The sequence below is a fragment of the Tauraco erythrolophus genome, chromosome 4 (genome assembly GCF_009769465.1).
Source record: "Tauraco erythrolophus isolate bTauEry1 chromosome 4, bTauEry1.pri, whole genome shotgun sequence".
Lineage (NCBI taxonomy): Eukaryota > Metazoa > Chordata > Aves > Musophagiformes > Musophagidae > Tauraco > Tauraco erythrolophus.
The window spans coordinates 36854280-36926368 of NC_141468.1; the positions used below are offsets into that span (position 1 = coordinate 36854280).

The 72089-nt window shown below is 40.3% G+C and overlaps 2 protein-coding genes across 2 annotated transcripts; one reads left to right on the plus strand and one right to left on the minus strand.

The window, feature by feature from the left end:
* Positions 1 to 17589: 17589 nt before the first annotated feature.
* On the minus strand, positions 17590 to 38520 carry RPAP3 (RNA polymerase II associated protein 3). Its single transcript, XM_086609929.1, is given in 27 exon segments — positions 17590 to 18092; positions 19232 to 19282; positions 19285 to 19331; positions 20698 to 20761; positions 20764 to 20794; positions 21441 to 21484; positions 21487 to 21635; positions 22808 to 22934; positions 22937 to 23018; positions 25031 to 25147; positions 25293 to 25333; positions 25336 to 25362; positions 25786 to 25907; positions 27746 to 27779; positions 27782 to 27875; positions 29951 to 30087; positions 31085 to 31135; positions 31138 to 31146; positions 31525 to 31648; positions 32240 to 32345; positions 32347 to 32363; positions 33519 to 33633; positions 34132 to 34180; positions 34183 to 34237; positions 34239 to 34271; positions 36059 to 36217; positions 38467 to 38520. Coding segments are annotated over 26 exon segments (1971 nt in total). The 5' UTR covers positions 36212 to 36217; positions 38467 to 38520; the 3' UTR covers positions 17590 to 18000.
* Positions 38521 to 38815: 295 nt separating this feature from the next.
* Positions 38816 to 46637, plus strand: ATP23 (ATP23 metallopeptidase and ATP synthase assembly factor homolog). Its single transcript, XM_086610488.1, is given in 8 exon segments — positions 38816 to 38969; positions 39643 to 39702; positions 39811 to 39892; positions 40189 to 40230; positions 40232 to 40262; positions 40265 to 40326; positions 45137 to 45220; positions 46199 to 46637. Coding segments are annotated over 8 exon segments (591 nt in total). The 5' UTR covers positions 38816 to 38943; the 3' UTR covers positions 46403 to 46637.
* The last annotated feature ends 25452 nt before the right edge of the window (positions 46638 to 72089 follow it).

The following is a 72089-nucleotide window of genomic DNA, read 5'->3' on the forward strand; positions in this document are numbered from 1 at the left end:
TCGCCCAAAGTCCAGCTTGGCCGTTTTAGTGTTCCCTCTCCTAACTTCCCCTAGAATTGAGAATTCTATTATCTCGTGGTCACTAAGCCCCAGGCGTCCTCCAACCTTCACATCTCCCACAAGACCTTCTCTGTTCACAAACAGCAGGTCTAGGGGAGCTCCTTCTCTAGTCGGTTCACTAACCAGTTGTGAGAGGAAGTTGTCCTCCACACTCTGCAGGAACCGCCTAGACTGTTTCCTGACTGCCATGTTATACTTCCAACAGACATCAGGCAGGTTAAAGTCACCCATAAGGACAAGGGCTAGTGAGCGCGAGACTTCCCCCAGTGTTTAAAGAATAGCTCATCAGTCTCACTGTCCTGATAGGGTGGCCTATAGCAGATACCCACTACAATATCCGCCTTCATAGGCCCCTCTTTGATTTTCACCCACAGACATGTGTTCTTCCACATCTTTTTGAAACAGACGATGATCCATGCCGTACAAGTGTTTGAAGTGACCGGTAGTCCCATCTTCTTGTAAATCTTAATTGTAATGCACAATTTCCCCATGCAAATAGTATTTTCTGTGTTCTCTAGTAGATGAGTCTATATCAGTCTGTGTCCCGTCTGGGCAGCAAGAGAAAAGAAAATTCTCAAAAAATTATTAAAAGTGTAGAAAGAGGTACATACTAAGCTCCACTTCCTTGCAGATAGCACCACCTAACCCTCCACTTGGTTGTGATTCCTGTCTCTGCCTGGGATTTGCAACCATTATTTTCCTGCTAACTCTCAATGCCTTTAAAACCCTTTGTAGAGGTTCTTTCTTTTTCTAAAACGATGTCAGGTTAGGACATCTCCTGTTTTGACATGGTAAATAAGCCAATAGTCAGGGCAAACACACCTGGGATAGTATAAAGCTGAATTTCAGGTTTTCCATCTGCCCAAGTTTATACTTTCTGCTGTACCCCACCAGACTGTATAGTAACCCTCAGTCTGGCAAGAAGGAGAAAGGTGGCCCCAACAGTATTGCCTTTTGAATCATAGAATCATAGAATCATAGAATGGTTCGGGTTGGAAGGGACCTCAAAGATCATCTAGTTCCAAACCCCCCTGCCATGGGCTGCCCTTTGCAGGCAAACGTGAGTAAGAGGAATTCCTTTTACCAAATGGTAAAGAGGCGATTCGAGGACATTCCAATTCTATTTTAATATAAACCAGGAATTTTATTGTAAAACAGGATCTCTAATTAGGTGATTGCAAAGTGGAATTTTCACTGTGTCATGGTTTGATGTGGCGGGGGAGGTTCTGGTGGCAGGAAGCTGGCCACCAGATCAGACTCCCATCCCCCTCGGGGCTTGAGCCAATCGGCGCCTCTGCGAATTGCCCTATTTACGTTGGGATGAAGGAACTGGAAAGAGGTTCCTTTGCCCAGAAGCGAGAAGAGGGGAGGGGGAGTGCTGCCCCCGCTTCCTGGCACCTGGCCGTTGGGGAAGGATTGCATCCTGCGGGTAGGACTCACGCTGCGGAAGTTTGGGATTTTCCTCGTGAGTAGGGGATCCACTGGAGCACGGGAACATGATGTAAGGGCTCCTTCTCCTTTAAGAAAGGAGTGGCAGTAACAACATGGGATGAACTGATCTGCACTCCCCCATTCCCTCTCCCCTGCGCACTGGGGGGAGGAGGTAGAGCCGGGAAGAAAAGGAAAGGGGGGTGGAGAGGGTTCGTTTTTAAGATCTGGCCTTGTTGTCTTTTTATCTTTTTAAGTAACTGGTTTTGCTTGTCTTTAAGTAACTGTTAATAAATTGTTTTGCTTTTGGAAATCCGAGTCTGTTTTGCCCGGGACCATGGTTGTGGGTGCTCCCTCTGTTCTTGTCTCGACCCTCAGTCCTTTTATTATATTTTTCTCCACTTTACTGGAGTGAGAGAGTGGCTGTGTGGAGTTTAATTGCCGGATCGGCCTAAAACCACAACACACAGGATTTAGGATCTACTGTCCCAGGATGTTCTAGGGCACTAGCTTGTGCTATAAAGATGGAGGAAGGAATTTAACCCAGGATTTCCCACTTCAATGCTCATAAATTGTGATCTTAGGGAGTGCATAGGGGCATCAAGTTTTCCCTTGAGGTCTGGTTAAACTAAAGGATCAGGCCCTATTGGTAGGGGAGATAAAGAATATCCCAAACTGGTTTCAGCATCAGGTTAAGTGCTGTGCAACTCGATCCTGCCCAGGTTTTGGTGGTCTGCATGTACAAGAAGATCTGATACAGTCACTTGGGCAGAAATCCTCTTTGCATTGTTAGACTTCCAAAAAACCTCTCTCTCCATCATTATTTTATATGAGGAGCCAACACGACTGATGACTGTTTATGTTTCCTCTATCACTGGGAATACACATATATCACACCCTTCAAATCACCAATGTGCTGCTCCACTTACTGAATGTAGATTGCAATAATTTCAATAATTAAACCACAGAATTATTAAATGACTGAAGAGACTCTAGTGTAGGAATATTGGAATTTTTAATGCCTTAGAAAAAAAGCCCTCTTAAATAAGGGTGTAATATAGCAATAGTTGTGCTCACAAGTGCAAGTTGTACAAGTTAAGAAGGCTGAGCATAGAACAGTTTGAAAAGAAAAAAGCCAGACTTTGTTTTATACTAATTTGCTTTCAAAGCCTTGGCTTTTGGGCACACTGCACTGTGCTCAGCTTGATTTACTTTTATTATTTTGTTGCTGTTTTCGTTATGTCAGTTTTTCTGTGGGTGTTTTTCCTTTTTTTTAATTTTTTTTTAATAATACATTTTGTATATTTCTTGTTCTTAAAGATGATTTAGAAAAAAATCACAGGCTACAAATGTAATTACGAGGCTGGCAGTCAGGTTATTCTGACTAGATATTCTTCCCTATGTGTTTCTTTTCTAAATCAGGTTTAATTCTGGCTTTTGCAGCACAGCCTACCAATCAAACAGAAAGTCACAGAGTACTTTTTGGTGTGACCACATGCTCTGAACCTTATCTTTGGTATTTTTTTTTTCTTTTTTTTTGGCATAAAGACCCCTCTGGTGGAAGCTATTCTGTGAAGCTATTATTGCTTTGCTTTTCTTCCATTTATGTTCACAGATAAAAGACCGTTAGGAGGAAAAATCAGTGCTGCTCTAACCTTGTTTGGCTTTGTGTTGTCAACAAGGCTGTAGTGTAAGGTCCAAAGAAGCACCAACCAATCATGAAAGATACATATTTGTTGTGTTTTCACAAGGTGGATTTAACTGAGAAAAAGCAATTTTGAAACCACAGAAGGGAAAATACGTGCATTGCATGTGCTATTGGATACTCTCAGCTGGTCAGGTCATTTATTCTCTATGTTTAGCAAACTTGCCTTTCCACAGGAAGAATCACTGTGATTTCAACAAGTGCAGGGGTACAAAAAGTCAGACACTGGTCTGACAGCCAAAGAGGGGATCCTGGTGTTCTTTAGACCCCATCAGCTCTCCCCCTCCCTCCTTGCTGTTGCTTGGCACAGCTGCTGCTCTCCATACAGAAGAGTGAGCTCAGCCTAAGAGATGCTGTTTCTGGGTTTCTTCCAGGCCCTGTTCTGTGGCAGAGTGGAAGAAAACGAGAAATTTAGGAAGGCATTTTCAGCCCCATGCAGCTTCATTCTTGCAGCTTACCCTCAACCTATGCCTATTTTACATAACATTCATTCTTGCTGCATGTCTGATTTTAGCCTCTGGGCTAAATGCCGTGCATAATAGTTCAAACCAGTTGAAGATTGTTCCTTTGTGCAATAAAACTGCATTTGCTTCATTTGCCATGAATGATAAGCAGAAACTTCTGCATATCAAACATCCTTTCTTTTTCTCTCTGTTACACAACAGTTCATAACAACAATTTAATTTGGTATTATATTAAAAGATTTCCGTTTCTCCAAAGGAAGTCCATTTCTATTCTCTCTTTCCATTACTCACATTTATGGTAACTCTGTAAAGACAGTTCAACAAGAGGCCTTTCATCAGAAATGCATAAAAAATAAGGAAACAGTATGAATTAGATTATTTCTTCCCAGTGCCATTTTTTTGGCTATTATGTTGCAGAATATAAAAGCTCCAAAGAGCTGTTTTGGTTTTGACTCTGACGGATGGTAATACAGACTCATCTCATATGCTGTTACAGTGGAGGCAGCAAATCAACCCATTTCTCCCATCTTGCCTTTTCCCAGAAAGGACTAATCCTTCCTCTCCATTTAAAGTCTCCTTCATTTGAAGGCACTTCCATGCACCTCTAATTACACTAACTCCACATCTTCCTGCTGAGCCAGCTCTTCCCTCCAACATTTTCCTTTCACTCTGTCCTCAGACCTTTTCCTTTTTCCCTTGAAAGGAGTGTATTTTCAGGCAAGGTCAGAAGACGATGTAATGAGTCGGAGACGGCACAGCTCCAGCAGGCTCCTGGGAAGCGTCTCTCCTCCTGGCACACTCGCTGCATAGCTTGCAGCAAGGCACTCACTCCCTCACTGCTGCCACGGCCAAGCTGCGATGCTCTTGCTGCTTCCAGGCTTTCTTTTAATTGCATAGCATCGGCAGCTCTCCCAAAGGCTGTTCCACGGAGCCGTTCTCTCCCCATCCGGCTGACACGAGGGGATGTGCCGGGTTCGCCTCAGCTGGAAGCGGTTCTTTCCATGTCTTATGAGGTACTTTCACAAAACCCATGGCTTGTTCATTAGGAAAGTGTTACGGCTCGTGGGCACCGTTGATTAGCACTTATGAATAAAAGAAAAGCGGGAAGGAAAATTAGAGGAGTAAGAACAACAAAAATGAACTGGAAGAAAAAGTCTATCAGAGCAAAGCATTCAAAAAAATAATTAAAAATATATTGATGCTGTAGGTTTTCCAGTGATTTTCCATTCTCAGTCTGTCCAACATAAAGCAAATACTAGGTGGCGTGAAGTCCAGCTGAACCAGCACACACACAGGTACGTCTGTCTGTCATACAGGTGCCTCTCAGATGTCAAACAGCCAGGAAACAGAAGAGTGCTTCAACAGGGAGAACCACAGTAACTGTGTGTGTGGGTGTCATCAATGCTATCATGAAATTTTTAACAACCACCTGAACAAGAGCCACTAGTCTCACTTTACTTTCTTCCCTGTGGCTGCAGCTCATTGTTAGATTTTTTTTTTGCACAACTGTATTATGAAAAGCTTAAAAGCATGAACTGTGCTGCAGAAGCGACAGGTTACCCTCTCAACAGCTAAACACTGGCACCAGAAACTTCCTGGAAAAAAGCCTTAGTCTTTCAAAAAATCCACTGACTGCAGGTGTATAGCTACATTTCAAGCCATGCTGCTAGAAGGTAAGAAATTGGTGTAGCATATCATTAAAGATGACTTCGGGCATAACCGACATTTTGAGCCTTTTTAAGCGCTTGACTTAGCAACTCTACTCATACTCTGCTAAGAAAGAGCATTGTTTCCACCACTGTATACAAGGACGATCCAGTAGTCTCAGTACAGCCAATGCGTCCTATTTATCCATTAATCAATACACACACTTTACATTTTCTAAGAGAATGAATCAGTGACCAGAGAAATCTCTGCCTCAGTTATTCTGTCATCTCAGTGATTCTGGGAATAAATCAGGGCACAAACAGCAAGGAGTTGTGGCACACTTTGTTCTTCCTGTCGGAGCAGGAGGCTATGGCTGTCTTCTAAGTTTTTTATTTGCTTTGACTCTGAATAGTGCCAGTGAATCATTTCAGGGAAGTAAAGCTGCCCATGAGCCAAGAGTTGGCCATGGCTGTCTCTTTCTATCTATCTGTTTATGCTGGGAGTTCACACGCTCCCTGCATGCCTAATGGTCTTGTGCTACTCTTTAATAGCAACAGCAATGTCCTAAGACACGTTAGCCTGGAAGACCTATTTCCAGTTTGTGCCCTAGCTGTCAAGGGTGATCATTGTCCTCCAATATTGGTGAATATTGTCCTCCAATTCTGTGCAGTTCCAAAATTTCCTGTCAAAACATGCCTTGCCAGTAGGCTCTCGGGTAAGGAGGGGGATGGAGATTCTCATTTTTAGCATTAGGTTGAAGAGGAAAAGCAACCATGATCCTGTATGACAAGTCAGATGATCCAGGACTGGGTGACAGGAAACAAACATCAGGCTAGGACTGAAATAATTGAAGAGCCAAAGGTTTTCTTTGCTAGCAGAAATAATTCAGTGAAGATAAAGGCCTTGTGCTCTCTTTCCCTGCCAGCATTTCTTTGCCCTCAAGGTGGGGCAGACTCAAGCTTGTCAAATAAATTAAACAAATCAGATACAGCTCATAGCTTTCCCTTCACAAAATTCACTTCATAAATAGTCTGTGGGTATTCTTGAATCATTATGCCAGCTCTATAATTAGGAAAGGAAAAGGATAGTTCATGCAAATTTTGTCAAATACGATCTTCAATGAGCAGCACTCTCAGCTACTACATGAGCCCAGAAGTTGCTCTGAGGTTTTCCCCTCCAAATTTTGTTTTCATCTGGCTCCTATGAGAATATCCTGCCCCACCGAGAGGTTCAGTGCAGCTCCCTCTGCCCCAACTCTCCCGCAGACCTAGAGCTGCCTTCCTCATCAGGAGAAAAATTTTTACCTTCTCCTGCCAACGAAGAGAATCTCATCTTTACACTCAGGCAACAGTTTTCCTAATTATCTCCGAAACAGACTCAGATGCTCCACCTCCTGTGTACAACAGAGACTCCAGCTCACCATTGCATTGCAATTTCACACACTGGTGGTTTGTTTCTTAGACAGCAGTGACAGCAGACAAGTGGGGGGTACAGGTACGAGGACATCCTGCATGGATGAACAAGGAGCTCCTGGACCAACTTGGGCACAAAAGAAGGCCTATATAGGGTGGAAGCAAGGACAGGTAGCCTGGGAAGAAATACAGAGCAATTGTCCAAGCAACCAGAGATCAGGTTAGGAAAGCTAAAGCCCTGATAGAGTTCAATCTGCCCAGGGACATCAAGGGCAACAAGAAAAACTTCTATAGATATGTCAGTGATAAAAAGAGATCTAGGGAAAATGTAGGCCCTCTCCGGAAGGAAACCGGGGATCTGGCTACCCAGGATATGGAGAAGGCTGAGGTTCTCAATGACTTCTTTGCCTCAGTCTTCACTGGCAAGAGCTCCAGCTGCACAGCCCAAGTCAGAGAAGGCAAAGGCAGGGACTGGGAGAATGAAGAACCACCACTGTAGGAGAAGATCAGGTTCGAGACCATCTAAAGAACCTGAAGGTGGACAAGTCCATGGGACCTGATGAGGTGCATCCGTGGGTCCTGAGGGAGCTGGCAGATGAAGTTGCTAAGCTGCTACCCATCATATTTCAGAAGTCGTGGCAGTCTGGTGAAGTTCCCACTGATTAGAAAAGGGGAAACACAGCCCCCATCTTAAAAAGGGAAAAAAAAAGAAGACCCAGGGAACTACAGGCCAGTCAGTCTCACCTCTGTGCCTGGCAAGATCATGGAGCAGATCCTCCTGGCGGACTATGCTAAGGCACATAGAAAATAAGGAGGTGCTTGGTGACAGCCAACGTGGCTTCACTAAGGGCAAATCCTGCCTGACTAATTTGGTGGCCTTCTATGACGAGGTTACAGCATTGATGGAGGCCACAAAGATGATCCGAGGGCTGGAGCACCTCTGGTATGAAGACAGGCTGAGACAGTTGGGGCTGTTCAGCCTGGAGAAGAGAAGGCTTCGGGGTGATCTTATTGCAGCCTTCCAGTACTTAAAGGGGGCCTAAGGAAAGCTGGAGAGGGACTTTTTTACAAGAGCATGTAGTGATAGGACAAGGGGCAATGGCTTTAAACTGAAAGAGGGCAGATTTAGATTAGATATAAGGAAGAAATTTTTCACTCAGAGGGTGGTGAGATACTGGAACAGGTTGCCCAGAGAAGTTGTAGATGACCCATCCCTGGAAGTGTTCAAGGCCAGGCTGGATGAGGCTTTGGGCAACCTGGTGTAGTGGAGGGTTTCTCTGCCCACGGCAGGGGGGTTGGAACCAGATGATCTTTGAGGTCACTCCAACCCAAACCATTCTATAAACGGTTCAGGCCTCTGTATCATGGACCCTTGTTCTTTAAGACACTTTCACCTTCTTTCATCTGCTGGAAGGGCAACACAGCAGGACACAAGCAGTCAAGAAGATTTCTGGGGGTGTCAGGGAGGACTTCTTGGTACAGGTACCAAGTGGGCCAAGAAGGGCAATGCTTCCCAGCATCTGCTCTTCACTAACAAGGAAGAGCTGGCTGGGGATGTGATAGTGGCAGCCATGGCTGTAGTGACCACTCAATTGTGGGGTCCAAGATCCTGCAGCGCGTGAGAAAGGAGCATGGCACAGCACAGATCCTGGAATCCAGGCAAGCAGGCTGCTGCTTGTCAGGGAATTGGTAGGTGGGATCCCATGGGGTAGCTCTGAAAGGATTTCAAGAGAGCTAGCAAGTTTTTAAGGACAGCATCCTCCAAGCACAGGTGGTGCCCACCTCAATACTCTGGAAGACAGGTGGGTGTAACAGGAGATGGCTTGGCTAAGCAGGAGAGTCATGGCAGAGCTCCAGTGCAGAAAGGCAGCACACAGGAGGTGGAAACAGGGACAGATTAAAAAAGAGAGCAAATATGGGAAGAGAGTATTTACTGGAAACAGGGAAGAGAGTATTTATAAGAACCTAGAAAGAAACACAAAGTCAACACATAACAGTCTATCTTCAGCAGAATTATCTCAGAAAAAATTCCTGAGGGAATCAAGTTCTCTCTAAATGTCTCAAGTCACAGATGACATATGGAAGCTCCTCTAATAATTTTGGCCTGAGACACTGGAGTAGCAAACCCAAAATGCTTTCAATAAAAAAAAAACCACAACAAACCAAAAACAAACAAACCATCAACACTTGCAAATTAGCTCTTTGAGAAAGGTTTTATAGTTAGCAGGGTGACACAGCCAATTTCGTTGAAAGAGGGACCTTCCTGTAATGAAGTCTTTTCAATTTTCCACATGACTTTCAAACTAATCAAACCTTCATTGCTCCTTCATGAACCTAATAGAGGAGCAAAAGCCTAAGCAGAAAGATAAAACAGCAGAAGATAAAAGTCATGTCTTACCAATAAGTTGAAAACAACAACAAAAAATTCCAAATCTTGAACTTGCGGGCCAACAACTAGTTACTAGGAAGGAACTTGCCTGAGACATGGGCTATGCACAGAAGTGGGGCAATTCTCAGCACAGGGCAATTAATTATAACCATGGAAGATACTGATGGAGGGGCTTGGTGTTGTTACTGACTTCATCACCTGGTTCCCTTCTTTTCCTGAGCACTGATTAGTCCAAGTGTCCCTGTGGTCTGTAATAAAGCTGGATCTAGCACTGCTGTATAATGCAGCTGTTTTTTTCCCGAGATTCAGAGGCATATGGCATTTACTTGCCACTGTACCTTGGCAACCTCCCAACAGATGCTCACCAATTGGAAGTATGCCATCTTGTTAAGTTTTGAAATTGTCAGTGTACAGTACTGTACCTGGGGGAACCCTGTACACAAGAAGGTCAAATACACTGAGGCACTGGAAAATGCTGCTTTTGTCTATTGTTCTGATTTAATCTGACCCATTCAAAATGTCCCTCTTGCTCTGACAAACGCATGGGCTACATTCAGCCAGGAACCGTAAATGATAGAGAGCATCGGCAGGCTGAAGGATGGCAAGTTATCAGCCTAGAGGGAACCAGCAGGGGAAGAAGGGAATGAAGATTAGAACAAGCTCTGTGTTATGCATTAGGCAACTGTGAACAATAAACAGACTTCCTTCATCAAGCTCTAAGGTTTGAGAGTCTTAGGATGAAGAGCCCTATATTGTTACCCCAGGTAGCTGAACAGAAACAAACAAGACCCCTAGACAGCCTCTGAACACAGCAGCTGATCCCCATAATGTTATCTTGGATGGGCATTACTGTAGTTGCAGAAAGCAGCTTTATGGAATAACTTGAGACTGGAGCTCAGGCGGTGTGCTGCAGCTGCTTCCCGTTTCTATCAGCACAACCAGGCAGGAATGTAGCCCAAGACTCTGGGTGTTTTATATACAGCACATGGGTATCTTAATCAAGCCAAATTTCTTCTTTGCTTCTGAACCAGCAGAGCTGTTCTAACAAAATCTGATAATGGGAACCCTGACCGCAGGAATCTGTCCTTAGCACAGCTGGCTTCACACAAACCCGGCATGAGACAGGCAAAAGCATGAAAGGACAAAGACAAGGACAAAATGTAATTCTGAGAGAGGAAAGCTAGCTGAAATTACTAGAACAGACCCAGGGCTCAAACAGGCTAGTGGGGTTTGTTCAGTTCCTAGCTTCTCCAAATCTCACATTAAAAATACTCATTAATGTTTAGATTACTGAAGTAGAGAGGAATCTTGAAAACACTGAATGTTGAAACAGATTGAAATATATTTTCAAAATATTGAAATCTAAAAAAAATGTGCTGATTTTGAGTCCTGTGAAACAGTAATTCATGTCTCCTGTTCTTCACACCCCAGTCACCAAGTTCCTACATTACACTGGGAAGGAGCTGGCACTCATGCTAGTTGAAACACATCCTCTTCTGCAGCTGTACTCAGCACTGGTGAGGCTGCACCTCGAATAACTGTGCTCAGTTTTGGGCCCCTCACTACAAGAAAGACACAGAGGTGCTGGAGTGTGTCCAGAGAAGGGGAACAAAGCTGGTGAAGGTCTAGAGCACAAGTCTTTTGAGGAGCCATTGATGAACTGGGGCTGTTCAGCCTGCAGAAAGAAGAGGCTGAGGGGAGACCTTATCACTCTCTACAATTACCTGAAAGGAAGTGTAGCAAGGTGGGTTTTGGTATCTTCTCCCAAGTAACAAGTGATAGGACAAGAGCAAAATGGCCTCGAGTTGTGCCAGGGGAGGTTTAAATTGGGTGTTAGGAAAAATTTCTTCACAGAAAGAGTTGTCAAGCATTGGAACAGGCTGCCCAGGAAAATGGCTGAGTCACCATCCCTGGAGGAATTTAAAGGACATGTAGATGTGCTTAGGGACATGGCTTAGCAGTAGACTTGGCAGCTATAGGTTAACAGTTGGACTTGATGATCTTAAAGGTCTTTTCCAACCTGAACCTAAACAAAAGAAATGAACTTATCCCAGACGACATCAGTTGATGGTCCTGCCTCCATCACAGCTCGAATTGATGTACAGTCTCTTGTCCCTCTCAGCTGGGCAGCTGAGTACTCCACACTCCACTACAGGGAAAAATCATTGAGTTAGTTTCCGACCACCCACAGAAAGGGTTTTATTGCAAAAAGGGAAGTCTCTCCTCAGTCCTTCCAGTCTCACATCTTTAACAGTGGGGACACTATGCTACATCTTGGCTATTTAGATTGCGGACCCCTGGAGGAGGAACTTCCTCTGTGCCACCATAACCCAGCGACCACAGGCTGCTGTTATGAGTCCCTGTACAAAGCCCACAGGGGTGTCTGCCTCACCTGGGGCTCTGTGAAATCCAGGAAAACAGAAAGCCGAGGCCCAGGGAATCCAAGGGCTCTGTATTTCAAAGTGCGCAACCCAGTTGCCATTTCAACATATCAGGCAAACAGTTCATCAAGCTGCAAAGCACTTGTTTTGTTCAGGTATCATCTTTGAAATTTAAGATAGAAATGAAAATAGAGGTTGTTCCTCAGCTCTTGAAAAAGGCTTCAGCCACTCAAGACCCCACGAGCTGTGGTCTGTACCCATTTTCAGGCAGCATTGAGTCACTCGCAGCAGTTATTTCCAGTCAACCGGGAGTGGGATGTAGGACAAGGTCTCTCTCAAGGTCAGAAGATCAAGCCAAAGCTTCACAGTTGCAAACCAATGGAAGGAGTGAATCTACTTCTCTCTCTTGCTTTACTTTAAAGTTTTATCATCTCTAGGCTTTAAAACAAAGATATGTTCTCCTTAAGCTCAATTACTGCTTGCAGATTTTTAGGTGAGAGATGTCAGCTTTAGTGATCAGACACACTTGTCCACAGAAGAATGAAACACGAAGCAGAAGAAAATCTCAGCGACCTGGCAAATTCTTCAGTATTTATTTCATGTCCTTTCTTTGTTACAGATTGTATGGAAAATATTCCCTAAAATGTTCTTACCCATCTGTTGAAAACGCACACACATTTTCACTTCAATACCGCATTTAGTAAGATGTAACCCTGTAACATCCTTGCTAATTTTCACAACCACCAGAATTCAATCAGAAAACACAAAGAAATCTTAACATCAAGGACAGAATTGGAGACCTTGAGGTTCATGTGCTACATGGTGTAACACATAGGCTTCAGCATACAGCAGTAGCTCGTTACTTCTTATTTCAACAATCTGAACTTCACTACCCAATGAAGACTCTGGAGTACACTTTTCTGAAGTTGGCAAAGTGTTCCTGATTTTTCCAAAAGTGATAGCAATTCATTATAAATCAAGTTCAAGCACCACTTGTCAAACTGAGTACTCAGCCTGGTGTAGCCCAGAAAGACACCAGATTTTCGACTTAAGGAGTAAGATACTATTCTCCCATCACAATCACCCAGGCAAATCAAACATTTAATCCTTCTCTGCTTTTGGTGATATTCACACAAACTGCTGATCTTTTAGGAAGGAAGCTGCCTCTGAGCACATGCCCTTGCAACCTGAAGTAGAGGCAGTCATTTCTGTAATACATATAAACAACGCAAAAATTCTGAGGGTTGGTTGCTTTTTGTTTTGTTTTGGTTTTTTTTTTCAGCTTTCCTCACTTAAGACTCTGATCTGCTGCTCAGCTCACTGTGGCAGAACTGTCCAAGTACACAGCCACAAAACAGGACTTTACAAATAGTTTATACAGAACATTAATCTGTCCTACTACATCAGGACAAGGAAGACTTTCATATACTCAGTTGTGGGTTAACGTGATCAGTATTTGTGCCTAATGGTACATTCCTTGCTTTAAAACCCAGGTAGACTTATTTGGTATGAAGGAACAAGGAATCAAATTTCTCTTTTGCCCTGTCTTGCCTTGCCTTGAACTTTATTAACGGATCAACAGCTGGAAGAGACTGCAAGGTATGAAGTTGAGAAGTCTGGAAAGTAATGCTATTTTCTGCGACTATTAAGAAAGCAAAAAGATGTATTCAACACAAGTGAACTCAGCAACAACTTGAATAGGAAGCAGGGAGAAAAAGAGTGGGAATGGCGAAGGAATTCCCTTGGTTCCTATGCTGTACTTGCTTCAGTTTCTAAAGCCAGACATTTGAGTGGAATATTCCTACAAATGGAGCTTGAAGAAGCAGAGCTGCTGGAAGGAGATTTGAGAAACAAAGAGCTTTGAGCAGAAATTTTTAGAAAACTAAAAGGAGCCTTCAAATCACACTTTTAGAGGCTGAGCTGCTTCCGGCTAATGGCAGGAGAAGGAACGCAGTGGAGAATACAATGCTTTGAAACTGATGGAAAAGAGGAAAGGGCATAGTGAACAAGAAGAGTGAAATTCAGAGCGAGGGAATCAGCACACGGTGACATGTAATAAGAAGCATCTGATACAAACAGTTCATGTGAAATAGTACAAAGAAAAAGGAACAGATAGATGCATAAAACACACAACTTCACTGCTACAATCAGGCTGAACTGCACTGCCAAGAGACATGACAACAGTGAAAAATACTATAATGTCATATTTTACTCCAAAAGTTGTATTTTCCCTAAGTCTAACCAGCAAAGCTGATAAGGTCAGAGCAATTAATAATGCAATTCCAGGTCATGTGGCAGACTTGCACCTGCCATATCAAATAAAGATTGGATTCAAACTTAGGATGTGCTCCTGAGAGGTCAGCCTAGTTTTCTGGTCTCTCAAGGATAATCAACAACAAAGGATTTCGCAGGGTAATTTTGTCCTCTGAATAATACAACCGTTAGAGACACACCTTAAGGAAGTTACTAAAGCATCACGCAAAGGCAGCAGTGATACCATGCAGTTCAGAACACACTATTGGCTCTCTAAGATCCAAGAAAGAAAAATATAGTGTATTTATCTGCTGCAAAAAAAAAGCTACAGGATGAATCTTACCCAGGGAGACGCGAGAGTCAACAAACACGCAGCGTTACGCTTTATTAAGGCCCTTCTTGCTACAGCTAGTAAAGCACTGATTTACTGAAGAAAAAAAAAACACTAGTGGCAGAAGACTGGCATAGCCTCCTTGGTCTACAGTTACCATCAGATGGGACACAAGTGAGAGGAGGAAAAGAGGATATATGTCAATGCCCCAAATTCTTAGTTTCTAACACTGACGGTAGAGCAATGTCAAGCTGCCTAGATGTCGTAGCACCTAAACACAACTTCGAAAGCTTCATGCACTTACATCTTCTACTTCCTCTGTTCTAACACTGCTCAGTAAGGTTTCATGGGAGGAAAATCTAAGGCAGAAAAGGGTACAGAAGACCTGGCAATTTCAAAAAAAATAATATCAAGATTACAAATTATGTCAATGGAAAGAAAGTATAACAAGTGTAAAACAGGACCAACAAGAAAACAAAATAAGTAGCATGTTGACAAGAATAAGGAGAGATTGCTCTGTAAGTGCACCTGCCATAGAAGAAGAGAAAACAAACAAACAAGGGAAGCGTTAGTTATGCAAGACAGAAGAAAAAACAACTGACAGCTGATGACATAGAAATGAACTGCTTGATGGTCATTTTCACCTCAGTATTCCTTAGTGATGACAACTACAAGCAAACTGTATTCACATCACTGACAAAGAAAGATCTCTGCCTAGGAAAACAAAAGATGGATTAGACGTAAGTTTCCTGAAGTTTGATGTTCACAGGTACTTCTCCATAAGATGCGTTAATCTTATATTAATACGACATGTTAAAAAAGTAGCCTCAAAACCAGTAGCAGTAGTAGTCATATTTGAGAACTGGCAAGCTGAAATGCCTATTTTAAAACACAAAGACAGGGAAGAAGAGAAGCAGTAACAACTTCTTGACCAGAGTCAATACCTGTAATTCTAAAAAATATTTTGGAACAAATACTGAAACTATACTTATTTATGCCTTCCACAGTAAATGACACAAGTCAGCCAAGAACAAGTTAAGTTAAAATCCTTCCTTCCACAGTAGTGTAATGAAAAGCAGTAGATGAAGTATCTTTATCTTGACATCTGACTGTCACAGCACATTCTTACAAGCAAGACAAACACAGCTCAGATGAAGCTATCAGTATACAAATGCAGAGCGAGCTAGAGGTTACCAGAAAGGAAAAAAATAAATTCAGAGTCTACTGTCAAAACAGAATGCTATAAGGATGTTCTGCAGAAGCATGTCCTAGGATCAGTTCCATTGATATTGTACCAACCTAGATGAAGAAATCAATAGACAATATGGAATCTGAGTGTCTCCCAGATCTACTGAAGGACAATATTTAAATTAAAATTTATCTCAACAAGTTCAAAAGTTGTCTAGAAACACACAACATTTAATACTGACAAGTAAAGGAATCATTCAAAACTGAAGTCTGAATCAGTCACTGCAGCAAACATGACCTCAGATTTTTGGCATTCTGATTGCCATAACACAGCAAAGAGCTATAAAGTATTCCACAGTTTAATTGCCTCACGTTATTTACCTTAGACTTTCTTCCCCAGATGCAATAGGGATATCACCATTGAGAGGATGTTGGATTTTTTAAAAAAAAAATCCCTTTCTCTCTCCAAAGAGAATTCTTGATTTAATTGAGATCTATGAATCTTTTTCCATGTTTCATTAAACTCTTCAATTGAGAGATTTGGCAATCTTTAAGAATTTAGAAGGGAAAAACACTGCCATCTCCTGGAGCAAGTGAAGCTGGCAGCTCTCTAACACCTGTGTTCTGCTCTCCATCTTGCATTGTTTCTATGCACTGAGAAGTAACCTCAGGGACTCTGCAAGTCACCATCAGATGTTGCATTTAGAAATACAAGCAAAAGGCCACAGTATATTGCAAGATACATTTTGGTGGCCTGTGTTCAGTAGCAACATGAATCACATCTACCCATCCACTCCACCAAATTCTACATGCTGGAACAGGTCTCCTTTCAATCAGTCCTTACCACATACAAATCCTGAACAGAAATGCTGGTTTAAGCAGGAGTGGGACCAGGAAAAAAAAAAAACAATAGTAGCTTATTTCATTACAAGCATTCATAGCAGACTGGATGAAGTGGAGTTGTAGGTGACGCCTGGAATACAATTTTCAAATCCTTCTGCAATTATCTTGGATCGATATTACAATCACCAGTTTTCATACAACAGCTTTCAAGAAGCAGCTTCTGAGAATGTACCAAATGCCCTATTAATATAACCCAGTCAGGCATAACACGTCTGCTCTATGCTGAACAGCTCGTAACAGTCCATAAGGAAGTATGCTGTATCTACAAAGGTGTATGAAATTACTGCAGTAACTAACTACTCCACCCCCCATTCGCTTCTGTTAGTTACAGCAGTATCACTGATATGCTTTCAGAAGTGCTTTACAACAAGAAATAGCCAGTTATCAAGTAACATGGACACACTAGTAGTAACAGTTCATATCGTAGGTAAGCCTCTTCCATTTTGCCAGTAACACCGTCTATTCTCCTAGCACTCAGTTCCAGGGCTAGTTGGAAGCTACCTTAGGGATCTCGTGCTGCATTCACATCAGTTGCTACCCAGTCCAAGGAAGCACCTCAGCTACCTTTTTTCCTTTTTTTTTTAAACAGATTATATCTGAACTAGGACATTACACAGCTGCAAATGTTTTAAAATTAGTTTTCTAATACCGTCTACATAGAAGATGACATTCATACCTTTTCCTATCAATCTGTCTTGGAAGTTGGAAGTCTTTTTGAATGCTATAGCTGTTTAACCATTCCTCTGAAAAGAGCACAACTACCAAAACAAAAGCATTAATGTCAGAAGGCTTCCACAGTCAGAGAAGCATCAGTAAAGCACAAGGGCTGAATCAGGATGAAAGCAAACTGACAGAATACTAGTATCAGCAGGATGAAAGAGATAGCGGTTAAGCCTGGAAATACAGGTAAATTTTTAGACCCACTACTTGGATAGTACAGTTAAATTTTAGTATACTGACAAGTGCTGTTACTTCCTTTTTTTGGCCATGTGAACAGTATGAATAGTTTATTATGCCTAACGCTCTTTCTCATGTCATCTAAGAATTTCAGGTGATTTCATGCCTTTGTTTTCTTCATACTGGAAAGGTATTCTGCTCACCTTCCTGAGGCTTCTTAAGCGCTTTACCTGGTTAGGAACAACTGACCTAAAAAATAAGTTTCATCAGATTATTTTAAGAGCACTCTCTACCTATACTTTTAGTTTAATTCTGCAGTATTTGGCTTCCTTCTATTCGGCAATTACAGTTGAGGTTCACAGGAATATCTCAGCTGTCAATGCTAAAACTCAGCTTTTTGGGTAAACTCAGGTAAAAGAACTTTGCAAATTTTTGGCCATCATATCTCATGTTGGCTTTGCATATTACATGTTCTGATGTGGTGTATCCTTAGAGATGAATGATTTAGGTATCTTAAAAAAAATCCCTTAAAAATTTAGTATCTTCAATTCAACATTCAGTTTATTTTCTAAATAAAAAACATGCACATTTGTAATATACACCATTTGATTCTTACCAAAGACATGTTTATAAATATTTTTTTTTCCTTTTAATAAAGATCCTCTATCTACAGTCCAAATCCTGAATGCCAATCTGCCCAATTAGCTTTTAGACAAACAGATTCCACTGAAGACAATGTAGATCTGTATTGTTTCAGGTGCTGGAAAGAAAATGTACCTGCAGAACTACATAATTATCTCTTCAGGCACTTGCCATTTGGCTAAAGCAAGTGTAAGCTTTTCATTACTTATACAAAAGCAACAAAATTCCAGTCTTTATAGGCTTTTTCAGATGATTTCCACATGAAAGAAGTGCAGAAACAGAAATTTACACATCATCTCACTAAGAGAAAATGCCATATCTCTTCTCCAGTTCTTCAACAGAAGTATCTTTCAATCCCATGTGCTTCACGTGACTGAACAACATCTGTGTAACTGTAAAAGAAAATCCCAACATAAACTGTTATTTTTGTGATTCACACTCAAGGTAAATTAGTCCAATTCTTTCCTCAGTGAGAGTAAGGGTTGGATTATATACTTGAAATACGAGCAAATTTTAGAACTACTAAGAGGATGAAAGAAGTAGCAAAGGGAAGCTCTCACTTTGTTTTAATGCCCAGGAGCTGCCTAAAAACACTTCCTTAAATAGGTATATAATGCTCACAACAAACAGACAGCTTTTATTTTTGTTTACTATCTTGGCACTATGTCATTAATAAAAGTTAATGCCAGATGGCAGATAAAGCTTACATCAGGTTAAAGGCATGAATGCAATTCCTAAGAGGAATTTACTTGCATTTCAGTAAGTCAACAAGTCATTTTATTTTAAGGGGACTGACATATCAAAATTTGGAAAGTATAATGGTTATTAGTCAAACTCAGCTGTAGATAGCAATTTTGACATTATTTGGCCCCACAAAAAATGTTTTGCTTGTAAGTGTCTCACTGTTACATAGTCTGTCTGGTGTGCTAAATAAAGAAAATGTTTGAGACAAACCTTACTTTATAAACCATGAACTCAAGCCAATGTCAACCTGGATTGCAAACTAATTGAAGTGATGCCTCAAGAACAGGAACAGATGACCAGGCTGAGTGGTTAGAGACATTTGCATTCTTTTTGCCAACAGTAAAGTCAGGATTGCCAAGAAATGGTCGTAAATTGTGGGAACAGTGTAATTTGGGATATCTTGCGTTTCAGATGTAAGATTTGGATACCTTGCATTTCAGATACAAGATTTCATACAAATTCATAAATTTGTAACATTACCAGCTACAGACTGAAATACTAGTGAAGCTTACTTTATCAGACTAAATGCAGTGGTATTATGGATAAAAACAAGAGGATTTGGCTGTAGTGTTTCAAGTCTTAACAATTAATAAAGGATCAAAAGATTAAGAAAAATTACATGACATTCACATTAACTTCTAAAACAATCAAAAAGCTAGACAACTAACTAATCTTAACAATTATTACATGGAACAAACAACAAGAATAGCACTAGATTTTACATATTTCTTGCTAGATTCTGCACTATCACAAATGAAGTCTAAAAAGACACTACCGGATTACTTACCTTTTTTCTCTGAGCCCGACATAAACATTACTGCCATATCAAATCTTTTAATTCAGATAGCCTCTGGAGGATTTCAAGGATGAGCGACGGCTCCTCTTTCCTGAGGAAGATTATTAGAAATATAAAAATAACTACTGTTTATTAGAAAGTAGCTGCAAGCAATATTAAAGACTTCAGGAACAAGAAATTAAAGGACCAATGGAATTCTTTTCTGTCTCTTTCATATTCCCTGCCTGTCTCATCTTTCCTGTTCATTCTTCCATGCATGAAGCAAAAAGTCAACATCCAGAAATCTTTATGCAAGTATCATTCTGATACAGAGCAATAGTGAAGAAGTATAAAACCCTACACTGATGCAAACTGACTGCTGCACATGTACAGAATAGCTATTATATGATTTAATGCTTACAACTTGCCATAATGGTACCATTTTTATCCATATGGGGGTGTGTGAGGGAGAGTAGCATCTGTGGTCAAAGACAGCTCAAAAAGCACCCACATTACAGTTGCCACCATTTTTAATCCATACAGAAAATTCGTACATGGCATTTTATTTTACATTCTTCTGGTCAACAGTAAACAGGCACTGTCTGTCACAAATACTAACAACAAATACTACTTTTCTTTCATAACTTGTCCTGTCCCCCTCCAGAAGAAACGTTCTTTTACTTTACTGCAAACAATGTCAACTTCCTCGCCTTTCTATGTCATACCACCAAATGTAGGACCGTATCTCGCAAGATGTCATGTTTCACCCACATGATGGAAATTTACTTTTAAAGAAACTGAAGGAAGATTAACACTGATTTACATTTGCTTTTCTCCATAAAACAACATCCTAAACACATTCTGAGTGTGTGCTCTCAGACAGACTAATTCAGAGAAGCGGTACGCTGCCTCTGACAGGCAAAACGAGCTTTAAGACTCAAAAGGCAGCATGGATAGAAATTTCAAAAAGAATTGTTAGGTCCTGTCTTATCAGAACTTTAGCTTCAATACACATTTACGACAGGCTACTATAAAATGCTAGCAGCTAATTAAAAGTCAGAATGCATCACAACAAGCATTGCACAAGAATGAAACTCTCTGTATATCTTCACTTTAGAAAGTTAATATAGAAAGCCAATATTGTGCAATTATATGTGATAACATACCTAGTAATATGTACAAAAATTATTTCGTACAGTCTAATATTCAGTTTCTGATGCTATTTAGCAGAACTGAATTCAAAAACAGAGTAAAAGCTATTTATTTCTTTACCTTTTTTCTATTTGATTTTTTTAAGATGTGTTAATTTCTTAAGAAGGAACAACTGAGTCATTCCAATTATTGCATCATGCTCATGTAATGCTGCATGCTGGAAACAATTTTTTAAGCCCAAGAGTGAGGCTGGGAGAAAAAAAAAAAAACAAAACACCCCCCAGAATAGCAATAGCAATGTAAAACAAAGGAGGAGTTAAACTTACTCAATGTAGAAATCATGCAGAATTTTCAGTATTTGGTTAAACAAGTCTGGATCTAAGGATTTCTGAACAGTTTTGGATAAAGCGCAGGCTCTATTTGCTTTGGAAAATTAGAAAAAAAGTGTTATTTTTCAGAAAAAATATATAGGTGAGTCATGAGATCTAGAAATGAGGTTTAGGATGTCTTGGACAATGTCGAAATGCATGAAAGCAAAAAAAAAGAAAAACAAATCACATGCACTGTTTGACCTTGAACATTAATTTTGATCTTTTTTGTGATGTTGATCACTAACTTCTTTAAAACGATTGTAAGCAATTCTTTTTGGCAAAATATATATAAGCAGAAGTACACATAAGTAGATTGATGTGTTTCAAGCTTTTGTTCAGTTTAAAAAAAATAAGAATGTTGCTATTCCTAATTACCCTAGAAGCATTCATTTGAAAAATTAGAATTTAACATGGTACTAATGTATTAAGTCTTTACAGAATCAGAGCCTGTGTTTGAAAGATTATGCAGAGACTGTACTCAAAGTGAGGTAAGCAAAAGTCAGGCACAAGAGGAGAAATACTCAAATGTGGATCAAACTACTTAGTATTATTGTGAACGCAAATTAAAGACAGGGACTACTGTACACTGTTAAGACACTCAAAACACAGCCACCGTTTTCCACCTAAGTTTGTGCGGTTTCTTCAACATCAGCTGAAGAAACTGTCCAAGCACTGTCAATCACAACTACATTTCATACCTTCAGGTACAAGTACATATTTTCTGGGCAGTCTTTCAACTTCTGAAGTCAGACTCAAGCTGGAAAGAATTTGCAGGAATGGCAGGGACTGGAGAAGCAGAGCTAAAGGAACCTTTTGGGTTCTTTTTCTCTCGGTTTGTTCACAGGAAAGATGGAGGCATCACTGACGAAATTCCTTTCACACTGGCAGGAAGCCTGCAGAGAGATTTGAAAACACATAATCAAGAAGCATTTAAGAAATCCTCCACTAAGACCTAATTGGAGATCTCTCAATTCATTAAAAGCTAAAACTCTATCCAATTTTAAAAGATAATGTATTCAGTTTAAGTGGGTATCTAAAAACACCCTTCAAATTGTGGAAGCTTTACATTGGATCAACTTTTCTGAAAAACAAAACAAAATGCATCTGCAAATACTTACAAATATACTCAGCCTTTCTCTACTTGGTTTCTGGAAATAACTGCATTTTATGGTACATACACCGCTGAGGAAAAACATCCTACACTTTCTGCAATCTCATGATGCAAAACCATATTCACGTCAAATGAACAAATCAGTTTTCAACACTGATTATGGCAGAGCTATTTTTTTGTCCTACAATTTCTCAGTTAAGTCCATTTATTTTTCAAAAGTTATTAAAATGGCTAAGAAATATCCTTCTTTCTTCAACACTTCACAGTAAATCCATCTGACCAAGCTGGAAAAGGTAGGTGTGGGAGGGTGATTCTTATAGAAATTCTTCAATCAGAATTCCCAATAAAAGTATTTACTATTAACAGAATGAGATGATGTTGATGCAGCAGACAACCAGTAGAGTTTCAGCACTTAGCAGGGATAAAATTTGGATAGTGGCTTCTATACTTCAGTCTAGTTTCAATCAGCCAGACTTGAGTTTGCCTAGCTAACACAGTGGAACTTGGGAACTTTGAGTGAACCTGAAGTTATTGACTGTCTGCTCAGCAGAGGAAGGAGTGGCGATGCTCTCCTCTGCTCCTTTTCATTCCAAAGAATGTTTGAACTCTGCTCAAAAATCTACTCTAAAACATTACAAACAAATCACAGATAGAGAAGATGAAGTGCACAAGGAAGAGAGTATGGTATACAGGAAAATATCATGAATTTCTTTATATTTAAATATAAGAATAAGATTAGTTTTCCATTTGACACTAAACAGATCATACTTGTCTCAATCACATGTTGATCAAAGAGGCAGATGTGTAAAAACTGTAGTTTCTTTCAGTATTTTCTTTTTAATTCAAATTCTCCAAAATAGGTTTGATATCTCGCCACACATAGAAATCTGAAAATGAAGATTACATTGCAACTACATTTACCTTTTATAAGAGAAACAGAATTTTTATACTTACTGTAGTGGTGATGTATCACTGATTTCTTCTATTTTCAAGTGCTTTGCTTTTGGAATGTCCATTGTAGTCGACTGATCAATCTTGATCTAGATTCTCTGTTGTTTAACATTCATTGAATTCCTCCAGTATTGACTAAAGAAGCAGTGCTGGGCAAATCATTATTTGGTGTGTCATCATCGACTTCTTCAATGGCTATTCTTTGCAAAGGCTTCTAAACAGAACACATACCTCATGTCATGTGTGTCAGCCCCAACATCAGTGTATATACAGGCCTCAGATAAGCAGCTGTGTTTAATTTAAAATAATCTCATGATAACCAGCTTTGTCTCTAGTGGTGCACATGGAAGACACTTTCAATAAAGATAAATGGCAAAAAAAGGAAACCTTACGATGTTCTATGGGAAGCCTTATATGATTATTTTATTGCTTTTACTCTCATAAACCTGTATATCCTTACTCTAGAAGATCTCAAAATCTGCATTTTCCCAGTAAAAAAGAGGAAAAAAAAAGATTACTTTTTTTCACCTACTGAAACTGAATGGGGAAGGACTACCATATCCGGCCAAGTTTTGCAATTTAGCTAAATAAGTGAGTATTCAGCAACATAGGCCTTGACCCTGATCTTAAACTTTTGAGATGACAAATACCTGTAACTCAGCCCTGTTGGTTCACCAAATTACATACATCATAAGGTAATTAATTCCAGCATTAGAGGCCATGCTAACTAAAATGCTTCAGCTTGTTTATCTCTGCAAGATTGTTGTTATTTTTGACCATCACCTAGCACCACCTTCACAGGTCTTACATACAAGCACCATTTAGTGGAGGAGTGGAGAGAAATTCATCACTTTTTACTTTGGAATTTCATTTCCTGAACATACTCTAGAAATACAGATGAAAAATACACACGACTAACACACTCAGCAATTAGACCTGTAGAAATGGCAGATTTCTCTGTCCAACTCTAACACAATCCCATCATAAGTCTTCAGTGCAGTTGCAAACCGCTTTAAGTCATGCCAAAAAAACCTGTCTTGCTAGTGTATTGACAGACAATACATGGTTTGCTTTGACAATACACCCCTGCTTTGCAGGGGGTTGGACCAGATGGACCTTTGAAGGTCCCTTCCAGCCCTAACCATTCTATGATTCTATGAATACACCATCTCATCACGTGCTAAGCTGGGAGGCTGCCTGGTGGATATGCAACAAAATTACAGCACTCTCTACAATCCTTGGGCAGTACTAAAAGCACAGATGCTTCATCTATACTTGTTCTACCTTAACAGAATAACAAGGAAAAAACAATCAACCTAGTGTCTTCATTTACTTCAGCAGCCAAACTGAAAACTTAAAATAAGTGACTATAGTATTTCAGCTACTTCATAACAAATTAATTTAGGTTTAAAGGAATATTGTATCTGGTTATGGAGAGCACATAATACTTCCCTGCCTGCCCCCCAAAAGATCAAAATAATCACATATTTTCTACTAAACTATCCATCTGAATTATATATTTAATGGAGGTAAAAAACCATTTTGAAATCATCAAGAGCAGAACACTACACTCCATACAAAACGTAAGCATGCCTTGTATTTACACAACTCACTGCTGAATAAAGATTAAATGTACTGCAAGGGGACACCTAATACATTAAAAAAGCTGATCTTACTCTGCATTATCATACTTTTTCATAGGTATGATATGAGTTTAAGGGGATGAAACACAGGCTCCAAGCTCTTGCAGTAGCCCGAGGTGACACCAGCAATGACACGGGTAGGACACCTCTTGTTACCACTACAGCTGCTATAGAAACTGTAAATAGCAGATGAAAAGAAGTTTACCCAGAGCTTTCCTCAAGTTTGCAATCAGAGCAGTCAACTGCCTCCCTTTTACTCTCAAACTGCAACCTCACCTATGGACCCAGGATAAGGTTGTGGGTTGCCTCCCCTTTTCATATTACAGACAGACGCACATGCCATGTTTCCCGAGTGTGATACTATAGGCTGAATGCTTACAGCACCGCTACTATTGCATACATGGAAATGCTGAAGCTATGTTCTTAAAAAAACAGCAAGAGTAAGCCTGTAAATTTTAGGCTTTCCATAGGCAAGATAGATGTATCAGGAGTTAGTCTACATAAACAAGCAAAAAGGGACTTTAGTTTTAAGCTCTACTTTTCCTACCATATAGAAAGCAACTCGCCAAACAAAACAACTTACCATAGATTTCAGGTGTAAAGGATTTTCAATCACTTTCACTATATTTTTGATTTCATTTTCTTTTATCAAAACTGCAGGATATTCTTGATGAGTCCACTGTTCTTTCTCAGCTAATTCCTGAAAAAAAATGGTAAGTTGCCCAAAAGATGAAAAGTTTGAGGAATAATTACAGGATATGTTAAAAATTACATAATAAAAGAATGAAAATGCTATTACTACCAGACTTACAAAAAAAACCCCCACAAAACACAAGTATACATACATTTCTTATTTTAGTGAGTTCATTTATTGCTTGTTTATTTCAGGTTCCAGCTTCAGAACAGCTTCAAAATCTAAGTGAAAAACAACATATGAAAACTGTAGACATTTCAAGTTACGAAGTACTCCAGCAAATTTTTAAACCTTCTATTTTCTTTCCATAGCTCTAAAATAATTAAAGGCAGATAAGTCATCCTTATGCTTATATCATGATCTAGTTTTTAAACACATTTTTCAAACTATTTCTTACTACTTATGATAAGCAACAATAGTTATAATTTCACACAAAACTGTCTTCTAAACATGTGGATACAAACACATAAGGTTTACACATATCCAACGAAACACAACAAAACCCCATCATTCTTAACTTTTCCACTGATAACCTCAATTAGTCAGCAATTGATTTAATTGCTGTTAAAAGATTAAGAAAAAAGTCAGGCTGTCCTTATACTCATTTCCGATCTATCACATTTAGGCTAGTTCAAAGTCATAACCTTCCACAGCTTCTTTTAGCTTTCCAAGAGCAACTCTGGCAGCTCCTCTTCTGGCAAAGGCTTTAGAATAGGAGGCATCTAATAGCAGAGCTTGCGTACAGTCATTCTCTGCCTCTTCATATCTCAGCAAAGAGTAGTACAAAATTATAATCAGTTCAAGATGCAGCTTCAACCCAAAAAGAGACAGAGCTACTCAAAACAATTAAGGTATAAGGACAGATCTTAATACCCATATATATATATAAAAAACACACACTACTGAGCTAAAACGTAAACTAGAAGTAAATATATAAAACATGATTTCTCAGCACCTTGAAATTTCAGCCAAATCTTTGGTATCTCATGATATCCTGATGACTTTTTTTATCATGACAGAGAAATTCACTTCCTCTGTGACAATAAATGCTTAAAGATAGTCAAAGCACAGTCCACTTTAAACACGGCATAACCTTAAAATGAAAGTCTGTGTCATAGCTTTGTACTTCTGAAAACTAGAAATACTATTACAAACAAACAAGGAAAAAATACAAGGAGAAGCAAACATATATGAATCATAGAATTATTTGGTTGGAAGAGACCCTCAAGATCATCGAGTTCAACCATTCACCCTGCATTGTCAGGGTCCCTAAACCATGTTCCTCAACACCAAATCCACATGGTTTTTAAACCCTCCAGGGATGGGGACTCCACCACCTCCCTGGGCAGCCTGTTCCAATACTTCACAATCCTCTCTGTAAAGAAATTTCTCCTGATCTCTAACCTAAATTTCCCCTGGCGTAACTGAGGTCATTCCCTCTCGTCCTGTTATTCATAACGTGGGAGAAGAGACGACCCCCATCTCCCTACAACTTCCTTTCAGGGAATAACTTTCTCTACATCTGAATTTTCTGTGAATTGACCTTAACTATTTCAAGAATGAGAAGTTGGTATATCCTTGCATTAAAGTCATTTGCTCCATTGTAAGATCAAATTTCCTCATCCCAGTTATATTTAGTTATATTAGAAGGTTTACAATAATACCAATGAGCTTCTGTTGCATTTTATGTTTGGTTCTCTTTGAAATGTAAAGACGGATGATACACTGATTTATCACACAGAATCGATTTTCTTGCTTGGTCCTTCAATTAAAGTTATCACTTCCTCTGATTCTCTGAGAACATTATTTGCATTACAATGTCCTCTGTGGCTTCAGTACTAAATTACAAATGTGTAAGAGATACCACCTGTGCAACCTGGTTTATAATTTCATCATTGGAGATCAATGTATTGTCCGCTACAGATACCCAGCCACATGACGTTAGAACAGATGATCCACACAAACGTTCAGCAGTCTGCTTCTCAAGCTACCAGTTCAAAAGGTTTAAGCTACCGTACCATCAGGGAGGCAAAAAAAATTCAGACTTAAAAATGGCACATGGAATTTCTCTCATTGCTAGAAGCATGCATTTCCTACTGTTACTTGATTATTTGAATAAACTTAATTAAAAAAAAAAACAACTTCACATACGTGTCTCCATTAGTGGAGTTATTTTAAAAATAACAATTTCCAGAAAAAACTCCTATCCATTCCCTTCGAAGTCAGAAGTTATAATCCACTCTTTTTGCAGTGAAACACTTACTAGCTGGCTGGGTTTTATAGACAAAAAGACAAAAAGCTTTGGGCAGGTTCTTTGAAAATGTGAGTATCTAGAATTTTTACACACAAAAAAGAATGACTTAAGAAACTGTAATTTCATATGATGCTCTTTTATTGTCTCATAATTCCTTCCTATGAAACGCATAGTACATCACACATATGAGGTCTCCTCTCTCCCTTACTGTTTTCAATACGATTTATTCTATACTGAATTCTAAAAAGAATTAGGAGTGACAGTAACTAATCTTGAGTGAAAATCTACTGGATCATTCTTCCGTCTAGTTCACAACAAAGAAACAGCATACCACATGCAATCAATCCCACTTACTTGTCATCTTTAGGTAGGCCATGGCTCTGTGGCCGGCAGAAGCGCATTGGTGCCATCTGCTGCAATGCCGCGGGTATAACACTCTACTGCAGCCTCGTACTTTCCTTCTTTGAAGTAACCATTACCCTGTAACATTTAGGTTAGAAAAAAACAGCGTTGAGAAAGATGAAGTGCAACGAGTTTTTCTTACCCTTTCTAGTAGACAAGGTCACAATATGAAGAAGATGGGTCACAAAGAACACCGACATCAGGGCAGATACTTATGGCATGTTTCTTCATATCTAAGCTCGGAGGCAGACCACAAAAAAAATCTTGATTTTGTCTAGCACTTCAAGGACAAAAAAAAACCCAAACAAACAACTTTGCTACATGCACAGTTTAAGCGCAGACTTGTTAAGTATAACTTCAGATTTTTCTTTACTCTTGGTGTGCAGTACAATCCATACTGCACCTCCTGAATTTAAACACTAGCTGAACAAAGCTGAATCTTTACAATTTGCCTTCACAACGACTTCCTGTGCTGCACAAATCCATCTTTACCCTGCTACATCCATGTCCCAGTTTTAGCTGGGACCAGGTTAGCTCTTCTTTTTAGCAGCTAGAAGAGCTCCGTGTTTTGGTTTTACTCAGAGGCTCGCTCTGAGAAGAATGCTGATAGCAAGTTGATGTTTGTGGTTGGACGTGAAACCCCAAGGACTTTTCAGTGTGCCGGAGTGCAGAAACACGGCGGGATAAGGGGGACACGATTCCCCTTGTGATTTGTGGTGGAACTTAAGATTGAGGGCCAAACTGGCCAATTAGTATTCCATCATGCAGCGTCATGCCCAGTATAAAGTGAGGGTCAGCCGGACAGAAGGGCTTTTGCGCTTTGGCTCTTTTGCCGCTTTTGCTCTTTTGCGCTTGCTGCGCTTTTGCTCTATTGTTTTTCTTTCTTTCTCTCTCTCTCTCTCTCCCCCAGTACTCCCACTCTCGGAGTACTATCTCTCTCTCTCTGCCCCTCGCGTTCGTCCAGGATTGCAGCTTCGGGACGAGACGGGCTTCGCATACGAGGGGGTGGTGAGCATCTACGCTGTGTATTAAATCATCTGTATTAAATTGTTCTTATCTCAACCCCCGGGTTTCCCGTTTATCCTTTAATTCTCTCCCTCATTCCTGGGGGCGGGGGAGGGGGAGTGACCGGCTGTGTGGGAGGGTCAGCCTAACCCACGACAATCCATGAAATTGTTATCCTCAAATACTACTTAGGCCCACACGTTGCCGTTACTTTCTAGTTAACACTCCATACAACAAAATTACATACTTTGTTTCCAAGAGACTAAAATTATCTTCTGCTCCTCAAAATCAATATAAAGTCATGTGTCACCTTCTCTGCTACTACTCTACTCACTGGCAAAAAAAGGGAAGACCACAGTTCAGACATGACACAATCCATGTTGCCAGGAACAGGCCCACAGTGAGTCAATTCTGCTACCAAAGAAATACTGCACTAGATTGAAATTTCTTTTCTATGGTCTCTTCAAACTTTTGTTCCTTTTACCTGCTTAATGTACGCTTTCATTCTTTTTCTACTGATTACCTCTTACAACCAGTATAGGAAACTCGAATATTGATAAAAGTCAGAAGTTAAATAGCTAGGTAAGAGAACAAAAAGAAAATTAGTTTCAGTTGACAATGTTTTTTCTTAATTGCAACAGTGGGGAGGAGTCAGAAATCAATAAGCCAACTATAACTCAAGACCATGAATCCAGAAATATGTTTTATTGTCATGATTGTCTGCACTACCTCAAGTTCTTTTTGTAACTTTTGTAATCAGAGGTTTGAAAGCAAAAGAAATAGTCCACAACTCTACTTGGAGAAGCAGGGGTTAAGATGCATATCATACAATACTGGAAAAATGAAATCTTTGTAAAATACAATTGGACTTTTACTTATCTTACTACATATTTGAAATTTATCATGTACAATTTGGGCTGTAAAAGCTACCTTGTACAATTATTCCTCCAGAAGAGTCCGAACGGAACTCACTGTCCCCCTCCCATCTCTAGAGAGCCCAAAATGGAAACAATTAAGGTTACACCAAAGACATTTTATTTGCAAAGTTCAAGACAGTATCAAGTTTAATTTACACATTTGCATAGCTAATAGCACAACACAACACTTTGTTTGCTGGTTCTCTGCTGTTCCACCAGAATCTGACTTACCAGATCTTTTTCTGTAATAGCCTTCTGCTTGAGCTGCTGGTCTTCAATACGCTTCTTCTCCTCATCTGTTAATTCTGGTCTGGCCACATCTTCAAACTCTTTCTGTTCTGAACTTTTTGATGACAGAGCCTGCAAAAATGTATTTTTTTCATCAGTAACTATATCCCTCACTTACACATTTTCAGAACATAAATCATGATAACTTCTAAACTTTTAAGATGCAAAAATCTGTCAAGCATTTTAACGGAAGTGCCTATGTCTTAAGTTGAACACAAATTGAAAAGATCATTCTAAACTGTTCTCAAAAATGTATTTCTATGAGATACTGCGAGTTACAATATTCTTTGGTAAATAAAGACTACGTAATTTCTGAAGCACAACGTAAAATAACCCATGGAATCTGCCTATATATATTCCAATTCACAAATCATTTATTTCTTGAATTACAGGAAACTTTGGGTCTTCATTCTGAAAATAAATTTTTCAAGCACTCTCAAAACTGCAGTCAAAGAGGTTTAAGTATATTCACACAGTAATGACAGGTGAGCTTATAATTACTAAGGTCATCATAATCAGCATTCTCTCCCTGTCATGAAAGGGACATGCAGAAGAGTATTATATTCTGCTAGGCTTAAACCTACTTTCTCGTTTGATAGACCACTGCAATTGGTGGGTTAGCACAAGGTTAGCAGCCCAGCCTCACAGACAAAAGAACACACAGGTGCTCTCATATGTAGTGCTACGTTGTACCAAATACTAAGCATGACCGAAAAAAAACATTAACACAGGAAGAAGAAAAAAAATCTTAGGGAGGACCTTTTAAAAAACACAGACCTTGCAAAATGATTTTAAAATTTTTTTTAAATCTTTTATTAAAGATTCTATGCTCTTTTAAAAAAACACAGATACTGGTGCACACATCCAGTTTTAGTCTGCCGACTCATCATTACACTGATGTTTGCATACACACTAGTTAATCTAGAAGAAACTCAATTTTGACCTCAGTGAACTTCAAACGTCAGAAAAATCACATGAGATTTTGTTGTTTCAGTTCTTGTTGTAAGTTGATATAGATACAACTGAATAGGGTGCATTAATTATGTTAGGGTCTATTAATCTTATTACCTGCTCAAATTTTCTTCAGTTCATTTTTTGCTTCAAAGTTGTTTGCATCCAGCTCTAAAACTTTTCATAATCTATCAGAAGATCAGAAAACAATGTTTCAGTAGAATCTACAGGGTAGATTAACCACAGCATAAAATAAGAGCAGTTTTTTGAGATAAACCTTTTTGTAGTTACCTAAAAAGCCTGAGATATTACAGAGAACACATTATTTGAAGATATTTAAAGCTGAATTATTCTACAACTACTAGTATCTACAGTAATCATTTAGACTTGCTGCTTGAATTTTACCTTGTCAGAAAACATGCAATATGGTATTCAATTTGTTTACAGCAAATCAAAATTAAATTCCTAAACCAAACAAGCAAATTGCACGAGTTTGGATCAAGGAGATAGAGGAACAGTTTGTATGTATTTTAAGGAAAGAATTTTTAAATTTTTAAAAGACCCACCTTCTTTAGCACCTTGAAGATTTTTCAAAGCGAAGCGAGCAGCCCCTCTTCTGGCATAAGCCTTGGTGTAATTTTTATCTAATGCAAGTGCTAAATTGCAGTCAGATTCTGCAACAGAAAACCTATCAAAAATATGAATGAGTTAGTTTGGACACATCTAGGTAACAAAACCCAAAGCTTCAGCAAGTTAGCTTACTCTGAAGCTTTACAAGTTGTCTCTAAAGTGGAAATCTTACATGCTTCAGAAGGGGCACAGAACAAGTATTTAAACATCTCTCAATTCAGAACACATTAAAAGAGGAAAGGAAAACACAGGCCTACAATCGCTACTGCAACAGAAGGAATAACCAACTCTCCTACACGCCTTCTTCTCCCAAAACAAATTAAAGCCTTAGAAATAGAGCTCACTGAATCTGAAAGGCAAACTAGATAGCAAACTTTCTCTCTCCTTTTTTGAAGTCTTACACTGTAACACAGAAGATAGTGAACTTCCAGCATGAAAGCAGAGAGGGAAAAAAAAGATGAGAGAGACTACGAATTCCTTATCCTGGCAATTTCTATTTTAATTTGAAACTGCAAAGTAGGTTCCAACAGCAGTCTTACACAGACTGTATTACAGCATGATAAATAATATAATTAAGACTTAAAACCAGACAAGAAGTCTGAAGGGAGCACTTCAAAGAAGAAAATATTAAGGACTTACACAACTCTTACTTTTCATTCTATAAAAAGCTGATGCTCTGTTTGTGGGCAATACTGGATTGTATGGATCAGAATGCATCCCTCTAGTGTAGCATTTTATAGCTTCATCAAAATTCCCTGTTTAAAGTAGTATTACCCTGTGAATAGAAGAAAGTCTTATTAGCAAATTACTGTACATGGATAAGACATATTACTACTTTTTGGTAAAAAACCTCAAAGCTTGTATTTTAGAATGCTCAGACGTTTTTGTTTAATATCTCAAAATACTGCTTTACTGTGAAACATTTAGCTAAATATTCTAAGTATCCCACATTAAATATTTCTCTCGGTTTATGCAATAAGAGGTTTTTATTATATACTGATTTTCAATATCTCTGTCCTTTCCAGAAACCTACAACAAGCACATACATAGCTGCTTAAATTGCCATAGAGAATTACTGAAGTTTTTTTTGAGTTTTTAGTAATTAGATTGGCATCTTTGCTTTCGAAGGTATGTATTCTCATTTCGGTGTCCTTTGGGACACGACTCTTATCCTATGTGCCCTCAACTGCTTCACTGCAGCCAAGATGATAATGGCCAAAGACATCTCGACTTCTCAGTGTAGACTATAGATCATACACCACGGAATTTCCAAAGCAGCAGGGAAAGAAGGCAGATGTCACCCATGCAGATGATAAAAAAAAAACCTAAGAACTCTACTGGAAAAAAAGTATGGACTGATAGATGGCATTAGGCAACTGTTTGTAAACAAAGAAGTTTCTCAGAGCCACAGAAGCTGCTATGCAACTTAGCCTATCAATAGGTCTTGCTGTATTCTACTTGCAAAAAATAAGGCAAAACTGAACAGGTACCAACTTGCCATTACCAAGGCAAGGAAGACATAAAAGTTTCACTCATCATTCCCAGACGTACTGGCCTTGTAAAGGGACTAATCTTAAATTCTTAGGGATTTAGTTTGAGGCATTCAGACCTTGTGTTCAGGTAAACACCAGTTCAATCCATATAGTAATTCTAAACAGCAATCCAGCTTCTCAAAGCAAAAAGCCACCAACACGTCAATCATCACAAACGTATATTAAGTAGAGTCTGACAGGCTTTGCTGTGCTCAGTGATGAGAAGAAATGCAGTGACAATTTTCTATTTTGGAATAATGGGCAGGAAAATAGACATGAAAAATTTCAAATGGGCAATTCTCCCACCAGTAACGTCGTCTCAGTGGACAGAAGAAACTACAAACGCTCCTTCATTTAAATTGCCACTTTGCAAATAACAACATTTATAATGCTATAACCTTTTCCTTCTCTGCAAGAGCCTTTGCTGCATCTATACGAATTCCATCTTCTTCAGAGTCCGATTCTGGAGATACAGAATCATGAGTACTATCTTCTTTATCAAGTTCTTCAAGTATTTATCCTGAAATCAGATAAAATAAACTATTACCTTCATTAAATTTAACAGTGCAAAATAATACAAGTAGGACTTTAGGAGAATTAGTAGTGTATTTTAAAAACCTCTACTGCTCAAGTCCTCTCTACTAAGGAGTGTTCCACACTTCAGAAGTGTAGAACTATCCTCTAATACGGCAGCTGTGTTTAGTCTTATATTCTACTAGAATTATGATGTTTAATAGACCTATCGTTAAATCTTTTTTTTTTTTTTTCTCCTTAAAGTCAAATTCAACCTGCTGAATGAGATCACAGTCAATAGAAAACTCAAGTTTTTCTCAATATTCCAAATTTTCAACACACGATCTTTTTGGAAGAAAGTTACTTTCTATGTTCGTACAGTATTCAACATTCAGATACTGACTTGTGGACTGAACTCTCAGCACTATAACAAAATCTTATTTAAGAGAGAATCAACTGGGGACAAGACTAACTTAACAAGCAAATATTCTGACTCACACATCAAGTTTTCCCCATGCTTCATAATCATAAGACTTGATCTTGTTTTCTTGTTTCCCTCCGTGGTTATCTTTGAAGGGACTTTACTTTTGCTTTTCTTCTTTTTTCTTAAAAGCCTTGTTTCGAATTGGTGGCAAATTCTAAATTGAAATAGGTAATTGTTATAAAATAGATGTGTGGAAGTACTTGTATTGAAGAATCAATAGTACCTACATCCAGGTATAGCATCTATCTACTGGCTAGTTTTATTTTAGAAATTCCTCACAGAAGCTGTTCTCAGGAACTCTACAAAACCACTAAGGACAGTAAGTATAAATCTTCTATGACAGGGTGACCCGCCTGGTTGACGAGGGAAGGGCTGTGGATGTAGTTTTCCTAGACCTCAGTAAAGCCTTTGATACAGTTTCTCATAGTGTTCTGGTGGAGAAACTGGTAACTGCTGGCCTGGATAGGCACACCCCCTCCTTTGGGTTAAAAACTGGCTGGATGGCCGGGCCCAAAGAGTGGTGGTAAATGGGGCTAAATCCGGCTGGAGGCCGGTCACCAGTGGGGTTCCCCAGGGCTCAGTGCTGGGTCCAGTTCTGTTTAACATATTTATCAATGACCTGGATGAGGGGGATTGAATGTACCCTCAGTAAATTTGCGGACGACACCAAGCTGGGAGGCTGTGTTGATCTGCTCGAGGGTAGGGAGGCCCTTCAGAGGGATTTGAACAGACTGGATCGTTGGGCTGAGGCCAATGGCATGAGCTTTAATAAGGCCAAGTGCAGAGTCCTTCACTTGGGGTATAAAAACCCCAAGCATCGCTACAGGCTCGGGGAGGAGTGGCTGGAGAGCTGCCTGGCGGAGAAGGACCTGGGGGTGTTGGTTGACTACCGGCTTGATATGAGCCAGCAGTGTGCCAGGTGGCCAAAAAGGCCAATGGGATACTGGCGTGTATCAAGAATAGTGTGACCAGCAGGAGCAGGGAAGTGATCCTGCCCCTGTACTCGGCACTGGTGAGGCCGCACCTGGAATATTGTGTCCAGTTCTGGGCCCCTCACTTTAAGAGAGATATTGAGCTCCTGGAGCGAGTCCAAAGAAGGGCGACCAAACTGGTCAAGGGGCTGGAAAATAAAACTTATGAGGAGCGGCTGAGGGAGTTGGGGCTGTTTAGCCTGGAGAAGAGGAGGCTGAGGGGAGACCTGATTACGGCCTATAAATACTTGAGAAAAGATGATGGGGAGTTAGGGGAAGGGCTCTTTACATTAGTGATGGGTGATAGAACAAGAGGAAATGGGCATAAGCTTAGTCAGGGGAGATTCAGGTTGGATGTTAGGAAGTATTTCTTCTCTGAAAGGGTTGTCAGCCACTGGAATAGGCTGCCCAGGGAGGTGGTTGAGTCCCCATCCCTGGATGTGTTTAAGAATAGGGTGGATGAGCTACTTGAGGATATGGTTTAATGGGGATTAGGGATGGTTGGACTCGATGATCTCTGAGGTCTTTTCCAACCTAGAAATCTATGAATCTATGAATCTTTCAATACATAATAATAGCAAATATTACACATATGACTCAAAGTTAAGTTTTAGAAGACAACCCTCTGCAGAGTATCACTGAAGAATAACATCAATACATTACAAGTCAGCAATAAATAAGTAATACTGAAACTGCAGACAGAAATACTCTCCTAGATCTACCTGGAACTAATTAAAAATTTTCTGGTCCCAATACCTCCAGACGCTACAGCTCTGTTGGTGGAGCAGTTTACAGAGGAATCTTTGGTCTACTTCAGATGAGGAACAAGTCAGCTGGATTAGCTCATATCTTCTATTCAGATATTTTAAGTCAACACATGTAATTTTGCTGAAGCAAAAGTAATTATTGTAAAACACTATCACATTATGAGTACTTGGGTTAACATTGACACTGGACTTGTGATTTTTACCTCTTCTGGGACACCACTCTGTCTCCTTAGTTCAGAATCCACTTCTTTAATATCTTTTTCCCAGCTCTCCAATTCTCTCATGAAATCCTGCAGCTCTTCAGCATTTTGCTTCATTTGCAGCTGTAGTTCTAGTGCTTTATTTGGTGCAGTCATTGTAACCTGCCAAGTTTTAAGGAAAAACACTCTAAACAGAACTTGAAAGTATGTACTAGAAGGAAGTTAGCTACTTCAAAATGAAGAAGTCTGACTTAGATGCGAGACAGCATAGTTGCCATTATTGTTCCAATAGCATAGTAGGAACATTAAATAGTAAGAGATTAAGAAGAAATACTATTTAAATGCCTTTGAAAAAATGATGGAACGCCATTGTATTTAGATAAAACAAAGTATATCAGAGCAAACAAGTCATGCTTTCCTGGCTAAGCGTAAGGTAAAGGGCCCAACAAGTCAATGAAAATCCTGAAAGTGATAACAAGGTGATCTTAGTTTAAAGCAATTTCTGCAGTGTTTCCCAGACAACAGAATGTAGAAAACTAACAAATTAACATTTAAGTTTTAACTAAAAAAAAACCCAATTAAGATATACATGCCTTGTATCTGAACAGAAACAAGACATCTGAAAAACCAACCCGCAAAAGCCCTTTTGGCCCCTACAAGTACGTTTAAATATGCACGTTTTTAGCACAGCAATGAGTAAACATATGAGGTGTTTTATTATGAAATCTAGTGAATTACAAGTGCAGAATATTCTTTTAATGTGATCTTTATACACATCTATAGCCCTCCAGGTCCCTAAAATACTATTTAATAATTATTATTGCTTAATAGTCTTCACAAATTTTGTTGTCTTAATTTTAGTGTCTGAAGTGAAAGACATTTTATTGAAACAGAAACATCAAGTCACAAGTAAAACGAAACCTTAAAAAATTTTTTGGTTACAATTCAGAAAATACCCCATGTTTGTACAGTCCATAGCACAAAAAGCTGAAAGGACGAAGCAAACATTTTGAAAACAATCATGATTAAGTAATTATTGATAAATTAAATACAAACTCAGATAAAGAAAGCTATGAATGGTTGATAATATAATCTCTTGACTGAAAGTGCTTCAGGGTCAGTTACAATCCTCACATAAGGATAAACAAGCTATTATACAGACGGTACACATGAAATTTTTAAGGGATAAAACAAATAGATTTTTTTATTTGTTTTTAACATCCTGTAAGAAGACAACCTAACAGCACAGAAATATAAAAAAATAACAGGCCACATGAAGCTAATGATTTCTGCAATACAATGTATTGTCTATAACTATGGACAATACCCATAAAAGATGGGAAAACGCACTGCATGATTACTAGTTAACTAATGCTACCAAAGCAGAACTGTTTTTCCACCCTCAGGAGTACGCCGCTGAGTAGCTGCCCTGCTGCAGCAGCAGTTGTGCTTCTCTCTAGTTTACACATAGGTGGTAACACATTTATCCTTAGCAACATATTTTTTCTCAAATCTTCTGAATATTTGGTCTATTTGAAACAAGTGGACAAAAACTTTAGGTGAAGCCAAGAATGCATATTTTTAATCATATTTCCACTTTAGGTGCGTCTTATGGGGTTTTTTTTTTCCACCTACAACTGTTGCCCCGTACTGACCTGTCCCTACAGTATTCAGCCAGCTAATTCTATAAAACCTAGGCATGGACGCACCAAATATTTCATACAACCTAGTACAACCCTGGCCAACAGTAGCTGGAACGAGGATGCGTCAAAAGACCCAAGAAACTACACTACGATCTGTTGAACTTTTCTTCTTGTATCCCTGACTAAAATAACATTCTTACACACTTGAAAAATCTAATATTAAACCTGGCTGTTTGTCTTCTGTGTTCTAAAGCACCTTGCACAAGAGTGTAAGGTAAGCCTGCTCCTGTTACCCTCTAGCCTAACGCTATTTGCTCCTGCACAGCTCAGCAACGCCCTCCCTGGCCCACGGGCTGACCGCAGACTCCGCTACAGGCCTCACGCCCTTTAAGGGCGGTTTTCTGGAGTCTCAACGCCAGGACCTGCATTGCCTCACCCTACGCCGAGGGCTGCCTTGACCCAGAGGCTCCACTAGGCATCGACTGCACTACCCAGGAGGCCTGGCCGACAGCCCGCGGAGGCAGGCCGGCACCAGCGGCACCGCCGCCCCGAGGCCGCGACGCGGGAAGACCGGGCTCACGCTGAAGAGACCTCCGAGGCCAAGGCCAGGCCAGCCCTCTTGAGCTTCAACCGCCCGCCTCTCCGCTACAAACCGGGCCCTTCAGGGCGAGCGCCTCCCGCCCCGCACGGCTGGGCCGCCTGCGAGATGCGGAAAGGCAGCATCAAGCCGGCAGCGCTGCAGGTCGGACCCCCCGCGTCCAGCCTCACCTGCACCGGGTCCCGCCTCTTTCTGCCGCCGCCGCCGGACGCCCTCCCCGCGCGGCCGAGCCTCATCCCACAATGCAGTGCGGCACGGCGGCCCCGCGGCGGGACGGGCCGCGGCCCCGGCGGCCCCCGCGGCGGCAGGAGCAGCGGGAGCAGCGGGAGCAAACAGCGCATGCGCCTCACGAGCCGCGGCCCTGCGCGCGGCCTGGCCACACCCCCTCCGCCTCACGTGTCGGGGAGCCGGCCCGCTGATTGGCGCTGGCCGCGCCCCTTGCCCTTCGGCCTCCCCGGCCGGCGAAGGGCGGGGCGGTGGCGGCGGTCGGGCATGGAGCACGGGGAGGCGGATCCGCCGCGGCCCGAGCAGAAGGCAGGGAGGAGGAGGAGGATGATTTCGGCTACGGGCTCTTCCCGGACCGGAACAAGAAGCCGCAAAGCTTCCTGGTCCGCAGCCTCTTCACCTTCCACAACAAGTGCCAGCTGATGCTGAGGATGACCCTGGACACGGAGTAAGCGCTTCCCCGTCTCCCGGCGGGCCCAGGCCCGGCCCTGGTGCAGCGGAGGGCGCCCCGGGTGGGACCGGGGACACCCGTGTCCCCCGCTGGCACGGCCTGCCGTCGCTTGCCGCGGTGACCTGGAGCCGCGGGGTCTCGGGGCGGGAGCTGCTGTCCCTGCGCTGCCGCTGTGCCGCGCTCCCCACCCCCCTCCCCCCGAGAGCGGCCAGACGGGGCCCGAGCAGGGGGCGGGGTGGAACTGCTGCTTGATAAACACGGTGATTTTTGGTTAAGACAAAGAAATACAGTCTCAAAAGTGACTGTGTGCTTTTTTTTTTCCTATTTCTTTCTCTTGAAAATTTGAGAGGATTTGTCAATTTCTGGTTCCATTTGTGCTCTTTTCACTACGTAATGTTGGCTGTGAATGTTACTGAAAACGGTGGTCACTATAGGCTACTCTCTTTATGTCTACTACTACAAAATAATGTCGGAAGTGGCTTGATTCCTGAATACCTTTGCATATATCGTGATTCTATATCGCTTTACATACCTTGAGCTGTAATGCAACAGATGCCAGTTGCATTGCATGTGTAGTGCTTTTCCTTTTCTTCTTTTTTTTTCCTTGACTGTCTTTATATTTTCATTATGAATGACTTTCAAAACTTTTGTCTAGAGAAATTGATTGCAGCAATGTTTTTCTAGATCCATATGCTCAACTTCTTCTTGAGGCTATGAAGCAGTCTGGTTGGTATGTAAACTAATTTGTCTTTTTTCTGTGTTGTAACATCAGTGCTATATGGAGTTACTGGTCTTTTTCAAATTTTTCGCTATAACTTTGTTTGTTTGGGCCTTTCAGCACTGTCTTCAATGACCGGCACTTTTCTTGTGAAAACTGTGACGGCTGTGTCAGTGGAGGTTTTGATTCTGCCACATCTCAGGTAGGCACTGGACATCGTCCCACTTGCAAAGGACCACAGTTTGGGTTTTTTAGTGTTTTTTTTACTTAAGCCTACTAATGTTTGTATCAGAGTTTAAAGTCATGAAAATAAGATAAATGAAAGATGTTCCATGCTATTGGAAACTAGTACACTGCAGAATGATGAGGCTGTGAATGCTGAAAACCACTGATCTAAAAGTCTAAATGCTGTAGGTGATGAGTGCTAGGTCTTTGAGAAATAAGGGAGTCGGGGGGGAAACTTGGTGAAAGGGACTACCTATATTTCTTCTTCTACAGATTGTTCTGTGTCAGAACAACATTCGTCACCAATCCCATATGAAACCGAGTGGTCACACATGAATTGATTCATGCCTTGATCACTGTCGTGCACATGTCGACTGGTTTAAAAATGTCAAGCACTTAGCATGTTCAGAGGTAAGTTAAAATGCTTGCTAACATTGTCATTATATTAATTACTCCTTGTTATTAGGGATGTTTAGTGTTTAAATAGGCACGCTGTTACACAGACTTCATGTGGTTTAATGCCGTTAATTGCATTTTGTCCTTTCTGTCAAAGTCACCCTAGACAGTTTCATTCAGAAAACAAATAGTTAGTTTTCACAAATTTTAATAAATCAGGGTCATACTAAGTAGAATGTGGTTGCTGTGAGTGTAACCATAACAAGAGGTGATTATTAATAAATGAGAGTGTGGGTGGTTAGGCCGATCTGGCAACTATACCCTACACAGTCCCCTCTCACCCTCCCACACCTCAGGGATGAGGGAGAGAATCAAAGAGGAAAAAGAGAAGAGACCCGAGGGTTGAGATAAGAACAGTTTACTACTACCGCTACCAATATATATATATACAGATATGTACAAGGATAAACATATGCAAACGAGTGATGTACGGTGTAATTGCTCACCACCCCTTGACCGAGGCCTGTCTCGTTACGAAGCTGCAATCCCGAAACAGATAAATCCCGATACCGCAGTCCCGGACGAACAGGAGGCCCCAAGACAGAGAGAGAGAGAGAGAGAGAGAGAAAACAATCTGAGCACCCGAAAGTGAGAGTCCCGGAAGGGCAAAAGCCCTCACTTTTATACTGGGCATGACGCTGCATGATATGTAATACTAATTGGCCAGTTTGGCCCTCAGTCTTAAGTTCAGGCATAAATCGTAAGGAGAGTCGTGGACCCCTTGTCCCAGCTATGCTCCCCCCTTATCCTGTTGTGCTCCTGCACACTGGCAAGAACCCGGCAGACTGAAAAGTCCTTGAGACGTCAGTGCCAGCTATAAACATCAGTGCACTATCAGCATTCTTCTCAGAGCGAGCCTCTGAGTAAAACCAAAACACGGAGCTCTTCTAGCTGCTAAAAAGAGGAGCTAACTCTGTCCCAGCTAAAACCAGGACAGAGAGTAGTTGGAGATGAACACAAATTCACACATTAATCAAATGCTTATAGAGTTCTTTTTCTCCCCTGCCAATCTTGGTATGTTGGGTAGTTGTCACAGTAGTGTGGTAACCTTATTTTTTTTTTTAGACTTTTTTGGTTAATAACAAACTTATCTTTTCCTGTAATACATATTTTTCATTAATTGTCACGTTGCTCATAGTGCATTTTAGTTATGACTCCATGTCCATTTCAGAGGACATAGGAATTTGCTGCTTGAAAGGCCTTAAAAATTGATGCATTAGGAGGTGAGATTAAACTGAGAACAGGTTAGTAAAGATTCCTCTTGTGCACGAGTCGTGTGTATTCACATGCTTTTAGTTGGTTTCTGATGTAATCTATATCATTTGACCACAGAAAACCCCTTGTGATTAATAATATGAAAGTACATTCTTGTGACTGTGTGAATTAAACTGTTTCTTGAAAATATATAAAATTATATAAAAAATGTTATAGTGGCTTTGGGTTTTGTGGTTTTGTTTTGGGCTTTTTTTTTGGGGGGTATGTGTTTTTCTATTTGTTTGTTTCTAATGAGAACATATTTGATTCCAGATTTAAGATGTGCACAGGTTTCACCTATAAACAGTATATGAGGGAACTGAAATGTTGAGTTTGGTGCAGAGCAAATCAGATTTCATAAAAATTAATTTTAATTTATTATTGAATTCATATTTGATGTGGAAGAGAGTCACAGTCACATATTACCTTATCTTTTATGGGTGAAAACTTAAGGAGAGTAACCTTATGTGGTATCTGTAAATCCATTCGGCCATTCTGGATAACTGGATGGAGCGGGGAGGGTTGACCTTGACTGGCTGCAGGCATCCCACCAAGCCATTCTCTTGGTTCCCCGGCCTTAGCAAGCACAGGGATGAGAACAATAAAATTAAAAAGCTCGTGGATCAGATAAGGATATGGAGGTCACTCACCAGTTACATCATCAGCAAAATATACTTGACTTGGGGAAGATTAATTTAATTCTTGCCTGTTAATGATAGAGTAGGATAGTGAGAAATAAAACTAAAAATACATCCCCTCCCCCACTTCCCTTCTTTCCAGGCTCAACTTTGCTCTTTCGTTCCTGACTTCTAACTCATTCCCCACAAAGTGGCACAGGGAATGGGGGCTGCCATCCGTTCATAACACTTATCTCTGCTTCACCTCCTCCTCATGCTGTTCCTTTGCTCCAGTGTGAGGTCCTCCCACAGTATACAGTCCTTCATGAACTGCTCCAATGGGGGTCTTTCCCATGGGCTGCTCTTCTTCCAAGACCTGCTCCAGGTTGGATCCTTTCCATGACGTACAGGCCAGGACTGCTCCAGCAGTGTGTCCCCCATGTGCCACAGTTCCTTCCATGGGCTGCAACTTCTTTCAGGTCATGTCCATCTGCTCTGATGTGGAGTCCTCCTTGCACTGCAGCATGGATATCTGCTCCACTGTGTTCCTTCACAGCCTGCCAGGAGACAACCTGTGTCACCATGGTCTTCTTCACAAATGCCAGGGGACTCTCTGGTCTGAGATTCTTCGCTGATCTTAATGTCTGTGGGGCTGTTTATCTCATGTTTTTCTCACTCTTGCCATGTAGTGGTTTTTATCCTTTCTTATGTCATCACTGGCATCGCTGATGGCTTCAGCTTTGACAAATAACAAGTCGGTTTTAGAACCAGCTGAAGCTGACTCTGTCTCACATGGGGGCAGCCCCTTGTCCCATCTCACAGAAGCCATCCTGGCGGTCCCCTGTGCTGGGTTTATGTGATGAGCTTTTGGTAGCAGGGGAGGGACTGCAGAAATGGCCCTTGTTAAGTAACTGTGAAAAAACTTCCTGAGCTCCAAAACCAGTTGGATCGCCTGTGGCCAGGTTGGACTCCCCCATCCCCTCAGACCAGGGCTGAGCCCAATCATCGTCTCTGTGAATGCCCTTTTAACATGAGGACAAAGGAGCCTGAACCTACTCGGACCCCTTCAGTGAAGAGAGGGAGAGGTGGGGGCCTGGCTCCTTGGCGGGAGGCTGCCCACGCTGGGCTACCACTGCCCAGCTGGAGATGGCCACAGCAGTGCGGCTTGGAGAGCTCCGAAGCGCCCGGCTGCCGAGGCACTCACTGGGTGGAGTTCATCCTGCTGGGGCTGCCAAGGTTTGTCAAGGCCCGGCACGGCTGCAATGGAGAGAGGAACGAGACCTGAGAGAAACAGCCACGCAGACACCAGAACAGTGAAGATGGAGCGGGAGGAGGTGTGCCAGAGCTGGGATTCCCCTGCTGCCCGTGGTGAGATCGGTAGCAGCCCCCCCTGTCACCTGTGGAGATTAACGGTGAGCTGTTGGAGAGCCCCACGCTGGAGCAGAGGTGCCGTGGCCTGTAAGAGGTTGTAAAGAATGGTCTCCGTAGGCTGCTGGAGGTGATGACGAGCTGGAGAGACATCTGAAGCCCGTGGATGAACCTCACACCGGAGCAGATGGCAGCTCCCTAAGAAGCCATGACTCTGTGGGGGAGAAGCCTGCGCTGAAGCAATCTGATGGATAAGAATTTCATCCTGCGGGGAAGGACTCACATTGGAGAATCTGTAGACTGTCCATGAGGAGGGGATCCACTGGAGCGGGGGAAAAGAGTGAAAGGAGTCCTCCTCCTTGAGAAAGGAGGGGCAGAAAACAATGTGTGACAAACTGACCTGCAACTTCCCATTGTCATCCTGTCTGAATGAACTATTAATGAATTAAACTGATTTGTCCTTAAACTAAGTCTGTTTTGCCCGGGGCCATGGTTTGTGGGTGATCTCCTCTCAGTTCTTATCTCGACTTTCAGGCCTTTTGTTACATTTTTCTCCTCTCCACGTCATGGAGGAGGAGTGAGCGAGCGACCTCGTGGTGGCTTTAGCTGCCAACATAAACCATGATGGCCCTTTGCTGCCAACATCTTGTCATGTAAACTCAATACAATAATTCAGAATTACTAGCTATCATCTATTTTTTTTTTAATCTAAGCACAGTGCAGAATAAAACATGTAAGCCTCAAACATAAAATTAGAGAATATATGTAAAACAAGATTGTGCTTGTTCTTGCTCTTGTTGAGCTTATTTGTTGTTTCAGGTCTTTTGATACTTGTTTTATTATATGGTGTTTACAGTTTCTATTGTCAGCTTTTTAATTCTTAGATTTCATAATTTCCATGTGTTTATTCTCACTCTGGTACTTAATTATAGGAAATCTAGTTTTAGTTATATTTCCTAACGAAGAGGTTAGAGTGTGGAACAGTTGGCAGACAAAAGAAATTACAATGTACAGGATGAGACAGTTAACAAGCTAAAACACACATACTCATTTCAATGTGGCTTTTCCTAAAGCAGATGGGTTACTGCTCTTCTGGGTATTGCAGCTCTAGTCTGTGGAAGGTATCTGCCTTTCCTCCTGACTCTTGTATCAGCTTCTGATGTCGATTGGAGAGAATATTACCTTCCATGCTCTTTCAGCAGTTCATGTATATGTGTGTGTGTTTATGTGTGTGTGTATATATATATGTATAAACCAATTTTTTCTGCTCATTCATTTAAGATTTGGGAATACGTGAGACTTGGTCCCTGGAGAAACTTATAGGTTCTATAGTAATACTTTGCAGTTTATTGAGGCTGAGCATGGATATAAAGACTAATATGTACTTAATAAGTAGAAGTGGCCCTGGGAATATTCTCTGCAAGCAGTCATCACAAAGATACTGAAGAAAAATATCTGTTACAGCTTTTTTGACTTAGGTTTTTTCATGTGTTTCTCTGATCATGTGGCTTTTTTTTTCTCAATAGATTCGAGCTGCTAATCTCAGTGGAGACTGTACACTGATGAATGAAATAGCCAGGTTTAAATTTGGATTAAAAGGACACCATCAGGTAAAGACTGTAGATGTTAAAGTCTACTGATTTGTTATGAGCCATCTTTACCTACTTGATCTCAGCCTTGTACACTTTCTTAGCTGAAAACATCAGAGAAAGAAGTAGATGCTATGGCTTTGCTTTTTTCTCTTAACTAACCTTTAATAACCTTTAATGATTCATGATGGTTTTTTTCCACCTTGTTATTTTTGTTAGGGTGAAATTACTGAATGCTTAGTCACATCATAGAGCATTACCACTGATAATGAATGATTAATAAGAAACGAACAAAAAACAGGGTTTGCAGGAAATATGAGGGGAATACCTTACACACTGTAAGTGAGTAAAACTCTAAAAAGTCTTTGAAAATGGGAGGAAGGAGAATGACAAAGGTTCTAAATAACCAAGTGCATTAAGTCTTACAGAAATTATATTTTTGATAGTAGTGAAGACTATGGGTTGAGTCCCAAGTTATTAGAGTGGCAGCTAGCTTGTAGCTGGAGATGTTTACATCTTTTTTATCTTTTAGTAGACAGACTAGGTAAGCAAAAGTTACTATAAAGAGAGGTATCAAAATGAAGTTCGGTAAAGGAGTCGTTTCTTTATGTTTTATAGCTTTTCAACTGAAAAAGTACTAACTGGTATTTATGTCTGTTTCTTTCTGATGTATTTTCTCTTGTGTGCAAGTCAAGTTGTACAAATACTTGATACCTACAACAAATGCCAAATTGTATTTTAATTCCTGTTCTAAGGAATGTCTTTTACTGATCTAAGGGTTTATTTGCACATGGAAAACTGAAACACATAGTTAACATAGGATGGAACAAAAGTGTACTTTAATGCTTGTTACAGGCAGTGTTTGGCTCTTCTGTGATACAAAATAATTGCATGTGCAATAGGAGTTAATACTTTACAAAACCTGGAAAAAAGTATTTATACTAATAATGACAGTTTGTTTTTTTGTTTGTTTTTTTTTTTATTTAATTCCCACTTTAGACTTGTGTACGAGACAGAGCAATTCGTTCCATTCTGGCTGTTAGAAAAATTAGCAAAGAAACGGCAGAAAAAGCTGTGGATGAAGTTTTTGATGCCTGCTTCAATGATCTGGAACCTTTTGGAAGAATCCCGCACAGTAAAGCAGATGCAAAACGTGCTTACAGAGACTTTCAGAACAGAGATCGCTATAATGCTAATTTGTAAAGAAAAAAAATGTGAAAAATTATCTTAGTGTCTGGTTGTTCTGTAACATCTGGAGTTACAGTCAGCGCACATAGTGTTGGTGGAAAGGTCAATTCTATCAAATGTATCAATTTTGTAAACTTTTTCCAGGAGCCAACTTCCATGGAAGTAAACAAAGTAAACAAACAAGGCTAAAAACTGAGTTTCCTCACCTGTTATTCCAGCAAGATAATTTAGTACACCAAATAACTTGTCAAATAATTTCAATACACGTTTAATTCTACTTGGTCTGACTAGGACTTAGTTTCTAGAAGTTTTGTTGTTATATAATAAATATTTTTGTATAATCTTTATATTTCCACCATCTTTGATACAGAGTCATGTGTATCATGATACACAGTGATGATCTTCATCACTCCATTTTAAAACACGGGCACCTGAACTACAGCTCTTAGGTCTCAATTTAATGACTATGGCTAAAGCCAAAATGTAATAAACTAACATTTGGTTTTGAGCACCTTCTGAAATTCTTGGAATTCCTGCTCATCTAATGTTAACTTTACAGATACATAAAACCCTTTGGCTTTTTACAAATTTGACAGTTCTGCTTACCAGATCAAACCTACAAGCTAGATAAGTGTTGGTGAGAGTCTGTCCACCAGGTTGAGCTTTGTTCAAAGTATTGGTGTAGCTTATGGTCTTCTTCCTGTACTTGTTAAGGGTAAGTCCGTCTGAGGAATGCAAGCTGCTAGCTTCATCCCAAGTCTGAGAGAAGCTGTCTCATTCCTCCGTTATTTCCAAATATAAGGTATTATAATTGTTTTCATGGATGCAAGAGAACCATGTTTTCTTCTCTTTCTTTAAATTAAAGATGCGATTCAACCACAGGTACAGTTCACTGACACAATGGAAATGTGGGTCCCCAGTCAGAGGTTTGTAGGCATAGCAACTGTAACAGTTACTGGATCCAGACTTCAGTGGGAAATTAGTTCCACAAAAGATGAAATGGTGCCCTGATTGTTACTGTTTGATACAAAGTGCAAAACATTTTAGACAGGCTTTTAACTTCATAGGATGTCAAGATCTGAGTAGTGGTGTTGATGTCAGTTTTCCTGTGTGAAGTTGTTCACAGCTGCAGAAGCATAGAATTGCTGAGGTGGGAAGGGACCTCTGGAGATACTGCTGACTGTTTCGAGCACACTACACAGAGAAGGGTCAACTAAAGCATGTTACTGAGGAACGTGTCTAGTTGGGTTTTGAATATCTTCAAGGACAGAGACTCTACAGCCTCTCAGGATAACCTGTTCCCATGTTTGATTGCCCTTGCAGGTTTGTTTGGGTTTTTTTCTTCCTTGTGTGTAAATGGAGTATCCTGTGTTTCACTTTGTGCCAATTTCCTCTTGTCCTTTCCTTGACTACCACTGAGAAGACTGGCTCAGTCTTCTCTACTTCTGCCCTGGCCCCATCAGGTATTTATGCATATTGATAAGATCTCCCTGAACTTTCTCTTCTCTAGGCTGAAGAGTCCCAGGTCTTAGTCTGTCTTTGTAGGTCACATGTTCTGGTCCGTTTATCATCTTCGTGGCATTTTGCTGGACTCACTTTGCTACGTCCATGTCTGCCTTGTACTGGGAAGCCCAGAACTGGACCAAGCACTCCTGATGTCTCACCAGCACTGAGCAGAGTGGAAAATCACCTCCCTCAACCTGCAGGCAACACTCTTCCTAATGCAGCTCAGGAGGCTGTTGGCCTTGTTTGCTGCAAGGCTGTGCTGCTTGCTTACAGGTTGGTGTACACCAGCACTGCCAGGGCCTTTTCTGCCAAGCTTCTTTCCAGCTAGCTGGTCAGTCTATGTTGGGTACTGGGACCTGTGGTTGTTCCTCCTCAGGTGAAAAGTTGGCATATCCCTTTGAATTTAATGGAGTTCCTCTCTGCCGTGTCGAGGTCTCTCTGAATGGCAGCACAAACCTCTGATGTACCAACCACTTCACCCAGTGTTGTGTTGTCTGCAAACTTGGAGAAGTTGCACTACTCCAGTCTTCTAAGTTGTTAATGAACAGGTTAAAAAAGCATTGGCCCTGATACTGAAACCTGGGGCACATCACTAATGCCTGGCCTTACTGTGTGTAAGCCCCAAACATGGTTAAAGAATCAACGTGGGCTTGGGAACATCTCAGCTAGATCATTTGCATACGTGTACTCTGAAGATTTAAAAAGTTTGGAAATATCGATGATGTGAATTGTTCTACTCACTTACCTTAAGTATCAGAAAACCATTCCAGGCACATTTAATTTGTTGCTGTAGGTGTAATGACAGGTCGAGTACCTGGAACTTGGGCCCTAATCACAAGAGTCTGCCAATCACGTTTTGTTCACGTTGAATTCAGTCAGGCAAAAAACCTCTCTGCTCTGCTACTTGTTGAGTTAAAACTACCTGGAAATAGCAGTAGAATGCCACCTGGATAGGCTTAGCATGTAAGGTCGCCGTGCAAACTTGCAGTTTGATCCAAGCTCAGGCTTAATCACTTGGAAAAATAGCTGCAGACATACAGGCATTTTATTTGTTCTGTGGTCATTGTAAAATGCAAAAGCAGTCTCGGGAGACCTGGACACCCAGGTCCTGCAGCCCAGGTTCTCACTCACCCCGCTCCCAAGAGAATGTCCCTATCACAGGGCCACAATTTTATGGTTCTGTTCTTGCTTTCTTTGGTGCTGTGCATTTTGCTTTCCTCAGTTCTGTCTCCCAACAAGATCTGGAAAGAAAGCGAGGAAAATTGGATGAGAGTGGAAGTGTATTGTGGAGTAAGTATATTGGGAGAGGGAATTTAGTCATGATACAAGGTTGAACAGTTATAAAATTGTCATGATTAATTTAAATAGGAAATTAGAAGATGGCATATAAGCATCAGAAGAGTAAAGGTATTCTAAATGAGATAGAGGACAAGGAACATGCATTGTTCCTAATGGTGGTGTGGTTTAACCCGGCCGATACCTAAATGCTACTTGCCCGCTCTCCCCGCCCCAACCTGCGGAATGAGGGAGAGAATTAAAGGCAAAAAAGGAAGGAGGCTCATAGGTTGAGATGAGAACAATTTAATAATTGAAACAAAACAAAATTAAAAGTAATAATGATTAAAATAGTAATAACAATATACAAAAATATATATATAATTATAATAATATATACGAACAAGTCATTCACAGTGTAATTGCTCACCACCTGGTGACCAACACCTGTCCCTTCCCAACAAGTGATCCCGAAACTGCGATCCTGGAAGGGCAAGAGGCCTGAAAAGAGAGATCTGAAAAGAGAGCAAGAGAGAGCAAGAGAACTCCGAGAGTTTGAGAGAGACGGAGAGTCAAACCTCTCGGCCCACCCTCATCTATATACTGGGCATGATGTTGCCTGATATGGAATATTCCATTGGACCTCAATCCTAAATTTAAGTTAAAATCCTAAATTAGGAGTTGTGGGCGCTTTGTCCTGGCCATGTTGCCCCCAGCCTGTTGTGCTCCTGCACACTAGGAAAACATGGGAAGCTGAAAAGTCCTCATCTCAGCACAAACTGTAAATACCAGTGCGCTCCCAACATTATTCTCATAACAAATCCCATACTAAATCCAAAACGCAGCGCTATTCTAGCTACTGAAAAGAAAACTAACTCTGTCCCAGCCCAACCCAGGACAAACGGTGATGAAAATTTAGGGAAAAGGCTGATCCCAGAATGAGAAACATTAAAAAATCCTTTAGTTCTCCAAAAAAGATGAATTGAAACTAGACTACTGTGTGTGCACTTTTATTTGCATTTTATTTCTGCTGTAGCAATCCTGTATTTCAGGATTTCTCCTGATCATTGGCAAAGTTTGTAAAGGAAAGAGATATTCTGCCTCTTTTATTCTCCCCACTCCTGAAGATGGATAACTGTGGTTTCCAGTTTTTCGCTGTCCTCCCCTGCAGCACTGGGAGGCTGCAGTGATAGCCTGAATAAGGTTATGTTAGAATGAGCTGATGGATTTGAGAACTTAAACCCTTTTAGTGCCACCTTGGTGTATTTTACTCACATGTTCAGGATTAAACTAATCACCGAATTTGGCATCAGAAAGGAAATTTTCCTTGATTAATTTGATAGGGGTGACTGATACTTTTTCCTTACTCTGTAGTATCAAGACAGAAGCAATGCTCTGAAGGCTTGAAGAAGTATGTTAGTTACTGTAGCTGTCCTACTGAAGGAATGAGAAACTGGATAAAATGTGGATAGGGAAGCGGTTAGATTAAAGGGCTAGCTAAGGTCTGCACCAGTCATGTGTGGTGTTGAGTGAAAGAAGATGTTCACATGTAACAATATATAGCATGAGTGGAACATAGCAATGCTGCTAATGGCTGGTGTCTGCATGTGTGTGTAGGTGTGAGCAGAGCAGAAGTGCCTGGAGGAGACTATAAACAGGATAAACAGTGTGATATAATATATAAGGACTTAATAAAATGCACATAATAAAAAGATGTTGATACGTTCTTTGGATTTAAGCTACTGAGCAGCTGAACGCTATTTTGTGCTGTGCAGGCACTAGAGCATAGCTTTGTGTTTGCAGTCTGCTATTACTGCTCTGAATGAAGAGTCCTGCGTGACAAGTCCAGTGCTGAGCTGAGCTGTGACAGTGGCAAGGCTGCGTGAGTCTGGTCCTCAGAAATAACATCTGATATGGGCTCTGAAGCAGGCGATTACGGCTGTGCAGGAAGAGCCACCCTGCGCACTGGGGTGTTAGCAGGGAGCCCATAGTGACCACTGGGACAGAGTGGCTGGTGAGAAAAGCAGACCTGGAAGGAGCAGCCATGGGAAAGCTTTTCTGGCTTCAGTCCTTTATGCCCTGAATTGATGCTCTTCTGGTTGTCTCTGGTGATGGAGGACCAGGCACGATGATCAGTGTTGCCTTCTCCTGTTCTGTGTCCCTATATATTTTGTGACAATGGGACTGTCAGCGTATGAAGTTTTTTCAGATATGTAACTGTTAGATTTGGCTGCTGTGGAGCAGCAGACACTCTGGTGAGACTTGGGCAGAAGTGAGGCACTGAACTGCTCAGGTAAGGGAAGGTCAGGACATGCACAGATATCAAGTGCCTGGCAGACTCTAAGACTGGAACGAGACAGTACTCCCAAGTACCTCCAGAACTAGGCATCCTCTGAGGGACTCTTGTTTGAATTCAGCTTTGGGCTCCTGCAATCCACTTACTTATTTCACATGCCTGCATCCTTTGGATCTGACCGTCATTCTGTAATGTCCTCCTGAGAAGTATTCAGTCATGTAATTAGTCTCCAGTTCAATGGGCCTGTTCCTAAGGTGTCACTCAAGAACAGGCTGCATGAAGAAGGTGATAGCAAAGACAGCCACTTCCCCTGTCCCCGGAGCAGGGCCAGCAGCATGTCGCCATCTCCCAAACAGCAGCAAACACTTTGAAAAGATTCAAATGTAAGCACTCTCCTCACAAATGACAAAGCAATGCATCCAAACAGTACCTGAGAGATCTGATCAAGCCTGGGTTGTCTGAGTGGTTCTGTTCGTGTTGGACAATGGGTGGATTGCGTTTATTCCCGGGTTAGACACAATACATACCCACGTGTAACCATTGCTTCTGGGGCTAAGCATTAATGCAGATCCCTCGGACAGTTGTCTTGGAGGAAGTTATGTCTAGGCCAAGATTGCCGAAACCTGCGCTTTCAATAGTTTTGCAGAATTTCAAATGGAGATTTCATAATCTTATTGTCTTGGCGTAATTCCAACAGTGACTGACATAACCGCATGGCTGAATATCTGAACAGGAAAAAATGGATATAATACCCTACATACCTATGGAGAAAATTACACATTGAATTCTAAGCTTCCCATCTTTGATGCAATCTAGATAGACCTTCTGGGTTTTCTAAAATTCCCTGAGGATCAGAGATGCTTTGGAACAGCGTAATCTTGTGTGTTAATATTCCCTTAACCTTTACTGCTTTTCAAATCCCCATTTTAGTCAGTATGATGTATGATGCTGAGTTTTTTATAATACTTCTCACACACATTCTGGCAGATAATTCCTTCCCTTCATTGTAACTTATTAACCGAACTTCTACTTTAATGAATGTGTGTGTGTTTGTGTAGTTTGCATTTATATTGTTTTTTGACCAACATGCTGAATATACACAGTTGTCTGCTATCTGGGATAAACTTTGTCAAGTCTATTTAGAAGTGGAAAATACGGCAATAAAGATTAGAGTGTACACGCATGCAAGCTGCTGCTTCTTTTCTTTAGCATTCTTGATAGATGAACACCATCAAAATCTGGGAAAGAAAGTTTTCCAGAGACATCTGAAAGAGACACTGGTAATAAAGAGTACACTGAGCTATATAAAGGCATAACTATGTTAAAAAATGATCAATATGAAATAAAATTGCATAACCAGGAAACGTCAACTTAAGCAACAGATACAGTCCAGTTACGCTAAGTCAGATTGTAATGGCAGAACATATGCACTACGAGTCATCAGAAAGCAATCAGAAGAGTCTAATGGGCTTGTTGTCTTTCCCTGAGAAAAGAAGGGACAATAATTACATGAAACTTTGCACACAATGTTTATCAATTCGAGTAATCATTTCATTGCTTTAGGTGCAATTTTAAGCCACATCGTTTTTTCTTGTCAAAACAGAAATTAAAAAAAAAAAAAAAAAGAGTAAGAGCTCATTGCAAAGACAAAAAACATGGGAATCCATTAAGCAGCAGAGGGAGCTGAAGGAGCATGAAACAGCGTGGTGCTGTGGAAAGCCACCTGCAGACCATCACAGCTGTTGCTCAGTGTGCAGTTCAGTTTCGATTTAAATCTGTGTTTTAATCAAATTTGCATAACTCTAATGTTAAAATAGGTTTTAAATTAAACATATTTCAGTCACATTGTTCTGCTTCTGCGAAATATTTGCTTCCTTTGTAAGACCACCTCAAAACCTATTATGGAAATACTTTTGCCATCTGTGCTGGTTTTGGAGCGTGACTGTGTTTGCAGGGACAGTTAGATAAATGCTGGGGTGCATGTGGCAGACCAAAACGTCAAGCTGTAAAAACCCATCATCAGTAATCAGAGTCATGCAAATTACATTAGCTCAATTCCTTATTCCTCATGCCTAAATTTCCACTACATTTTTGTTTTGTCACTTCTGTCTGAAAGATTTTGAAAAAAAAAGAGAAAAAGAGCATCATTGTCCAAAGAGTAAAGAAATATAATTTCACAAAGGAGAGTAATTTAACAGAGAGCCTTTAGGTATTGTGTGGGGTTTTTTTCCTAGAGAAGAAACACTAGCCATGACTTACCTCACTGAATAGTTCCTTGGCAGAACTATTTTTGAAGTTTGTAATACCTAGTTCATGATTGCATGGATGTGTGCCAGTTACCGCAGGAGCTTTCACGTGTCGATTGTAGTTTTTCAAACTCTTTTAGAGAACAATAAGAATTGTAAGCAAACCCAACAAAAATCATAAATAAGCAGAAAAATCCAACTCTGATATAATGAAGAGTTCAGGAGTTTTCAGGGCGCATGCAGGAACCCTTACCTCTTGCTAGAAATGAAGAGTTCAGGATCAAGAGGTGATTATCCACCAGAACTCCACCCAAATTCACTAACCAGCATTCATCCTTTGGCTTGCCTGTAAGCCTGATCAAAAAGAAAACTAGAAAATAAAGATTTACATCATCTTTTCATTCAGTACATTTTTTTTGTTGTAATTCTTTAATGGAACGTGAGAAATTTATTCAGAGCTTGGGACAGAGTGAAACCATTGCACTCACTTTCCTTGAAAAGAAGATAGAAATAAGAAAAAGGAGGAGAAGAGCATGCACAAAGGACTCTGTGCTGGTGGGTAAGGAATCAATATGTTGAGATCTTGGTTTCAGCTCCTGCTTTTCTGAATGCTAAGTAAAAAGTATTGAAGTGCTTGCTAGATTAACGTCCATGGGTGACATCTGGACAGGGCAATGGCTGCAGAGAGAGCAGGTACCCAGTAACTTCAGTTAGTTCCCTTCCCTCCTTCCCAGTGCAAAGCCAAGCAGCCTCAAGCACACCCACCTCCCCAAAATGCTTCACAGTTGAATGGTTTTCCTTCATCTCCATTCTCATCCTGCTTTTTTCTCCTTGTTTGAGGGAGTTTCTTCTCAGTGAACACATTACACCTGTCCCTCTCTCCTCTTCAACTTTCTCCCACATGTGTGTGTGTGCGAGTAAAGGATGTCCTTTCTTCTTCTCTTTTCATTACTAGTTACCTCATCTTCCTCTCACTGTGCATCTCCAATGCACACAAGGGAGAAGGGAAATGAAATTGTACCTGGGGAACCCATCTGCTGTTACGTGTGTGAGAATGAGGGGTATTTTAACCCAATGTCTTCTTTCAATTTCTGCTTCCTAATCCCACCGCAGTGGATGATCACTTCATTCTGGTCTGGTGGGAGTTCCCAGGAGCAGACTGTGAATGAGAAAGTGAATCCCCTTCCCGCCAGTGCTGTTTATACAGAGCTTCCTTCTCACCTCTGGTCATATGCCCATGAATATGTACTGGCATGTGTATACATCTTGCCTGCTTCTCCCACACTCCTCCCACACCCTGTCTCCTACAACTGTCCTCCTTGGCTGCCCTCACGCTCCCCACATCCACGCTGAACTGTTGTCAGTGCCAGCTGATGGTCTGCCAGACTTTAGTCTCTTGATTTGAGACTCTGCTGAAATTCTTTTGGGAAACCATTTGGGAACACATTTCTTTAGCATAGGAACCGTGGCAGGGAGCAGAGATTACCAGCCAGCTCCTGCTGAAACTGAGCTGAACTCCTGGCAGGGCTGAATACTCATTTATGGGATCTGAGAAGCATTCCTGGGTATCACAGAATATATATTACCCTCAGGTTTCACGCCTGCTGCCTTAGATCTGGTACTAGGAGTAGGAGACTAATTATCTGTAGGACTGGGAATACAAGAAAAGAAGGTCACAGGCACACATTTCCATCTTGATTCCTTTTTCTGACTACTGGGTAAGAGCAGACTTAAAAGGCCAGCTCTAACATAACAGCCCCCTCCTTCTACTCTTTGGGTGTCTCCAATAGAGTGAATTTGTCTGACAGCCACTAACTGATGAGGACTGGCTATTACTTCAACTCTTTCTAATTCCCATGTACTTTTACTTTGTGCAAAAAAAAAGATATCAAGGGTGTTGCTTTCTTTCTCTTCAGAGTACCAGTAGTCTGATAGGACATTCCCTGACAGATGGGAAGTCTGAGTTCAAACCCTCTCAGACTTTTGCTTAGAGAGGAAGAAATTCTCTGTATTTCAGACATAGGGGCTCAGGAAGCCTTCCTGGGTTCACTCAATGAATCCTGGGTAGTTGAGTCCTTGATAAGAGTAGATTTTTAGGAATTGTGGTATTAACAATCCTTTTTTATTGCCTATCTCAGGTAGAAAGTGGGATTTTCTGAAGACCTTTTCCAGAAATCCACTAACACCTTCCAGACAGGCCGAGCATGTAGCTTGCACACTGCAAATATCACCATGAAGTAAGACACCTACTGCATGTGCAGTGCTACAGTCTTAAAGAGTGTGTCTTAACCTGGAAAAAAGTAAATGTCAACACTTCCTTTAATGTTTCTTTTAGATTTGACTTTAGGAAGTACTCAAAATCAGTATTATGAGATTAGGTTGCTTTTGTCTTGCCATGTTGGCCTTTGTAGATGCTTTTTGAGACATTGTCATGGTTTGATGTGGAGGGGGGGTGGTTCTGGTGGCAGGAGAGGGGTTTTGCTCCCTGCGACCTCCCTGGTTTTGGAACCGGGTTAGGCTTAGTTCTGGCCACCAGATCAGACTGCCATCCCCCTCGGGATTGAGCCAATAGGGCGCCTCTGCGAATTGCCCTATTTAAGTCAGGACAAAGGAACCAGAAAAGGTGCTTCGCCCAGGATTGAGCAGAGAAGGGAGGAGGGCACTGCCCCCGCTCCCTGGCTCCCGGCCGGGCAGCTGCCTGCGTCGGGCCGGCGCTGCCCACGGAGGATGGCGGCGGCAGAGCCAGCTGGGGAACTCGGAGGCACCCCACTCCCGGGGTGCCCACTGGGCTGAGTTCACCTGGAGAGGACTGAGATCTGAGAGAAACAGCTGCATCGACAGCAGGTCAGTGAGGATGGAGCGGGAGGAGGTGTGCCGGAGCCGAGTTTCCCCTGTGGCTGATGGTGAGATAGCAGGCGGCCCCCCTGCAACCAGGACAGCCTCGGTGGAGCAGAGACCCACTCGCAGCCCGTGGGGAGAAGATGCCTGAGCCTGAGGATGGTCGTGTTGGGGTGCACGACAAGGCAGAGAGGCATCTGGAGTCTGCGTGACGACCCACGCCGGAGCGAGTGGCTACAGCTCCCTAAGTACCCGAGACTGTGGTAAAGCCCACACTGGAGCAATCTGTGGGGAAGGATTGTTTCCAGTGGGCTGGACTCACGTTGGAGAAGTTTGTGGATTTTTCCTCGTGGGTAGGGGATCCATTGGAGCAGGGGAAAAGGGTGTAAGGACTCCTTCTCCTTTAAGAAAGAAGCAGCAGTAACAGCACGGAATGAACTGACCTGCACTCCCCCAGTCCCTGCCCCCTGTGCTGCTGGGGGGAGGCGGGTAGAGCCGGGAGGAAAAGGAAAGGGGGGGGGAAGGTGTCGGTTTTAAGATTTGGTTTTGTTTCTTTCTGTCCTCTCGAGTAATCGGGTTTTTTTTCCCTTTGTCCTTCTAAGTAATCATCAATAAACTGTTTTGCTTTGAGAAAAGCCCTGTCTGTTTTGCCCAGGACCATGGTTGGTGGGTGCTCCCTCTGTTCTTGTCTCAACCCTCAGCCCCTTTGTTTTTTTTTTCTCTCCTCTCCACTTTACTGGAGAAGGAGAGACTGTGTGAGTTTTAGTTGCTGGATCAGCCTAAAACCACGACAGACATGTTAATTGTCAACTTGCATGACATTTTTGACATAAAGAACCTAATTCTAATCCAAATGCTGACATAAAATGCAGCAGTTGTGGTCCCAGAGGCAGAGTATCTGAGGACAGATGATCTGAGGTTGTTCGAGGTGGCTAAGGCACCTGTGGGTGAACTTTAGGAGAACACTAGGATAACAGACTTTCCTACTCATAACCACCCTTCCTTGTGGTGACCCTCCTTCTTGCTTCCTCAGCATCCTTGGACATGCTCCTTATCACCTGAGAGTCTCATCAGACTGCTGCCTGCTCTCTCCATCACCACTCACCTTCAGCAGCGTGGCTGTAGCAGCTATCAGTCCACAGTCACATGTGCCTGCATCTGAGATGTCTCTTAAACTAGTGCTTACAGTAGACCTCCCTCTTGCACAATCTTCACTGTAGCACCAGAGGTGTCTATACAGTCAGGTTAACAACTGGGTAGAAGTTTTTAGGGACCTATGTTTTGTCTAAATTTCTTTTGATATGTTGTAGTCTTTTTTTTTTTTTTCAACAGACCCCTTGTCCTCTTCAGCTGTAGCCTTATAAAGCAAATTCTCAAGGAAATGGTGAAAGAAAGGATTTTGAGGGGGATTATCTATTTCTGTCCTTGTAAACTGTGCCAGTGAAAAATACCAACCCCTCTCACTGCTTGTGTTTCTCTCCTTCAGGAATTCTGCTCTCAAGATGTGAAGTCTGGCTCTCAGGCACACAGACTCTTTTATACAGCTCTGGAAGCTCTGATCAGTAAAGCACTTAAGCACTTACTTACATTTAATCATGCCATTTTTACAGACTTACCATTGTTGTCTTGTGAACCACAGTACTCAGCACCTTGAAGAACTGTACTCTAAGTGCATCAAGTGCACTTGGACTTGCTCAATGAGTTATTGGATGTATGGTCCTCTCAAAACACAAAAGCGAGGTTGTTAAATCGATGTGCCACGCTTCCTAAGTAGTATGTTAACTTCAGTGGTCTCTTTGCATTTCCATTTGAAGTGTTATTGTCTGTCTGCTGAGACTCTTCCTGCTTTATAGTAGTCATATCTTGTCCTAAAGTGAACTAGACTTTACTGTGCGTTGTTAAAAACCTTTCACAACAGAAGCTGCTGACATTCAGTGGTGAATGCTAAGATTCCTGTATGTAATTTGTCAAGTTTTTAAAGCATTTGAGGGTCTGTTGGCACAAAAACCACTCTAAAAATTTAAGATCGCTATGATTGTGACTTGTCTCCTTGGAGAGAGAAAATGTGATTGCTCTAACAAATCTTAGCAGCATCCTCATCCCATTAAAGCCTTAGATTTTGTTCATTCAAGTCACAAATTACTGAGCAGAAGTGGAAATAATAGGATGCTGATAGCAAATTATTTTTTTCCACATCATAACTACAAGTAAGTTACCTAAGCCAACTTTTCTAATCCAATTTCAGTATAAAAGTTTACACCTAAATTGAATGGAAGAAATGATGCAGACATCATGCAGAGTAAGAGCGGCTATTGTTCCTTAGTGCTGTTCTTTGATTAATACTTAGATTCCATATTGCAAAATAATGAAAATTTCACACAGATTCAGAGTTACAAAGAAGGTGGATATACAAACTTGTAAAACCTACATCAAGGGGGAAAAGAATCACTAGTAGGACAAGAGCTATTCTAATAGTAAGACAATGTATTTGTAGACATTCTTTTTTCTTCTAAACAAGTTTTTGCTTCTGATGTATTCATACCTCTTCTTCTATTACTTTTTTTTTTAATCTTTTTCCCAGGAAATTCTAATTAACAGTGCTATGTTTGTAAAGATATAACTTTATGAAACAAGGGAGATTTTAGATAAGGTGCTTGTGGAAGATTAGGTCAGCCACTGTAAGAACTGAAGTAACAAAATGTGCTTCAGGTGATCGGTCACACAAGCTCAGGCACTGAAACGTGAACATGAAACACATGGAAAAAGTGTTGATGAACATCCCAGAAGCCAAAGTTTGTTTGCACAAAGCATTTCTTGAAGAATTTCAAACAGAAGGCCTTTTTCTTAAAAACAGCTGTCTGTTTGCCAAAGTACATCTTTTATCACTTGCAAATGTAGAACAGTTTTTACCTACATGCAAGTAATGGATGGGGTGCTGTCGTCTCTGGCCTTGCAATGAAACGCTCACAGTATGACCGTGCGTATTGCCGTGGACCGTGAATATGGTGGAACTTCAGGAGCTACTCACCACATTTGCTGTCAGTCTTGTCCTCTCCCTGTTATTTTTACATTCCCTCCATAAAGGGAAGAATGAGTGACACATATTTTATTTTTCATCTGAATATTTTCTTGTTTGTAGCTGTTTTGTGAGATTGAGGTAAATAGATTAGTTGGGGATTTGACCTAGGATATTACATAACGTGCAACTAACGTCAGAGAATTCCCTTTCAAAAAGTATATTGCATACTTGTTGTTATGTGGTAGAGTTTATAACAGATTAGTTTTGCCTGGAAATCTGTATTCCTTAACCTGAAGCCAATTATGTATTTGAAATGCATGTTTTTTCCTTTTTCTTTATTAATCCTGCAGTTGAATGGTTAAAAACTCACAGCTGTTAAAATTCTTCTGATTCCTACACATTAGCAAGATCAAAGAATTCAGTATGATGAAACCTGAATCAAGAACCAAAGAATTTAATGTACTGATGAACAATATACCTTATATTTATATATTTCCTAAAATCAAAATTATACAGCAGTGATGTATCTAATTGAATGTCACAATATCAGTAATTGTGCTGTCTGTGAAAGAAATTGGTTCCAAAGTCAAAGTGTCACCTTGCTGTCAAATAATCCCATAGATTACCATAAACAGAGCCGGCGAAATTGTACTGTGACTGAAAAGATATGTGATGTGAATTCTAGTCATTACCAAAGACATGACTTCCATTGTAATTATCTGCCTATCACAATAGTTTCCTTCTGCCAGCTCTTGCTTACCTGCTGCCACACAAACTCATTAACATTTTTGTCAATGCAGTACCATTTGTACAGTTAACCTTTGTGCAAAGTGGGGTCATTTCTTCATTATGATGGATTCTGTAATACCACAACAACTTGCATTGAGGATTAATATTTTTCTTTTCTTCATTTACGGTTAAATTAGAAATTAGTCTAACACCTGGGTTCCATTATACTGAGTTGCCTTGTCATGTGTGGAAAATGCAATTTGTTTTACAGGTAGCTTCAGTGTTCTCCATCTAAGAAGGGATTACTGCTGTTGCTCAAAGCTACTTTTAAAGGCAGATAAATCCTTGCACATTTCGGCTGGTTTTAGATGGAAAATAAAAATGTTGTTCAAAGTAAATTAAAGAATTATGGTTTTCACTTCTAGATATCAAACTGTGCAAAACTTTTGCTATATCTAGACTTTATAATAAAAATGTTACAATCACTTTCTAGGTGATGCTAGGTTAAAGATTGATTTGATATCAATAGCTCAAATTCGTCGTAGCAGTCTTAAGTTTCTACTTCATTTTTATGGTCTACAAGCACAGCCTCTTGTTGCGTTTGTTGGAACATTGTAAACTGCGAATGGTTTCTGCAACACCAATAGAACACATTCCATAAGTAGTTACTCGATCCTTGTATATTTAGATTAGAATTATTACTGCCTGACAGTTTTAAGATTGAAAGTAAATACATTTCTTACATTCACCAGTGCTTGAGAGATATAAAGAGAGGGTTAGTGCTAGCCAGAGGAAATCTGTTATGTTTCAGGTATTGAGTAGATCTGTAGAGTTTGTTACAGTTCATGTACATGAACTGAAATCTGACATTTCATCTACCCATTTTATGAAGATTATTAGGCATCTGGTATGTAAATTGCCCCAATACTTCTCGCAGTGATATGGTTGCAAAGCAGAAGGTGAACATGTTGTTAACCTCTACATTCACAAGTTCTCTCCCTCCTATGTAAGAGACACTGAGCTCCCTTCTTGCAGATCATGTCTCTTTCTCTCCTGAGAGCTCGAAGTCCTTCGTCACCTCCTGCTCCTCCTACTGCCACATTCCTAAAATCTCCTTAATCCCTTTTTCTGTCCTACTTCCGCCCCACATGAGTTCCTCTTTAATTCTTCCTAAGGTTGCCTGGAGTATCTGTCCTGGCTTTACTGTGCAGATTTCTAGCCCCAGTTGATGCAGTATCAGGGAGACAGGTCTCTCACAGCTGCATGTTGGAGACAGACAAGAAACTCCAAGTAGCAACAGGGTATGTTAGGTCAGTATACGTTTTGCAACACTGGTCAGAAGAGCTCTGTTAAAATCCATAGTGCGAAAGTTTGGCAGACAGTAATTCAGCAGGGGAATTGATACAATGCTACAATACAGTCTGATACAATGATATAATGATCTGAGACAATGGCTGTGGCACAAAGTGAAAATAAGATCTGGTGAGATGATTTCATGAGATGTAGTTATAGTTGAAAAACACGCACTTAACTCTGTGAGCTTGTACTCCTGCTGTACAGTATTGACATTGCTGATATTTGGCCACAGGCTTTGAATAGAGTTTGCCAGGCTCAGGACAGAGGTGTTCCAGGCTCGCCCTGTCTGAACTGGTTTGTTTTACCTGGATTAGCTTTAACAGCATTTCCTAACGACTGGATGGTTGCTATTAATTTGTTCTACTTTCCTTTGTATTTGTACAGTATGATCATAGTTTTATTGAGATAACAATGATAAGCAGTTTGTTCCATGTAGAACAAGGTGTTTATGACTGCCATAAGGACATAGTATACAGAAATATCAGCCTGGTAGGACAGCAGCGGCATTGAGAAGTGAGACACAGGATGCAGCACAGAGGAGGACAGTCATGGGATGGTAAGCAATAGGCTTATGCTGGCACTGGAGACCCCACGGCTATAAACAACTCACCATTGGTCAGCTAAAGAAAGGAAGGCCTAGAGCTGGACAAAATTGCTTTTAGGTGTAATAGAGAATAAATAAATAGTATCCTAACATAGCTAAAATGCACCATATATACTAAATTTGGCTGTATGTGGACCTTTGGATTGGTGGAGAAAGAACAAAGCATAAAAATGTGTTAGCAAACATGTAAAATTCACCAAGTATATCAGAGAGCAAGGAAGAGGACATCACCACCATGAACATCATATTCCTCCCAGCAAAGGACTCTGGATACTGACACTCATCTAACACCCACCACTGCCACCAGGCTGAAACCACTGACCTCAGGACCTGCAGGAGCAGGGGAAGGGTGTTTATAACACTAGGAAAAGGAGCAGAAACTAAGTGCATAAAAACGTTGTTGTTGCTGGTTTTGTTGTTGTTATTATTAATAATAACAATATTAGAGACTTTTTCCAATAGTAAAGTAGTCTTCCTGTTTCTGCAATAATTAGATCTAAACCCAGTAATGTTTCTTGGATTACACTGTTATGGTGTTTGAGCAGATTCTTGGCTTTACATAGAAGATGTGTTTTCCTTTGCTTGCAGACAAACTTCTAGTGTAGCAACATTAATTACTGAGAAGGAAAAAAGATCATAGGCAGAATTCAAGTAACCAAAGAGATTTGTCTTTTTATTTCTGTAGCTTACTAAACTTTCAGAAGCCCTTCCACAGACCAGCTTCAAGTGGAGGGACAGAACCTTTCTCCATGGACTGGTCCATTTGCTGAGGCACACTACATTTTCATTAACCCGTACTACATTGATCAACCATAACCTCACTGGGGCCATACATCCTCATTCAAAACAATACTCACCTAAGCACCTGAATCCAAGGAAATCACCTAGATTTAGGTATATATATTTTCTTAGAATTGAGCCTATTGTTTTAAGCAGGTTATATTCGTACTCCTAGAAAAGGAGCATTTTGTCTTTGTGTAATAGGTGAATGTCTGAAGTGTGTGGTCGTTCTCAGCCAGAAATGACTACGGACCAACATAACTATCAGACATTTTTCAATACAGGGCCTTAGTGTATGTTTCAAACGCTTTATTATGGATGAGTTCACTTTGATATTTTGAAATAAATGAAACAGAAGAAGGAGTATTTTACGTGCTATGTTTTTATGAAAGTAAGAAATGAATCCTGCTTCTTGTACAAAAAGACTCCTAATATGGAAGGCTTTCAATGTCTTCCTGAGCATTTTCACCTATGATGATAAGTGGAAAATTCAGACTTAGGAGTTTAGTAGTAACTTTTTACAGTGAAATGAAACAAAAAAGACTCAAAATTACAGGTGAAAAGAAAACTTAATTGCTTCTGATTAAAGAAAAAAAGGAGAGTAGATTAACCAAGTGAAAGACATAAAAACATTTTTTTGCATAGACAATTTGAAACACTTTATAATTATGGGTGTGAGGGTTAAACCAGATAGCATACATTTTAAATAGGTGCTACAGCAACATGTCAAATATATCCGTATTTGCATATATTTTATTTTAAAAACATGCCAGCACTACCTCATATATTCAGAGCCTGGCAAGTGGAAGTCAAAGAGGTCACCTGTACAGCTGGTGCAGGTAATGGAATTCCCATCAGGCAGATTTAGAAACTCTGAAGAAATGTGCTGAACACAACACTCCATCTGTTTGTAACCTATTGAGACAAACATGCAATATGCATGCTTTAAAAAATATCTTTTAATATGTTACCATATTTTTTGTGCTCTGTTACCTTTAAATATGTCATCTGTTTGGAGAATATATTAATATATACAGAAATGCCTAAGTCATGTATGCTAGTGTGTTATAGGGTGTGCCATCCCAGTTCTCCTTCTGATAAAGAGAATAGGAAACATCATAATGATCTTAATGGTTAACCTAACAAAACAAATGCTGAGAAATATTTCATGGCTGTACTGTGCCAGGTGGTTGTTACTAAAACCTGTCTAAGGGTGAACACTAAATAAAATGATAAAATCAATCGGAAAAAGTGAAACAATAAGCATGGAGACGTAAGACAAATACTTGTGAGAGATGTAATAGGCCAAATTCTTCTCTTAGACAGCCATGAAGAGCTTTAGCTAGCTGCTATGCGGTAATTTTTCCACTGAACAGAATAGATGGCAGTGTTTCTAGTACCTGCTTTAACTTTTAACTACTTTTTACTCTATAGTGAGACCCACAATAACTTGAGACAATGACTGAATACGGTATTTTGTATTGTACAGTAATTACTGCCGCTGCAGCTTCATAGCATGTCCTGCCTGTAGCTTTACAGTGATCCTGTCCAGGTTGCCTCAGGAGCAGACGAGGGAATATGCACCTGCTAATGTTACTGCTTTTGGCAGTAGCTGATTGCTTTTATGTCTCACATTCTGCTCTCCTATCAGCTTTAGCCATTTTCTCTGGGAATTCTGGGTGCCCAGCCGTCCACTCAAAACAGTAGCAGGACAAATGACAGCTGGCTATGCTTAGGTCTTCTCTATTTTGCATGCTTGGTTAGTCCCATCAACTGCCCTTGGGTACGCACTTGCCTTGTGAAGGTGTTGACCGCTGTGTAGGTGTTGCAGAGCCTGTCTGCTCACACATTGTGGATCTGCTAAAACTGTCCTTAACTAGACTTGCTAGGCATGTGCTGATGAGCTGCACAGAGCACCCACAGAGAGCTCAGGACGTCCCAGCACATTCACGCTTTTACTTGTGCAACAAATCAGAGAGGAAGTGGACAAATCCATTCCTTAACGGTATTGTGCAACTTAGTCTCCTTTTCTACTTCATTTTTTTCCCTGGCTGATGTGTTGAATAGTAGAATATTGCAGGTAACATCAGATTTTACTGCCGTACACTTATCTGAAAGATACTTCTGGGTCTACATGGACAAGAGGAGGACCGTGTCATCAGGTCTGCAAGATTCACACTAAACTTTGAACCCTGAATTTTCAGGAGGTATATTATCTGGTGTGACTGGACCGAGATCCTGGGCATGATAAAGATGCTGCTGGAGGAACTGGATCCATGACTGGACTCTGAACTACAGCTGGCAACTGTATATTAAGAGATATTTACTCTTTTAAAAGACTATCTGAAAGATTTGGCAATAATTTACTACTTAGATAAAAAGCATAAATTAAGTAAGTAGATTGTTAATAATTAATTGTTACCTGCCATTTACAGGGGTTTAAGACACATGAAGGTGGAATATGAATCGTTTAGATATGAACTGAGTCACCCAATCCCAAAACTCTAAGCTCAACACACGTAAAAGCAGAGCTTGTGTTGTGTTTAGCCTGTACTTAGCTCATTACTAACACAAAACCTACGCCTGCTTTTGTACCATTAATAAAAGCAGATGATAAGTGTTACCTCATTGAATTTATCATGTAAATTAGGAAGTGTTTCTGAGATCTTCCTTACCTCAGAGTGCCTCTCAAAGATGATCCACTGGGCGCTCACTGACTGCAATTGTTTCCTCCTTTTTTCTTAAAGGAAAATTGTGTCTCAAGAAAGATCAATAAAAAACAATCTTCCCTTATACTGATAGGCACAGTATATATTTCATCCTCCAAAAATTGAATCTTGGGAGCAGAATGCTTTACCAACCAAAGGATAAGGATACAATCTCCACCTGCACCACTACCAAGGCCTGGCTCTGCAGATGGGAGGAAGTTGATGGCATCATCTCTGCGCTTCTATTTCCCCAGCAAAGGAAGAGCATAATGACACTTAACGACCTTTCAGACTGTAGATGAAACATGCTGTGAAAGTGTTCATTACTAGTAAAATGAAAGTCATACCTTTAAAAGAAGGTCTTCTTTCTTAAACTTGAAGTTTAATTAGTGAAAAAAAGAAATATGGTTTTTACCTGGGTCTGTGATTTCTTGGAGGGTTGTTAAGGGCATATTACTTCATTTGGAAAATTTCTGAAGAAATACGACAGATTTTATATAACTGATGTAATATGCCAAAACATTCCTAGTATTAAATGAAAGAATCTGTAAATCCCAGTTTATAAATACTGGTTATGAGGAAAATGCATTCCAAGATATTTGAAAACCTACTCTTGGCATGAAAAATTCATTCAACTGTACTGCTCAGTCATTGTGTGTTAATTAGATAAGTGTACTTGGAGAGAGGAAATGATTTAATTTATTTTACAAGAGGAATTTGCCTCTAGACAAATGAATATATGTGTACATATGTGTCTATAAATACAGTTACATATGTTGCAATTTGCAACATAATCAAACAGCAAGCTGATCTCTTTCTGTGACAAGGCAAACATTTTGGGGCTCTTGGGCTCAGTAATTGATATAAGATGTGGAACCTTTGCAAAGATAGAATCACCATGTGTGATTTAAACAAAATGCTTCAAGCTGAGGTGTCTTTAGGGGTAAAAGTGAAATGATAAACATATTCTCACCATTTTCGAAAAGTTTTACTATTACTCATGCAAACGTCATGTGCCTAGTGAGTCTCAACTCTACATTCATTGTTGTGATGGTATCTCAAGAGCTGATTGTCATCTTATCCCCTCTTAGATCCAAGAAATATTGTACAAAGCGCAAGGGTATTAGTAGAGCATAGTAAGACAGCAGAAATTTACTCATGTGGTTCATTAAGTGTAGAATGATTTACTAAATTTTTTTGATGTCACAGAGGAGATTACAGAAAGAGAACAATACTCCTCTCTCATATTCAATTCATTATTGATGTATTAAAATATACATTAATTGAAAAAGGTACTACTTGTAATAACTCTGTAGATCAACTGTATCTTAGTTAGAAAAGTCAAAAGTGGAAAGATGACCTTACTCCAGTTAGAAATAAAAGTTCTCAAGGACTTTAGTGAGGCCAAATAATTCACTTTAAATGGGAATAACAGTATACCAATTTCATATTAGAAAATAATCATTCTCCCATGTTAGAGTAATATGTAAGATAACAAAAACATTAATTTAAGGTACATATCCAACAGTCATACTTACAAATTGATTTTTATATCCTCTATAGATCCATATCTTAATCTGAGGATAATTAATGTCTTTAATATCTTTCACTCTCACTGTGAAAAACTCTTCTAAAATATTATTTGCAAACTGTGTTCCTGATACCACCTTCAAATATTTTCCTTAGTAAAAGAATAAATTTAAAAAATGTATAATTCTCTTGAGGGAGAGAGGGAATATAATTCATATTTAAATGAACTGTCTTGTTACCGGCATTGCCGTGTGTGTGTGATTTTGGCACCTCTCTGGTATCAAAGAGATATTTATATGCAAGACTTTATTTCAGAATTTCAAATCAATAGCACAATGCAACCTTTTTTTCAACTGCCCTTTACTATATTATATGTACCTTTTATTTTGTAAGCAAGCAAGTGTGCACGTGCACACACACTCTCTCCCCCTCCCCCCCACAGGTAAATATACATATTCACATAAAGTCTTTATAATATTGAATTGGGAGTTGACTGAAGCTTTAACTTGTAATACTGACGCTGCAAGATTCTGAGCAAGTGCTTTTGAACTTCGTAATTTTGATATGAAACAGAAGTCTTCGTTGATAGTTTTAATAGGGAAAAAAAGGATATTATTTTTATGTCTGCTACATAGGACTCTGGTCTGAGTAAATTGTTCATGTATTATAAGCATCTGACTAAATATTCAGTGAAGTTGACACCACCTCATTGAAATCTGAATGTATCCAGGCAATATGCCTAGAACAGTTGCCTTGGCTCCATCCCAATTGTTGTCATACACTATATCTAACTTGATGTTAATTTTGCCTTAGGTGAAGAGTCACATAGGGAAATCAGCCAAATGCTCCTCAAGACTCTGCTACTCTTCTTGGATTTGACTTATTACTGCATGAAGAGAAAAAAAGAAATTATCAACCATCAATACCAATCATCCACGGTAATGAAATGAATTATTAGTTGTAAAATATTTCCATCATTTTATTCCACTCATCTCTTTATGAGTGTCCAGAGCACTGAAATACTTAATGTTGTTGACCTAATTCTTAGTCACCTAATTTATTCACACTGGAATAAATAGCTAAACTAGAAATACTAAGTGCATAATACTGTATCAATTAGAAATTGGATGGGATGGAGCTCTACCATCAATTATAACAGATGCATTAAAAAATTAAAAGAAAATTTGAGTGTTTTTTTCCTGGGGAACAAACAGGCTTTTTGATATGTACTAGCTTGGTCTGCCACTGATACAAGAAAGCAAAAGTACATATCAAAAGTAAGGTCTGCATTCCAGGTAGTACTGACTTTTGCCTTTGGATCTTAAAACCTGTTACGAACAGAGGCGACACATAACTTGCACACCTAATTTATAGTCCTTTCATCCTCAGATATTTTTCTCATCCCAGAAAATTGAATGTTAGATCAATTTCTAGTCTATATTTGCTCAAATATTGTTTAGTTGACCTTTCTTTCGCATATTGCGTATCTGAAGATTATTCTGAATGTATGTTCTTGACAAGGAGTTGCAACAGATAGACTTATAATGGCCAGATATCCCAGATACCTTGTCGTTTTCCAGATAAAATACAAAAATCAACAAGCATTGAGGCAGAACTACTCTTTTGTCTTCAGTGTAATATTTCAAGGTCAGAAAAAGTCATGTTAATGGGGCAATTTAGCACGTAATAAATAGTGCATTGCCATTGCATGTGTTATATTTCTTCTACTATCTGGATTTTGCTTCACTGTATTTTCAATCCCACCTTTTCATGAATAGTAATGTTCAGGTTTTTAAAATGAAGTAAGATGACTGTATGACTATTTTTTCACATCAATGCTACCAGTCATGTAAAGTATAACGTTATACTTCTCATGCTGTTTTTTTTATTATTTTTGTAATGGCATCTGAAAACAGAATACATCAAGGTAACCTTTCAAACATTGAAAAAAAAAAAATTTATATGTTGCCAATACTTGTGGATGTACAAATTTTGCAAGGCAGTTACACAGCATTTGATGGTAAAAATGTTGCTGACTGAAACACAGAGGGCTAAACATTGCAACTCAACATAAGACTCTTATTTAAACTCGTAGATTTTTACTTGACAAAATCAAGCAATATTTGGTCATAGAACTGAGCCGGAGGATGACATCCTTTGACAGTTCATTACTTGCTAAATGAGCTAATTTCAGATGCAGTCTAAGTCCTACGTATGAATACTTACTGGTAAGAACTGCCTAATCCTTAGCACATATCTCCTAAACCTGGTACCCCTCTTTGCAATTAGTTAACCTGTGGATAGCAAACAGGACCTGTTCTGCAAAGGTGCCTTCTCCCTGCTTAGAGCACTGCTGTTACACTCAGTGGACATCTCACCGGTTGCCAGAGAAACCTCAAAAATTCAGCGTTATCAGTAACAGTGTCATCATGTCACTTTTGAACAGTAACTCACAGATTAGATTATTCTGTCCCATGATGTTAAACAGGACTGGACCCAGTATTGACCCCTGGGGTACACCGCCAGTGACTCGCCTCCAACTAGACTTTGCATCACTGACTGCCACCCTCTCAGCCCAGCCACTCAGTCTGTTTTCAGTCCACCTCGCTGTCTGCTCATGCAGCACGTGCATCAATAGCTTCTCCATGAGGATCTTACAGGAGACAGTGTCAAAAGCTTTATCGAGGTCCAGGTAAACAATATTCATTGTTCTCCCCTCATCTACCAGGCTAGTCATTTCATCTTCGAATTTTTTCAAGTTGATCAAGTATGACTGCTTAGTGAAGCCATGCTAACTACTCGTGATGATTTCTCATCCTTAATGTGCCTGGAAACGGTTTCCAAGATCAGCTGGTCCATCAAGTCCCTGAATTATGTCCTAATAACAAAACCTCCTGTATTCAGAGCAAAACCAGGCTTCATTCTGCCTTTTGAAACTAAACTTCTGAGTAGTCACAAGTGAAAAAAATCACAGGCCTAGAAATAAATGAAAGAGGGGTGTATTTCTCAGTGAGCGGTTTACAAATTCACTAGGAATGGAGTAGAACTGGGGTTCTGTTCCCTCTGTCTGGAACTAGGTTTAATATTTTTCTATGGTCTGTTGTAAAAATGATTTCTCTTCCAGGAAGCCTGGCACTGGCAGATAAGTTGTTAGGCGTGTTGAATTGCTCCACGGAGGTGATTAGCTCTAGATATTGATCATAAGGGAGCATTTGGGACACTTGTTCCCTGAGCTGATTCCATTGAGTTATGTGCCTGAGTTAAGTGAGACAACTCTGGGCTCAGGAATGTTTGCAGTTTTGAAACCTTAGCTATCTGCTTCTGATGTGATAACTTTCCCTGTTTTGAGCAGATAATTACTAACAACATCTTTAAGGTGCTTTTGGTGGGTCTCATCAATTATTTGCAAAGTTACATTTGTTGTTCTTTCTTCAGTTTTAGGAACCAGGCTTGTTCCCACTGACTTCAGAAGACATGGAGACAGGCCTCCACAGTCCCTGGCACTGCTGATCTGTGTCTGGATAACATCAAAGGAAAGGTGTGATGTACTTTGCATAGCAGAGGTGTGAGAGACAGTCAGAGGTCAATGTGCTGGTGCAGGCCCAGATGACTTGTGGATTCTGAAACTTTAACGGACCATAGACTACTCTCATCTGCACTGGGCAGTACCAACTAACTCCTGCTTCTTCTCAGTGACTTCTGCTATCTCCCACTCCATGTTTAGTAGATCTTGGTTGAGGACAACACTGTTTTGCGTCCATCTGTAAAGTAACTGATAGTTTCAAAGACTGTCTTAGTCAATCCAATGATGGATACCCTTAATTTTTGTTTAGCAAATACATTGTGAGTAGTTTATGATGCTTGGACATTTTTATTTTCTGACATAGTTTGCAATTTTATACCTGCTGATCACTTTGTCACATTCCAGAATAATACAGAGGGTGTCTACATAAAGAAAATTTTATTCCAAAATTTGAACTGCAAAATGAAAAGTTACTCAACCACACTTGCACATTGCTTCCAATCTTGCCCAAGATTTTTTACATTTACTATTGCAAAGACTTTCCAAAACACGTTAGTTAAATGGAGCTAAAAATCATTCATGCATATTTGATGGAAAAAATTACAGATATATCTTCACTTGTATGTTATAAAATATGTCTTTTCTTGGACTAGTAAAATATTCTGGCCCATTTAAAATAAGCTGGATAATGAACTGATGTTCAGTAATAATTTTACAATTCTTAATAGCATAAAGCATTTTATCACATCATGCATTTTGAGAAGTTTTATGCATAAATTCAAGCGCTTTTGTTCATTTCTGCTCAGCAAATACAGTAAGCAAGTGATACACAGGTAGTATCTAAAACTGTGAAAAAGTGGAGAGAAATTAATTTTTTTTTTTTAACAGCCATGACGACTTTTGCCACACTTCTAAAAATTAAAGTGGACAAGTCAAAGGCAGTTTGGCTGCCTGGAGTTGAAGAAAGCAAGACAGAATCATGCAATGAAAAATATCATGCTCAAAGTTTACCTAACAGAGATTTTTCAAATTTATGTTACCGAAAGAAGGAAAATTTTAGTGTATTTAATGTATCTTAGATTGCCAGCTTATGTGATTCAGAAAAGTTTGCTTATGCTGAAGAGGAGCTTTTTGATCATCAGCAAGACTTGTATCAGTACTGTACTTTAACATGCAAATTCAGTGAGAGATTTGGTGCACCCTATCATCATCATCGTCATCATCATCATCATCAAAGCCAAAGCACCTGGCAACAGATTACATGCGTTCTTATGGTGTTGGTCCTAAGTTGT